At 54.6% G+C, this 69,390-nt stretch overlaps 1 protein-coding gene across 2 annotated transcripts; it reads left to right on the top strand.

Annotated features, from left to right (window-relative positions):
* The first annotated feature begins 11,208 nt into the window (after positions 1–11,208).
* Positions 11,209–57,128, top strand: LRFN5 (leucine rich repeat and fibronectin type III domain containing 5). Of its 2 annotated transcripts, XM_058850752.1 has the most exons (4): positions 11,209–11,274; positions 47,450–48,857; positions 49,861–50,573; positions 56,707–57,128. In XM_058850752.1, the coding sequence occupies exons 2-4, from the start codon at positions 47,470–47,472 to the stop codon at positions 56,814–56,816; spliced, it is 2,211 nt and encodes a 736-aa protein (XP_058706735.1). In that variant the 5' UTR covers positions 11,209–11,274; positions 47,450–47,469; the 3' UTR covers positions 56,817–57,128. The 2 variants fall into 2 exon arrangements, with proteins under 2 accessions (XP_058706735.1, XP_058706725.1); XM_058850742.1 differs by lacking the exon at positions 56,707–57,128 and having other exon boundaries at positions 49,861–51,081.
* The last annotated feature ends 12,262 nt before the right edge of the window (positions 57,129–69,390 follow it).

Below are 69,390 nucleotides of genomic sequence, written 5' to 3'. Positions count from 1 at the left end.
ATCTCACCATCAAAGAACAGTAACAATACTGGTGGGTTGTTTAAACAAACCACAAAATGCCCACAAACCTGCTCTGAGGAACTAATAAGGAACCTACGGGTTCCAAGACATCACTTGAGAAAAAGAAAAACCTGATTATAATGGTGTTTGGAGTGCCATTTTCTTCAGAAATATTGCCTTATTTGCTTCCACAAGATTCTCTTAGACATGTTTCCATCCTCATCATCTCAGGCACAGGACTGAATTGAAATTTCCCCACTCATGAGAAGGTGCCAGTCACTGACTTTGAGACTGAAATGCTGCCCCTGTTCAGACCCGAAGTCAGCAACTGGCCCGTGCATAGACCGGTTTTTATAATGCAAACGAGATCCTCGTAAGCCCAAATGGAAGCCCTTCAGTCTTGTTACACAAGTCTTAAGTTCACTATTAACAGTTTAGCACTGCTAATTGTACAATTGTAATGTAGCATTTGGTAATTGCTCACTATACAAACACTGTAAAGGCCTTAGAGAACGCATCTAATTATGGGCTTTTGACAGAAAGCAGGCGGGAAATCAGTCCACAGCTGCTGAAGTGAACAGCTCAGCTTCCTCATCCTCATGGAGCGTTGGCAGATGGAGTTACAGGCCAAGTGGATCCACCAGCCAGTGGCCACCAAAAGGGGGAACTTCCTTCGCCCCCCCTTCTTCTGCATCCTGCTTCTCCTTCTGGGTGTTCTGTCCAGCTTCTGGAGCAAAGGGCTGAAAGGAGTGCGAGCAGGCATCTGTTGGCATTGTTTTCTGGCCTTAGTGAGGGTGTAACTTCAAAACTAATCCAAGAATGGACCTTGGCTTTTACTAATCCCATGGAAGCAGTGTTGAGCATTTTGGAGTGGCTGTTGTGATGATTTCTTGCTGAGATGAAGTTGATTTCCCTCCAGTAGCTGGTGTGGAGCTGTGTTTGGGTCTGTGCTGGAAGCAGTGGGGGTCCCATGGGGATGTGTCAGGCCCTGCTGGGCACACCTGCACGGTGCCAGGGGCTGCTCTGCTCCTCACCCACCCCAGCCCAGGGGCTGGGGGGCTCCAGGAGCTGGGGGACAGAACTGGGACATATGACCCTGACTGCCCCAAGCGATGTTCCAGCCCAGGGGACACTGTGCTCAGCACATGGAGAGCTGGGAGAGAGGGATGGGGCACGTTTGAAGTGATGGGGTTTGTCTTCCCAAGTCACTGTCACGTGTGCTGGAGGCTGGCTATCTTGGGGGTGGCTGAGCACCTGCCTGGGGTAGGAAGCAGGGAATGAGTTCCTTGGTTTCTTTGTGTGTTTGAGCTGTGTTTGTGCACACAGCTTCTCCTTCTCCTGCTAAACTGACTTTACCTCAAGCCACCAATTTTCATGCTTTTGCTCTCCCGGTTCTCTGCCCAGGCCATGGGGAGTGAGTGATCCAGTGGCGGGGTGAGCCGAGCTGCCGGCTGGGGTGACACCAGGGCACTCGAGGCACCAGGGCTGCTGGAAGCTGCTGGTGGCTCCTCAGTGACCTGCTCTGCCCCAGGCCCCAGCTGTGGCTGGCAGCAGCGGGCACAGCCCTGGGGCACTGCAGAGCCCCTGGCCCAGGTGCCACCACCCCGTGCTGGTGGCCAGCAGGACCCGGCCTCACTGCCCTGAGCAGCAGCTCCCCAGAGCTCTGCCCGGCCAGCAGGGTCCTTCTGCACATATTTCATTAAACCCATGTTAAACGTGGAAAAAACTGCAAAAAGGAGGCTTGGTATTTAATATGTGAGCTCTTTAATACATTTTGGCTTTCTCATGTTTGGACATAAAAGGATTGAAAAAGCTCTCTTCTGTTTTTCTGCTGGGAATGAATTGAGGTTTTCTGAATTGACATGATAAATTTGCTTTAAAAAACTAGTCTAAAATCAGATGGAATGAACAGAATCTCTAGAAATGTTTTTCCAGTCAGATGGGAAAGGCAAAAGTTTAGGTTTTTACATCTGCTTTTTTGAGAAAAAAAAAAAAGTTAATTCACTGTTGTTGTTTCAGAGCCAGAGCTCTCCTTGCAGTGCTGCTCTCAGATGTGACCAGCAATACAATCCTACCCTGAACTGTGCCAGGGGTTCGATAACCTGTCTCAGATGTGACAGGAGGTCATACCTGAAGCAGATTTGTGGTTCTACTTGGCTTACCCAAGAGGCCAGTCGAGTTTTGCCTATTGAAGTTGTTTTTCCTTAGCCCAGCCTGGATTCATTTCCAGAAGAACTTCAAACAGCAAACCCCACGAACCTGTGGCTCTCGGTCTGTGCCCTGTGGGAGGCCAGACTGCCATGATGCACCTACCACTGCTCATTACAGAATGGAAACCCACAGGAGCCAGGATCCTGTCCTTGAGAAGTGACAGTGGCAGGAGCTGCAGAGAGCTCCTGTTAGCAACAGGAGTGAGAGGGTAATTAGCAGTGACAGATCCTGACCCAGGCATCCCAGATCTCCCTGACTCCTGTAAAAAAAGTTAGTCAAATACTGTGGCTTCCTGGGGAACAATTACCACTAATTACCGTGGAGTCACGGCATCCTGAGATTTTAAACACAGTGTGGAAGTCTTGTGTGATTAGAGACCATCAGGCAACTGTCTAAGGGGTTTCCATGCAGCATATTCCTGACAAGATGGTTCATGCCAAACAGGTGGCTTTCAACGATGTTTAATCTGCACATAATATTATTGAAATAATGCAGGCTGGCAGACTGAGACACAGCAGACAGCCCAAGTCCCCCTCCTGCACTTCTCAAAAAACACAAAGGAGATACCTGGAGCCTTGTGAGTGGTCATAGGTGTGTGATTCAGTTATGGCCTAAACATTATGGAATCTCATATGGCTTGAGTGGTGAACAAGTGAATTCATGTGAATCCCTTGGGCAAAGGGGATCGAGCCCTTGTTTGTTGTGCGTGGTTGTTGTATCTCCTAATGAGCTCATTAAAAACCTACAGAGCACTTTGTCCCGTACATTTGAAAGATCCAAACGACCAGGACACCCCTCCTGTGGCTGTTCCTGCCAGCTGCTGGCAGTGAGGAAGGGTGTCTGTGGCCAGGCAGGACAGCAGGGCAGCCAGGGCAGAGGTGCCCTGCAGGGAGCAGAGGCTGCAGGGGAGCAGGGCTGGCTGTGCTGCAGAGCCTGGTGGGACCTCACCTGCTCCGAGAGCTGCAGCAGCAATGCTGAGCCTGAAAGAATGAAAGAAGGGTGGGCACAAGGAACAATGAAGTGATGACTTTTAGCATCTCTGTATCTCTAGAAAGGGTTAAATCCAAGCCTGGCTCAGGACATTGAACCTGGTTTGTTTTATGAACATACACAAAACCCTGGTAGTGAATGCCCAGAGCAGAGAGAAGAGCAGATCGTGGGCTGGAAACACTGTGTCATGGTTAAACTGAGGAATTCAGCACTCAGGAAATTGCCGAGTGTCTGCCTTATTAGATTATCTTGCTGCTCTTTCTTCCTCCTCTGTAGGGCTCTTTATTTAGAATTTGCTCAAATATTTTCCTTCAGAAGGTTTAATATCTCAAAGTGCAAATATCCAAACCCTGTATAATTTTGTAATTTCATACTCTGTGGTTCTTTCATATGCATATCAATCATTTGCCATCCTTTTGAAGGATGCAGCTTGAGTAATGGTAGTGAAAGAAAACCCATTCAGTGTTGATTTTAATTGAATAAGCTTGGAAGCAGTGGGGATCCATGCCAGATGCCACTTCGCTCTTTTTTGAAGAGTTGTTGCTACAATTCTTTTACTTCTGTGTCTCTATTTTTTTTTTTTTTTCAATTAGCAACTTCTCAAAAATATTATTTATCTTATTATTTTCCTGGTTCTGCTTGTTTGGGATGCTTATGCATAATAATCACTAAATTCACTTTCTCCTCCTGTTCCAATGGAATATTGTATTCCTTGTCTCTGTTGGAGCAACACTCCAGACTGCATTCCAGAGTAATTTTTGCAGTGAAAATTAACTCATTTTTGGTGCAACCTTTTCATTGTGGTTATGGCAGTGGTGAGCTCCTGTATTCTCTAAACTGCAACTGTAGAGACTGTAAACATTATAAATTGAAGACTGCAAAGACTGTAAATACAAGTTTATTCTTTCTTCTGTATACAAATGAGGTGTAGAGCAGCTCTTCATTCTCCCATCTGAGATGAACATTAGACTTCAGCTAATGTTGCTTGGATATAAGAAAGAAGATGGAATATCCAGAATAATAACAGTTTGAATTCCTGGACACTCTTTTCCTTGCAAAATTTGGCTTAAGGAAAAGACTTAAATCAGCAACTGGTAGAAGAACAAATTCCTGTTTATTACGGAAAGAAGCTCTGCACATAGCTTGACAGTGCTGAGGGAACTGGGGCAGGCTGGTGATGGAGACTTTGCTGTTTTCTACTGAGAAGTCATCTGAACAAAGAAGGAATAAATTGTGTAAGAAAGAAATGTGAATAAAAAAAGAATTTTAAAAGACCAAGACCCAAAACTCCAACATGAAGAGAGTGCAAGTGTTAAGGGAGAATTTTATTAAAATTCCAAGAGCAAGGAGGAGGAGACTGGTAATGAAGCACATCTTTGGGTTTAAACAGGCAGGGGAAGGGGTGCTGAGCCCTCATGGCACAGGATTAGGTGCCTGTGCTGCTTGTCAGATGATGCCCATCCCATCTGCACTACACCCAACAGTCCTGTGTGCTGAAATCATGGAATCACAGCATCATTTAGATTGGAAAACCCCTCTGAGAGCATCGAGTCCAACCATTCTCCCAGTACTTTCAAGCTGTTCTAAGATTGGAAGCTGCACTCATGGATGGGCAATCACTGTTCTTCAATCCAGCAGGCTTAATGTCACTTTCAGAAAGAAATGTGGAGCTGTTTTCCCCTAAAGCAGCTCATCAGACCACAGCACTGACAGCAGCCCTGGGCCTTTCCCTGGTGTACAGGTTGGCTTTGTCCTCCGTGTCCAGCTGTGCTGGTCCCCTCAAAAACCCAAGCATGTCTGTTCACAGAGATGGAAAGATGGGCTGCCCATGGGGTCAGCACCCTCTCCTCATGTGAGCTCTGCCCCAGCTCCATCCCACACATCAGCACTGCCTGGCCATCCCCTGCCCCTCTGGCCTCTGCCTGCCTTGGGAACACCAGTCCCAGTGCCTGGAGCTGACAATAACATCTGTCAGAAAGAAATGACCTTTTGCAGGTAACAGGTTTGGTTTTTTTGACAGGCTGTTTTACTAAATTTTAAGTGGGCTTAGCCTCTATTTTTTATTCACAGCCCTGCAATATATTGGTTTCTTCCCATAATATTTCTTTCCACCCCTATCTCTAAATTAAATCAGCCATCCTCCAGGCAAGCTTGTGTCCCATGGGGGTGAGAAAACCCAGTGTGTGGGGCACAAAGCTGGCTGAAGAGAGCCCTGAGCTCGTGTGCTGTCTCCAGGGTGGGCAGAGCCTGAGCAGGAGGTTTGGGCTGAGGAGGACAAGGCTCCTCATCAGCTCAGCAAGCTTTTCTCAGTTGTGCCTTCGGACTTTCCCAGACAAAACTGTGCTCATGCAATGCAGAATTGTGGCAGGTGTGTGATTGCTGCAGGACACTCAGTGCTCATCCACGTTCATCCACCAGCTTGTGTCTGACAATTAAAGCACTTTTTAAATACGCCAGGTACCAACAGCTAGAAGCCTTCATATAATCATGCAAGAAATTAAAAAAAAAAATAATCAGCACATTATTTCTCAGACAATAAATCTGTTAGAAGATTAAGCAAACAGACAGTAGAATTACTTTACTTATGACTTTAAATCTAAGCTGTTTTTTAATTAAAAATGCAAAAAAGAGTGCACTCCAGCTATTAAGTGTCTTGGTTTGGTTCCACCAGATGAACAGAGTCTGTTTGAGGATAAGCCTGCCCCAGGCCCCCAGCCCCGTGGTGGTTTCAGGTGTGAGGTCTGATTCACTGGCAGTGCCAGGGCCAGCGTCAGGCAGTGTGGGGCTGGCACATGAAGGCTGGGGCACCAACACATGCTGGGGCTTCACCACCCACTGATGCATCTCAGGGAGAAATGTCACAGCAGTTCACCTTGAAAAAAATCAGAAGCAGTGCTGAGGGACCTGTGTGCCCAGGCCAGGTTTAGTACTGCTTGTCCTGAACCTCCCTGGTCAGTGAGGGTGAGAGCTGGGGGCACCAGGACAGCGTTCTCACCTCTGTCCTGGCAACAAGGAGACACACGGCTCTGGAAGGAGCAGGACCGGTCCCTGCCGTGTTTTGTACAATGCAACAGCTCCCCCACCTTACAGACTTAAGAACTTAACATGGAAAAACATGCCCAGGAAATTATCCCTGGGTTAACTCCACATGCTTCCCCCGTTCTTCTGGAAGGGGAAGCTGATGTGCACCGGTACCTGAGGCATTCTTGTCCCCAGGGTGCTCCAGGGAAGAGAAATCTACTTCACGCAACATGAATGACATTTGACATTTCAGTGATGAGGGCAGTGAATTTTCTCCTTGTAACGATGGATAAGCACTGCTGCTTTCAGACGCTTTTTGATGAAGTCCCACAGTGTCTCTTAAGGAGTACAATGCACCGCCTCCTGCCATGTTTTCCGCGGGGCCGTGGGCAGCCGCGGTGCCCGGGCAGTGCCGCTGCTCTCCTTTAGGGTGCACACGCAGCACGCGGGAGCAGCGCTCGGAGCGGCCGGGAAGGGAGCGGGTGCTGGTACTGGTACTGGTGGTGGTGCTGGTACTGGTGCTGGTACTGGTGCTGGTGCTGGTGCTGGTGCTGGTACTGGTGCTGGTACTGGTACTGGTGCTGGTGCTGGTACTGGTGGTGGTACTGGTGCTGGTGCTGGTGCTGGTACTGGTACTGGTACTGGTACTGGTGCTGGTGCTGGTGCTGGTGCTGGTACTGGTGCTGGTACTGGTACTGGTGCTGGTGCTGGTGCTGGTGCTGATGCGGGTGCTGGTACTGGTACTGGTACTGGTACTGGTGCTGGTACTGGTGCTGGTACTGGTACTGGTGCTGGTACTGGTGGTGGTACTGGTGCTGGTGCTGGTGCTGGTGCTGGTACTGGTGCTGGTGCTGATGCGGGTGCTGATGCTGGTGCTGATGATGATGGTGGTGCTGATGCGGGTGCTGATGCGGGTGCTGATGCTGGTGCTGGTACTGGTGCTGGTGCTGATGGTGGTGCTGATGCGGGTGCTGATGCTGGTGCTGATGATGATGGTGGTGCTGATGCGGGTGCTGATGCGGGTGCTGATGCTGGTGCTGGTGCTGATGCTGGTGCTGATGCTGGTGCTGGTACTGGTGCTGATGCGGGTGCTGATGGTGGTACTGGTACTGGTGCTGGTGCTGATGCTGATGCTGGTGCTGATGCGGGTGCTGGTGCTGATGCTGGTGCTGATGCTGATGCTGGTGCTGATGCTGGTGCTGATGCGGGTACTGGTGCTGATGCTGGTGCTGATGCTGGTGCTGCTGCTGATTCTGATGCTGGTGCTGATGCAGGTGCTGATGCTGGTGCTGATGCTGGTGCTGATGCAGGTGCTGATGGTGGTGCTGATGCGGGTGCTGATGCGGGTGCTGATGGTGGTGCTGGTGCTGATGCTGGTGCTGGTGCTGATGCTGGTGCTGATGCTGGTGCTGGTGCTGGTGCTGATGCTGGTGCTGATGCTGATGCTGGTGCTGATGCTGGTGCTGATGCTGGTGCTGGTGCTGATGCTGATGGAAACTGCTCGGTGCAGGGTGACGTTATCCGAACAGCTCCGGCCCATGGCACAGCTGTCAGCACCCACTCCCCTGCCCCAGCAGTCCAGCTGCCAAGGGTGCTGCTGGCTCCAGCCACAGCTCGAAGCATTGCTCGGCTCTGTGTGGGGCTGGTAGCAGCTCGGAAGGGATGAGGGACGGGCACCCCTGTGGCACCGGGGGTGGTGAGGGCACTGGGCTGGCTCAGCGTGGCACTCTGTGGCCAGCAGCTACAGCCTGAGACGCCGTGCCCAGGCCCCAGGTGCCTCCTTCTGGAGGTGACTAAAGGTTAGAAAGTGCATAAAAGAGCTCTGTGTGTTATTTAAACAAAGCACTTTCCTCAAGATCTCATTATTTCAGAAAAAAGAAAACAAAAAAAAGAAATAATTTTAAAATTTTACCTGTGAGGGGAAAAAGATTTCAGGTTAAGGAGTTACCAGCTCTGTCAGTAGAAAAAACATTTTGACACTAGTTGAGAGCAAGACAAAACCCCCATCAAGGGCTTTTTCAGAAGGGTACTAGGGGAGGTGACTGACCCTCAGCAGGGTGAGGGTCCCCAAGGCAGGGTGAATCCTGGTCAGAGCTAGGTGAGAGCTCACCTGAGTAATCCTGAGGCATCCCCAGTGCCAGGGCCACATAGGAGAGTGCTGTCCATGAGGTACACTGCCAGGCACGGGGAATAACGATGCAGGGACACAGACCTGCCCCTTCCCAGAGCACTGAGGTTTGTCCCAAGACAGCCTGTCCCTGGGCACGGAAGGGAGAGTTCAGACACAGACACTGCCCCCACAGTCAGCGGGGGCAGCCAGGAACACCCCAGCAGAGACCCCAGGAGAGGCCCCAGCAGAGGGGTGAACAAGAGGGAGGGGAACAGTTTCAGGGTAATGCCTGCACGGCATAGCAGCCACACACTGCAGTCACTTAGGTCTGGGTCCAGGATCAGACAAGTGGGCTTTCCATCCCAGCCATCAGCGAGCGAACCTCCCCAGCATACCCACAGTTCCCACACTCCTAGCTGCCCCGGTTTTCCCACTGGGTACATTAACCAGGTGGTGTTGTCATCTCAGTTTCATGTCCAGGAAGGATTTCAGGCTGACAAAGAAGATGCAGCAGCCCTCACTCAAACACCTGCAGCCAGAGAGCGCAGGACATTGCCTTAGCTGCAAGGTTGTGGAGCTCCTGGGCTGTGCTGTACTGGTACCAGTTCAGAGTGGTCCTGAACCAGCCCTCACAGTGTGTTTGTGCTGGATGGTGCAAACCAGTGCACCCCCCAGTACGTACCAGGCTCTGAGCACCAGCTTCCACTGAGTTTCCACCGAGCTTCTCCATGTTCCTATGGCCAGAGGAGCTGTACCGCAATGTTTGCCTCCTCCTCCAATGCCAGCCACACTGCTGGCATCACTGTCATTCCAGCCCTCTGCTTCTGGGGCAGCAGAGAACTGACAGAGCAGCAAATACTTGAACCTGAAGCCCAGGACACTGGTGAATAGCAGCCAAGACCACAGATGTTTTACCAGGGAGCATCTTACATTCTCTCTTCTCTCTCCACAGGGGAGCACACTGTGAACACCAAATCAGGGCTGAGCATGACACTACTTCCAGCTCCAAAGGAGACCAGTGCTAGGACTGAGTGTGGGGCAGAGATCACCCCAGAAAAACCAGCTGACGTGAGTTTTCCTTCGAGAAGAGAAGATTTAGACTCATTTCCTCCTGCCAGCCTCTCTCCCCCTGTAACAGCTTGAACTAGTTCTGTGAAACAGCAGCTGGTACTTGGAGATAAACACTAACTCAGGCCCAGCCTGGCACCTCAGCCCTGGACAGCTTCAGAGGCTGTCAGAAGGGAGAGGATGATGTGGCCCTGGCAGCTGTGTTCCTTGTGAGACCAGGGTCACAGGCTGCTGTGGAGACCACTTCAAAGTTCTCAGGTCACATGGACAGCCCTGAGCCCAGGAATACTGATGTGTTCCCTCTTCTACCCTTATCGATACCAGACGCTGCATCCCAAGGCACAAAAAACTTTGGCATGGTATCAGCAGAGAGGCATGAGGACTGCCACTGCATCTTCCCGTTTCTGGGATGGGGCTCCTACCACGTGTGTTCCCAGCGAGAGGATGCCAGTGTATCCCAGAAACATTGCTCCTGCTGCCTCCAAGTGTACCGAGCAGTTGATGGGTATTCTCCTGCACCCTCGGCAGCAATGGCCACACGGGCTGGTCCGGCTGCAGAGCTGCGGGGCAGCCCCGGAGGAGCCGGCAACTGCCTCCATCCCAGGGGGCGGGTGTCGGGGGAGACGGGGCCATTGCCCACTGGTGGCAGGGAACGTGCCTGCACATCCCTCCAGCTGCGGGGTCACTGGCCGCTGACGAGGTTCGTTAATTAGCTCCTCTTCTTCGGGTCCTGCAACATCCCCGGTGTTTTCCCACAAAAGAGCACTAGAAAAGCGTGTCAATGTTCCACGGCACGAAATGCACTCTCCTCCCTGTTAGAGATCCAGGAGACAGGTAACGATGTCGCAATCCCCAAAAGCGCTCCAATTTACTGCCCCCACAGATGACCCAGCCTTTCCTTCTCCTGCCAGGATCATCCCTCCTAGAAGTCTGGTGTTGCAGTCCCCATCCTCGGGCCGGCAGGGCGCGGGCAGGATGCGGGCAGCTGCGTGTCCCGAGGGTGGACAGGAGCCCTCGCCATGCCGGGCGGCGCGGAGCGGAGCCGCCGCTGCGCTCCCAGCCCTCGTGGCCGCTCCGCGCCGCGGGTCGGTTCCGCCGCTGCTGCATCTGCCGGATCGACCGGCAGCTCAAAGTGCCGCGCACGGCCCGCAGCCGGGCCACCCCCGCCCGCCGTCCGCTCCGGACCTGGGGCCCCGGGCGGCGGCTGGGGGAGGGCTGTGGGGCGCCCCGCGGGCCGCGCCCGCTCTCGGTGCCTCGGCGTGGCGGGGCAGGCGAAGGCGTGTCCGTGTCTATGCCGGTGCCCGCTCCCAGCCGGCGGCGCGCAGCCCCGAGCCCGGCGCGGCGGGGGGCGGCCCGGCCGCACGTCTGCGCGGCGGCGGCGGTCGGGCGGCTGCGGCTCAGCCGTGCGTGCGGCGGGGCGGGGAGGGCCCGGCTGCTCCAGCCCGCCCCGGCGCGGCGCGGCGCGGGGGAGGCGGCGGCTGCTCCATGCGGCAGCGAGCGGCGCGGCTGCCCGCGGCCGGGGCCGGGGCCGGGGCCGGGCGGAGGCCGGCGGCGCGGAGGATGGGCGCAGCTGCCGCCGCCGCGGAGGGCCGAGCCGCGGGCGCCGCGCTCCCCGCTCTGCCCCGCCGCAGCGCCCGCCGCCGCGGCTGCTCCGCCTGAGCGCACCCGGCGCGGAGCGGCGCGGAGCCGCATGGCCCTGCCGCCGGCCGCCCCGTGCTAGCGGCACCCGCACCCGGGAGGCGCCGGCCCGGCGGCGGGGCTGCCCGCACCTCGGCCACGTCCGTCCGTCCGTCCGTCCAGTGTAGCGCCCGGCGCGCAGGATCCCGCAGTGGGGTGCGGAGCGGCAGCGCTTGGCGAGGATTAACCTGGCGCAGGTACACGACAAGGTCAGCGCCGGCGGGAGCAGAACGGGGCGGGCTGCCCGGTGCGGGGCGATGCGGGCGGGCTGATGCGGGCGGGTTGTCCCGCGCCTCCCGCCCCCGCCGCGCGTGTGTGCGTGTGCCGCCGCCCGCCCGAGCCGCCGCGTGGGGCCGTCCCCGGGCCGCCCTGCCCGCCCCGGCCGCGGGCAGCTCCGCCGCGGACCCGCGGTAGGATGCGGGTGGTGAGCGCCGGCTTGGGGCGGAGCGGCGGGCAGCCCGCCTGCCGCCAGCGCCCGCAGCCCGCCGGGGCCCGGCCGCGGCCGCACCCGCAGGGAACGCGCTCCGGCCGCCGCCCGTCCCCGGAGGCACCAGGTAACGCGAGGGGAGTCGCGCCCGGCACATCTGCATTGCACCGCGGTACCGGCCCAGGGGACGGGGCGTGGGGGGTGGGGGTGAGGGGCGGTCCGGCCGGTCCCGAACGTCCCGGTCAGGACGACCCCACGGCGCGGCGGGGGCGCCGGGACGACGCCCTTCCCGGGGGGGCGGCGGCCGCGGGGAGCGCGGAGCGGCGGGGCGGGTGTTCCGCGGACGGGCCGGGCCGGGCCGGGCCGCGCTGCCTCCTCTGCCCGCGGGACGGCGCCGGTGGCCGCCCGCGCTGGGCTGGGCTGGGCTGGGCTGGGCTGGGGATGCTGCGGGGCCGGAGATGCTGCCAGGCTGCGATGCTGCGGGGCCGCCCGTGCCGCCGCCGCCGCCCCCTCCGCCGCGGTGCCGCCGCCCGGTTACCCGGCACCGCTGGCGCTGCGGCGCTGCCCGGGCGGGCGGAGGCGCCGCCGTGCGCGGAGCCATCCCAGGGCGCTCTCGCGGGGGACTCGGGGGTGCTCAGGGGGTGCTCGCCTCTGCCAGTGGGTGCAGGGGCCCCGCGGCTCCCCCCGCCCCGTCCCACCGCCCCTGGCCGCCCCACACACACACACACACACACACACACACACACACACACCGCTCTCCCCCCGGCTCTCTCCCCAGGGCCGCCGTGGTTCCCTGTGTCCCGGGATGGGGCTGCGCCCCGCTCTCCAACGTCCCCCCCGTCGCCTCCGTGGCGAACACCGCTGTGTGCGGAAGAAGGAATGTAGGACAGAATGGACCTTCCCCGCAGGAAGGTTCCCGCTGGGGAGATGGCAGAGCAGCGGCGGAGAAGCCGGCGGAGCCTCGCAGCCATGTTGGTGTCGGAGCATCAGCCCTGGCGGCTCCGGGAGCCCAGCTGCGGCTGGGGGAACGGGCTCGTGTGGGCCAGCTCTACTGGGGAAGCTCCTTCCCAGCGCAGACTGGGGAACGCTGGCTCCGCGGTTTCTCTGCATCCTGGGACAGCAGCTCTTTCCTTCCTGTACTCTCGCCTCCTCCCTCCCAGTCTGTTGCATCTCCGGGGCACTCATTATGTTGTGTGTGCGGAGCAGAGGGATGCGTTGGTCCCAAGTGTGGTCATGAACCCGGCTTCACCAGTCCTGGAGACCAGGGGTGGGACAGCAGGTGCCCCCAGCCAAGCCCAGCCTTGTGTGGCCTTTGCCTGACTGCTGTGGAAGTGGACAGGCTGGGAGTCCCTGCCCTTGGCCATCGTGCTGTCGTGCTGGTGATCCTCCCCACCCACGCTTCCATTTCGCATGTTCCTGTGTGACACGTGGTGTCAGCTTGTTCCTTCTCAGCATCCTCGAGCGAGCGCTGTGTGTCCAGGGCTGCTCAGGCCAGCACAGCCAGACACTGGCGAGGCAAAATGAATCCATCCTGGAACTGAAGCCTGTTTGGTTCCAGCTGTGCATCTGCAGCTGGAGGGGTCTGGGCTGGTCTGGCAGCAGGGATCCTGGCCATGGCTGTGTCCAGGAGCATGGGGCAGTGCTGCCCAAATGGACTGCGTGTGCTGGAACCCGTCTGTCCTGGTGTGGCAGGACTGCATCCCAGCTGCCAGGACCTGGGTGCCTGGGGCTGTGTGTGCTGCCACAAGGACTCTGAGTGGGCACCCTGGTCCTGTGTACAGGCCACACCTCAGAGCTGGCCTGTGGGCTCTGTGGTATTGCTGGAGTCGGTCCTGGCAGGTAGAGGTGTGCCAGGCCTGGCAGTTCCACTGCTGGTCCGGGAGTCAGGTTTGATTTTGCACAAGCAGCCATACCAGACACTGAGTGTTCTCAGTGCCCAACACCTTCCCAATCTATGTTGCTAAATATATACTGTACTCAAGGGATTATGCATTTGTTTAAATGCATAATAAATGTGTTTAAATGCGTAAGACTGGATCATAATGCACACCAGAGCTTGCCAGTTTGGCCTCCAGTTACAAGCCTCTCTAAGATACATCTCCTGGCATATTACTTCATCTTTCTGCTTTCACAAAGAGCAGTTCCTGTTTTTATCGTGGCAGGGCAGTCAGTGAAAGCAAATCCTGGATATCTCAGGTACCCAGTGCAAGTTAAAGCTGAACTAGTTCACCTGTTCAACAAACACTTCCAGCTGCAGGAGGGGACTTGAGACTGACCCTTATCACCAAACACATGCAGATGTGGGAGTGGGCTTCAGATTGTCTTGTTCCACCAAGCATATGTGGCTGCAGAAGTGGGCTCCAGATTGTCCTATCCCAGTGAGAGCTGGTGGGCTGAGCGTTGTCCTCACAACCAAGAGAAGCTGTGCTTGCCTGCAGCACTGCTCAGGATGGTGTCTCAGGGGCTTGGTTTGAATTTTTTATGCAGGTCGGTTGTCTGGAGAGACTCCCATTGGCTATCAAAGGTGTGAATGAGGCCAGGGGGAGGAGGATGAGAGGTGGCTGCCCAGCTCAGAGGCTGGGCTGGCTGGGAATGTGGGGAACCCAAGAAGAGATGTGGCTGAGCAGCCTGGCAAGAAGAAAACAGATCTTCCCCAATTTTTAGAGGAAGATTAGAGGGGACACGAAGACAGATGCATCAGGAAGGATAGCCTTGGCACACAGGGTGCCTGTCTGGGGCAGGTGGAGCATCCTGAGGTGCTTGGAGGGCTTGTCCCTCCACTGGGGCACGTGGGGATAGTTCAGAGGCTGGAGAGCTAATGGCTTTCCATTGCTGATCGATACTGCCTGTGCTTTCAGATGTGGTATCAGGCTGGGTTTTATAGTGCAATCTTTGCATATTCCCTGCACAAGCAGCTGGGCCCGAGCACCGCTCTAATGGCCTCGCTATTAGCGGGCTCAGAACCTAAGCCAGACTGAAAAGGCTGTGTAAGTGCTGCTCAAGCGTTTTGGGCCAGGCATATTCCATGCATTAGGGAAGATTTGTACTCCTTGGACCAGACATCACTGAGTGTTGTCTATTTATACACATCTAAATATATCCACTGCAGTCTTCAGACTTTTCTAGCTAGTAGTAAAATTACTTTTCAATATCATGCTATTGAAACATGCTTGCTGACACTATCTAATGAAGTTTGTGCTAGGAGAGGCTTATGTGTGTGTGTTTGTTTTAAATAAAAACTATTCTTGAGGTAGTTACCTAAAACACTTCGGAAACAAAAGCTTGTTTTCTGTGTGGCTAGGTGGCAGGGAGAAATGTGGTCAAACAGAAGCAGCACTGGAGACATGCTCAAGCCTGGAAAACCAAATCCAAACCTTATCCAAAGTTTAAGGTTTTGTTGCTGAAGAGTGAACCATTCTTTCTAGAAATTTTTTATCAAATAATCATGCACTTTGCAGCAAAATAGAAACATTTGCTTCAAATTAGTCAGATATACCTTCTGGTACTCTGGAGTTTGAGATGTCATTCTGAAAACAAAATGACAAATCTTGAGGTAATGTAGGTTGTGGAATTCTTCTGCAGCGCCCAGATGCAGGCTGTGAAGGGTGCTCTGACAGAGCCCCTGCAGGGGTGGGTCCCTGTGTGCAGTTCTCTGGAGCTGCTGTCGGTCTCAGTGGGGCCTGGGGGGGATGGAGACATCGGCTGCATCCCCAGGTGACCCATGGGCTTGCTGGCTGGGTGGTGGTGACAGTGATGGCTGAGAGCCTGCAGCATGACATGGAGTAGTCATGGCCATCATTTTGTTCTCTGTGGCAGCTCTTGCTCTCGGTTCTTGGGGAACTAAGAGGCTGCAGAGGAGGGGAAAGGGGATGGTATTCACAGGGGAGAAGGTGAGCTGAGGAGAGGAGAAGACAGGGCTCTTGGAGAAGGCCATGGCCCAGAGCCCCTTGAGCCAAAGACAGGTGCTGATCCTGCAGACTACTCCAGGTCCCTTGGCTGGGGCTCTGGGCTCCACCAGCCAGAGGTCCATGGCGTGGTGACATGGTGTGGTGCCAAGGAGCCGTGTCCTGCCCATGACCATGGCACAGCTTTACCTGGCACTGTGCCTAACTGATGAACTCCTTAGGTGGTGTGAGGGTGACTGTGGTGTCTGAGGCTCTTTCTGCCCGTGTGCCCCATCCCGCCTGGCTCGCTGGCCACTGAGGCGTAGGCTGGGCATGCCATGCCTTCTGCCTGAGCTGGGCAGCAGCTTTTGTGTTTCCATGCAATAAATGGCTCTACAAGTCATGTTTGTTTCGAGCAGGCTGGATAATATAAAAGGTGGTTTGTCAAATGACTAACTGAGGTGTTAATGGGAGCCTTGGTGGGTGCCTCTAATTGTGTAGTGCAAGGTCAGTGGGACCTCGGGGTATTTGAGTTCCCCATGCTACAGAGCTCGTGTCCAATGCTGTGGTTTTGAGATTGCTCTTGTAGATGAAGCTTCTCCCCAAGAACTGTCTCATGGCAAAACATTTCCATGAAAACATATGATTAGGTAGCTTTGCTTCAAAGTGGAATATCTTTTTTCCCTTGAAGTTTTTATTTAGGCTTCTCTGTCAAGATCGCGTTGGAATTCTTTTGGATTGAAGACAGATAAAACTCTCCAGTTTTCACTGCCTCAGCATTATTTCATTGCCAGACAGCTGATATTCCCTGTGTATTTATTTCCAATTGTTTAAACTTCCTGGTCTCTCTAGTTGGCCGTGGGGATGGAGAAGCAGGAGCCCACCACAGTGAGCTGTGACAGCTCTGTGACTCCTGCAGCAGGACTCACCAGCTGTAGGGACAGCAGGTGCACAGGGAAAACACAAAGGAAGAGGAAAAGGTGTGGTGGAGAAAGTCCCACTGACAGGAATCCCCAGGATGTGTTCTTAGGCCCCTGGTGCTGCTGGTCCTGGGATGGGCTTGCTTTAGCAGCACCGAGGAGTCATGCAGATATTCTGCAGTGCATGGCTGAGGTGCTAGCTCTCTGTGCTTAAGCCAGAGTTAAGGGTTTGCCTGGGATGTGAAATGTCTGCCCTGGCACAGGAAGGCAGGTGCCAGTGGCACAGGAAGGCAGGTGCTGTTGGCACAGGAAGGCACAGGAAGGCAGGTGCTGTTGGCACAGGAAGGCACAGGAAGGCAGGTGCTGTTGGCACAGGAAGGCAGGTGCCAGTGGCACAGAGAGGCAGGTGCTGTTGGGCACAGGAAGGCAGGTGCCAGTGGCACAGAGAGGCAGGTGCCAGTGGCACAGAGAGGCAGGTGCCAGTGGCACAGGAAGGCAGGTGCCAGTGGCACTGAGAGGCAGGTGCCAGTGGCACAGAGAGGCAGGTGCCAGTGGCACAGGAAGGCAGGTGCCAGTGGCACAGGAAGGCAGGTGCTGTTGGGCACAGGAAGGCAGGTGCCAGTGGCACAGGAAGGCAGGTGCCAGTGGCACAGCAAGGCAGGTGCCAGTGGCACAGCAAGGCAGGTGCCAGTGGCACAGGAAGGCAGGTTCCAGTGGCACAGGAAGGCAGGTGCCAGTGGCACAGAGAGGCAGGTGCCAGTGGCACAGAGAGGCAGGTGCCAGTGGCACAGAGAGGCAGGTGCTGTTGGGCACAGGAAGGCAGGTGCCAGTGGCACAGAGAGGCAGGTGCCAGTGGCACAGAGAGGCAGGTGCCAGTGGCACAGGAAGGCAGGTGCCAGTGGCACAGGAAGGCAGGTGCCAGTGGCACAGAGAGGCAGGTGCTGTTGGGCACAGGAAGGCAGGTGCCAGTGGCACAGGAAGGCAGGTGCCAGTGGCACAGGAAGGCAGGTGCCAGTGGCACAGAGAGGCAGGTGCCAGTGGCACAGAGAGGCAGGTGCCAGTGGCACAGGAAGGCAGGTGCCAGTGGCACAGGAAGGCAGGTGCCAGTGGCACAGAGAGGCAGGTGCCAGTGGCACAGAGAGGCAGGTTCCAGTGGCACAGAGAGGCAGGTGCTGTTGGGCACAGGAAGGCACAGGAAGGCAGGTGCTGTTGGCACAGGAAGGCAGGTGCCAGTGGCACAGAGAGGCAGGTGCCAGTGGCACAGAGAGGCAGGTGCCAGTGGCACAGGAAGGCAGGTGCCAGTGGCACAGAGAGGCAGGTGTCAGTGGCACAGAGAGGCAGGTTCCAGTGGCACAGGTAGGCAGGTGCCAGTGGCACAGAGAGGCAGGTGCCAGTGGCACAGAGAGGCAGGTGCCAGTGGCACAGAGAGGCAGGTGTCAGTGGCACAGGAAGGCAGGTGCCAGTGGCACAGAGAGGCAGGTGTCAGTGGCACAGAGAGGCAGGTTCCAGTGGCACAGGTAGGCAGGTGCCAGTGGCACAGAGAGGCAGGTGCCAGTGGCACAGAGAGGCAGGTGCCAGTGGCACAGAGAGGCAGGTGCCATCAGCAGCACTGCTGGGGCTCTGGGAGCTGCGTCGTTCTTGTTTTCTCCAACGCACTTTTGAGAGCCTTGATGTAAAGCTCCCTGATAGGGCTCGTGGGAGCGGGTCTGAGTAAGGCGAGCGGGATTTGTCGCCTTGTCAGCTGTGAGTCAGTGGTGCTGCCGGGTACGTGGTGTTTCACAGGGAGCCTTCTGCTGCCGGCTGGGAGTGCGTGTGGAGCCGGTGTTGCTGCGCTCTGCGTGCTGTGGGCAGGTTTGGTGTTGCCGTGGGCAGGTTTGGTGTCGCTGTGCCGTGGGCAGGTTTGCTGTGCTCGTGGCTCCTGCTGACACGTCAGCCTTGTGTCTCATCTCTGCCGGCGCCCAGCTGCAGTGACACTGCTCTCGGGGACCAGGCTCCAGACTGCACTTCCCAAGAAGTGACTGCTGCTTTCCTGCATCGGAGCCTCAGCTGTGGCCACGGCTGCCTTTGGGGACAGTCTGCAGCGTCACAGGTGTGCAGGGAGGGCTCTGCACACCAACAGTACCCTGCTCAGGAGAGCACCATGGCCCTGAATGCCACAACTGAGCCTGGGCAGGCTGACACAGACAACTGAGCATCTTTCAGCTACGGTGTGAAGAACCAGGATAACAGCACAAGCCCCAGTGTAGGCTCCAGTGGTGTTTGCCGGTGTCCAGCAGCGGGGTGTTCCCAGCAGGCACTGTGCAGGAGTCCTTGGCACGGCCTGTGGTGGGATGGAAATGTGCTGCAGGTGCCTCCAGGTGACGACCTGTCCTCATAATGTGGGTTTGGTAACATTCAGGCCCTATATGCTGTGCTGAGGACCAGGGTTGGGATGAACATGGAGACAATCAGCCGCCCTGGTGACATGTGGCCTCAGAGGCTCAGCCAGCAGAGCCGGCATGGGGACTCCTTTGTGGGCTAGTTGTCACTTGCTGCCCTGGTGTGTTGGGCTGCTGCAAACAGTTGTGTCCTCGTCCCCATGTACATGGCAAAGATTGCATTTAGTGACTGGAGGGTGCAGCCTCCTCTCTAGTGCTCCATGTTCCTTGCACAGAGCCCCCTGCTCATGTGCAGCTGCATCCCACAGGTGTCCCACATTCACCTCCCCTCTCTGCATTCCCACTTTGGCGAGCAGTGAGGATCCCTCCATTGGTGTCCAGTGTTCTGATGTGGTTGAAATGAGAGGTTGCCTCCCCAAGGGCTGGCATTCCTGTTGTGTTCATTATTGCCCACTCCTGCCCTGAGCTGGACACACTTAACCTATGTTATTTAAGAAGCATTCTGCAAACATGCAACTTCTGTAGGTTGAAGCAGTCCCCTGTCCTTCCCTGATCTAGAAGGAAAACATGATAAACACCATGGAAAAAGACATGATAGGTCAGGATGGATGATTGCAGCTGCTGTTAGTGCCAGATGAGGATTGTGCTAACTTCCAAGGGACAGTAGTTTTTAGATTAGGACAGTGGTTTTTAAATGAGCATTGTGTGTGTATCCAGATGGGTCCCAGCTGAACTGCTCAGGTGAGTGCTGTGTGTTTGTGGTGCCGCTCGGCCGCGTGCCCGCAGCAGCTCCGCTCGGCACCGCAGCCCCTCCGTGCTCACACTGCCTCTGCCAGGGCCTCCTGTGGTGCTGCCAACAGGCACAAAGCGCTCAGCTGAATAAGCTTCATTTCTTCTAAGAAGCATTAAAGTAGCTAATCAACGTACAGAGCCTGTGACTGCACTTAAATTCCATCTGGAAAGTTATAATAACAGTAAATAAAGAGCAGTAATGAGGAGTGAAATTGTGTGGCCAGTAGGATGCGAGACTTGGAATACTGGGGTGAGGCTGGACTTGCTCCTTGCCATCTGGAATTTGCGTGTAGGTGTTAATAAGATATCCAAAGGGTTTCCTGATAGTCAGTAATGCTTCCCTGGTTTGTACTGGAGAGGTGAGATGAAGGCTAAAGGAGGAGAGTGAAGGACAATAGTGTTACAGCTACCACACATGGATCAGAGGAATCGCTTGTACTCCAGGGGCACAGCATGGTGTTCCTAAAATCTAACCCAAGCATCTGGGGAGCAGCACACATGTCTCTGGTGATCGGGGTGTCCCTGTGTGGCAGGGACAGCACAGAGTGTGTGGGTCCCAGCCGCTCTCCCGTGCCCCATGCTCTGTTCCCTCCATGCTCTTAGTGTGGCCAGCAGTGCCATGTGCTCTGTGCCCTCCAGCGTGGCCAGCGTGTGTCTGTGCCCCATTCTGTCCTTGCCCTCAGCGTGGCCAGCAGTGCAAGCTGGGGCTGCAGTGCTGGTGGTTCAGGTGCTGAAGTGGATTTTGTACAGCAGAGGCTTGATCCTGAGCTGATGTGTGTGTGTGAGGCATCATGGAGCAGGATACCTGCCTCTTGCAGAGCGTGGTTTCCCTCTGCCAAGGCTTTTGAAGGGTTTTGAAGAGTTTCACTGATATGGTTTTGGTTTACATCTACAGTAGCAAGTCGTGTGAGGCAGCAGAAGGGGATTTCTAGGGTGAGATGATGGATGAGGAGGACCTGCGTCCCCTCCATGTGTGTCTGGGGAGTCAGGTGAGGCTCTGTTGGCAAGGCCCAATGAATCTTGTGTGGATCAGGGGCTGGAGGCGCTGGTGGGGGCTGCAGTGCTCACCTGCCCATGATGTTGTGCCTGGAAGAGGCACACCGGGGTGGGCAGCAGCCTGGGAGGGAGGGAGGGGCTGCAGGGCTGGGGAGGGCTGGAAGGATGGGGTCTGACTGCCAGCTCCTGCTGGTGGTGGCAGCTCCACAGCCCTCAGGAGCAGGTCTGGGAGTACTGCTGCTGGGTGTGCTGGTGGTGTGGAGCAGAGTAGAGTGTGGCTCAGCTCCCTTTCTAGCTCAGCCCAGAGCCGACTGCTGGCATATGACACTTGTTATCTCTCCAGCTCAGAAATGCAGTGCTCTGGGCATCCTGATGGATTTGTGACACTTCCCATGGGACTCTGTGCTCATAAACCAATTAAAGGATTACATCCTTGTAATGTGGAGAGTATTCTTTGTTTATTAAGTAATGCAGGTATAATTCAATTAGTGACAGGCTGACCTGCTGATGTCAAATGTGGATGGCAGTCAGGTTGGTCTCAAGCTCTGCCCCCCTCCCAGACTGGAGCAGCAGGAGCTGAGGGGAGCAGCTGCCCCTCCTATAGCTCCCTGTGCCTGACATGGAACTGTGAGATTTTTTTATGGCTTTTACTAACATTTTTCCTTTACAGAGTCACAGAATCCCAGAATTGTTTGGGTTGGAAAGGATCTTACAGCTCATTGCAGCTCCTGCCATGGGCAGGGACACCTCCCGCTATCCCAGGCTGCTCCAAGCCCCACTGTCCAGCCTGGGCTTGGACACGGCCAGGGATGGGGCAGACACAGCTGCTCCAGGCACCCTGTGCCGGTGCCTCAGCACTCTCCTAGGGAAGAAGTCGTTCTGTAGAAATGAGGTTTGTTGTTATGAGATGGTTTCAGGCTGGGCTGAGTGTTTGCTGTTTGGCACGGCTCAGAAAGCCCTGCATCACCGAGCGGTGCCCAAAGCACAGCCTGTGCCCCCCGTGTGGGTGACTGTGGGTAGCTGCAGTCCCCTCCCTGTCCCCAGCTCAGGCTCTGCCATGTGCTGCTCCATCTTCCTGTAGCACCATGGTCTGGGTGCTGCTGCAGGAGTGCCATGGTGTGGAGGGGGGTCCTCAGTGCTGGGACTCCTGTCCACCGGGAAATTCCTCTGCTCTGGGCCTTGTGACAGCCCAGGGGAGGCAGAAGGCTGCAGGCCTTTTTCCCTCTGGGAAGGGGAGTTCAGGGGCTTGTGGGTGACTCATGGTGCCTTGGCATCAGAGCAAAGCACTGGATGGGCACCTGTCTGCCAGGAAAGATGGGGGAAGCAGAAGGATGGGGAGAAACAAAATACCCTGTACATCAGTAAGGCTGTGCAGGAGTGACTCTGGGGTAGAACAGGACTGATTCAGCAGATCAGGAGAAGAAAGTTCAAATCTCGGTAAGGGGTGGTTTGCTCCTAGGTGAGAGACAATGCAACTTGGACAGCACACCACCAGTGTGTGGATGGGAACAAGTGGCTGGAAAAGATGTTTCCAGACTGTCAGACCTTTCCAGAAAGACCAGTATGTTTCAGTGTCCTGGATAATAAATTCTGGTCAGAAGCCCGCTCTGGTTTTCCATGCAATCTCATGACAGAATTACACTTAGTTTGCAGCACAGATCAAGCAAAACTTTATGTATTGAATGCAAATATAATGTGGAAAAGGAGGATCTGCACATGTGTGGGTTAATAGAGGCACAAAAGCAGCTCATGTAGCCCGGCGCTGCTGGAGGAACATGAGCATCTGACAGCAGAATTATCTCTGAGGACCACAGACTGACTTGTAAACTGTGGAATAAATTGCTCTTATTTTGTAGCATTTACTTGCTCAGCTGCACTTCACAGGGTTTTGCTTGTCTGGTAATTCCTGTTTGTCAGGTGGAAACCCTGGACTGCTGGGGACTGGCAGCTAGCGAGCTCTGAGCTGGGCAGCGGGTACAGCCCTGGCAATGAACTCTTTCCCTGACAAAAAAGTAACAGGCAGAGGGGCCAGGAGGGTGATCTTGGCAGCGGGGCAGAGAGGCTGAGGATGCTGCAGAGGGGGAGCTGTCCTGTGCCCTCTCCCACTGCAGGGTACTGGGAGCCCCAGCGCTCAGCAGACCATTCCTGCCCTCCTGGGCAGCGGCACGGGCACCATGGGCTGCCTGAAGCGTGGTGCCTGCCGCAGCAGCCTTGTGCTCCTGGGGCTGCCGCCTGCTGCTGCCTGCCTGTGCTACTCTGAAACCTCTCAGGTGCTGTCAGTGAAGCTTGAGCAGCTGCTTTGAATCCTTCCAGAACCACAAGATTTGAATTGCTTTTCTCGACCGACAAAAGTGAAAGCTCAGGATCTCCATGCTCAGTCACAGCCTGGCAGCTCTCCTGTCACGCTCATACTGATGGTGATCCGCTCTCCTGACAGGTTTCCTGTTCCTGGCTGCTCACCTGTGCTCTGCTGCTGCTCCCAGGTAATGGCATTTGGGCCCTTAGTGGGGTTTGTGCACTGACACAGTTGAGTTGTGCAGCTGTGGGATGCAGGTGTGGTCCTTTGGAACATCGGTTCGTGTTGATGCACAAATGCCATTTCCCCATTCATTTAACTGCAGGCAGAGCACTTCTGGGCACACAGAAACAGCAGCCACTGCCGTGCTCCCTGTTCCTGAGATGGAGATAACAGAGTATGAGGAGCTCACGGTGGTTGGAGGGGTGGAGCTGGGAGGGCACCCATCCCTGGTTAGTGAACAACAGAGGGATGTCCACTCCCAGCACGTGAAGTCAGTCCTGGAAACGGCAACCTGCCCACATCTCTGGTGACTTAAAGCTGATGCAAATCCTTGCAAATATTGGCTTCCTCTCTGCTTGTTTGTGGTGACCTGTGCTCCTGGAGGGCAGGATCCCTGTGTTCCTGGAGCTGGGGCAGGGCACAGCTGAGTGGCAGCTTCAGGATGATCCGGACATGTGCTGATGGATGGTGCAGGCTCCCAGCAAACGGGGAGGAGGCATTCATGGCCTGCAGCATCAATGCAGTGCTGGTGGGCTGCCTGCAGCATCAATGCAGTGCTGGTGGGCTGCCTGCAGCATCAATGCAGTGCTGGTGGGCTGCCTGCAGAGCAGCGAGGCTGAGGCTGTGGGCAGGAGAAGGAGGGGTGTGCTGAGAGAGCCTGGGTGGGCGCAGGACTGTCAGACAATGTGCTTCTGTGTCCCTGTCCTGCACCCACCAGGCATGGAATGTATCCTGCAGGAAACTCCTGTTTGTCTGACTGCTGCCAGGACTGTTTGCCTTTTCCTTTCTATACCTTTTCTATAACTTGTCTGTATCCTCAGTACTCTTAGCATGCATACTCGCAATTGCCTAAGTCTGATCATTTAGCATAGTCCTAGGATTCTCGTAGGCCAGGAGACCACACACCCTAAAGGCCTTGTAGTAGGAGGCCAGAAAACACTACATTATCTTGGGAAACCAAGGTCCTCTCCAGAACATTCCCTGTAAACTAGAGGTTTGGCCCATCCAGGGGGAAATTTCACGGATGGGGGAATATCATGCCATTCATCCAGGCCTCCCATTGGGGCATCCTTGTTAGATATGCTAATTTGCAAGGTCTGTAAATGGTATAGGCTATCTGTCATGTGTGTGCATGGAGGTGCTTTCCACCCTGGTGAAGCAGTGCACTGTAAGGGTCCTTATTAAAATACTGAGGTAAAAACCTCTTATCCCTTAACTGTATCTGGCTCTCTTTTAAGACCAGGGAAAGGCATCAGGACCATGGTGTCTCTGGTGTCTCATTGCTGCTGCAGAAGTGTCAACGCCTCTGTCACACAGGGCCCATTTGTCACATTATTATATCTGTGTTCCTAAGTGTTATCACAGAGCTGAGGGCTGGAGCCGTCTGCTGTGGGTGTGGGATGGGTTGCTGTTTGTCAGCCTTGGTTATAGGGGCACTAGGCTTCCAAACAGGATCACTTTTCTTTGCAAAAGGTCTGTTTCAGTATAATTCCAGGTGTGTCCTGGTAGGTGAATGTGTGGAGTGCCCATGTGTGGTAAGGAAATTGCATGTAAACGTGGTCCTTACACTGGGAGGATGCAGTGAGGATAGCTGGATCTCATTCGGATGATGTGAAGGAAAGGGAGTGAGGAGATCCTGCTGCATGAAATCCTTTTCTAGGAGACCCTGCTCTGGGAGATCTGGGGATTTGTTTCTTTTCTTCTGTGCAAGTTTAACTGACAGTAGATAGCAGAGTAGCACATTCCCTAATTCACATGGGTGAAGCAGAGCGAGGCATTGCTGAATCCCTCTCCAGTGGTGTGAGCTGTGCTGTGGACAGTCTGTGACCTGCTGGACAGGAACCCACTGTCCCCATGCCATCCCTCAGTGCCAGCAGAGGAGCTGCTCTTGTGCCTGGTACAATCCAAGTCCCCTGGATCAGGGAGTCAAAGGTGTTGGCTTCCTTCCTCTCCCACAGTTCAGAGTGGGATTTCATGTCTTAGAGACCTCCCTCCTGACACAAGGGTCTGCATTTCCTGGAGCATTGCTCCTGGCAGCTCTCTTGTGCTGTCTCTGACACAACCTGTCCATGGCTATGTTCCTCCCAGCAGCTCCTGGGTGGTCTTGGTGGGCTTTTGGCAGCCATGGTCCTGAAGGTGATGCTTCCAGGTGCTTCCTCTGGTCACTCTGAGAGTCATTCTGAGAGTGGCAGCGTCACGCTGGGTCATTTTACTTTTTCCAGATTTACTCTTTACAAGCAGCCTGGTCCAGTGGAAGGTGTCTTGCCCATGTCAGGGGATGGAACTGGATGGTCTTCAAGGTCCCTCCCAAATCAAACCATTCTGGGATTCTATGGTCTTTCAAAAGATCCACAAGTCCTGTTCACTGGAGCTGTGTAAGGTCACTGTGCCCACAGAATCAGTGGTGCTGGAGCTGCTGACTGATGAAAGGACTTGAAAACGAGTCAGTCCTGTGAACAGGACTGGAAGTGCTGCCCAGGGCATTATTCTGCTCTGCTCTGGCTCCTTGCTGGGACACTGAAGTAATTTAATTTTCTTCAGCACCCCCACCTCATTCTTAATTAAAAAAGTGAACAAGAGGACCAGACAGCAAAAGAGATAAGCCAAGAGAGAACTTAGATAGCAAAGCTGAGAATTAAAAAAAAAAAAACTTATGGATTCCTTAAAGTAAGATTTTTTTTCCCGTGAAAGGCATTCTTAGTAAAAGAGATCCAATTGGCATCAGATCTTTGCAGCAGAAATTAAGTGCATGCAAAAGAATTTGTGTATCTCAAGAATCTCCAGTACAGTGGGAAGGGCATGATGCCTTTGCTTTTCTGTTGCTTTACTTAATATAAGAACTACTTATTAATATTTAATAAGAAATATAAGAAATACAAGAAAACTTGAATTAAAAAAATAGTGAAAAACTTCAAAAAACAATCAGCAGCAACACAACTATTGAAATGTTGGCAAATGGCTCTGGTGCTTGTCTGGCACTGGGATCTGCTGCCATGTCCCCTCACTGTAGCAGGAGCTGCCCCTGTCCCCTCTGCTGCGCTGCATCCTGTCACCCGTCCTCATCCCTGGGGCCACTGGATTTTAGCTGGGCTCAAGCCTCTGGCTGCTTCCTGAGCTGTAACCAAGGAGCAGGTGCTTCTGTGTCAGGAAATAAGCAGAAAATTGTCAAGGTAAGCTTCTCTGCTAAAAAATGCCTTTTTTTGGAATACAAAGTGCTCTTCTCAAAGTGTTTCCTATTTGATGAATTTTCCGTACATTTAGGTTAAGTTTTGGCGTGGCCTGCCCAGGGTGGGGGCTTTGTGGGTCCCTGGAGTGTGTGGGGATGAGCCAGGCATCCCCCCTGGTTCCCTTGTGCCACCAGCACTGAGGACACTGCTGGTGGTGCTGACCCCCATCAGCTTGGGGTGTTTGGGCTCTCCAGAAATAATTGTGAAGAAAAAGATGGATTCTTGATCCATTTGGAGTGAAACAAAAGTTAAAACCCCCCAGTGAGGTCCCCTGCCATCATCTCTCACTTTTGTTTGTCTCTCACTTTCTCTCATTTCCTTGTGGAAATGCAAGGAGTGTCTGAGCAGCAGGAGTGGCTGTGGGAGTGACTGGGAATGGTGTTTGCTCCCTGCTCCCTGTGCTTGTGGCACCTGGCACCTTGTTCTGCCTCTTGAAGCCTGGAGCTCTCCCCTGTCCCCTCTTCCTCCTGTTCAGTTCCTTCCTGCCAGGCCTGCTGGGGTCAGTGGGTGGGATGTGACAGACACATCACACAGGCACGTTCCTGTGCCATGGAGCTGAGAGATGAGGAGCAGTGATGTATTTTTAAAGAGGACATTGTTTGGAGGGCAAAGTTTCTCCCTCTGCTTTGATTTTTGGGCATAATTTGAAGATAACTCAATTAGCTACAGTAAAGTCATGCTGATTTACTTGAGGTAAGAGTTTGAGGTTCCTTGTTTTGTTTCTACAAGCATTTTAGAGCACAATGCTGCTCTGGCTCCTTTTGTGAGAGGGAAACTGTGTAATTTTCCTGATATTAATTAAGATAAGAGAGGATTATAACAAAATGTATTAAATGGGAAATAAATAAGTTTAAAACATGTCCAAACTCCAGATCACATTGCTGGCCTGGCTGCTGGCACAGAGCTGGCACCCCAAGCAGGGATCTCTGTGGGGAGCGGGTGTGGGGCTGAGTGGGGGCATCAGGCTGTGCTGCCACAAGGGATCCCCATGGACTTCATCGGCCTTTGAGAATCACGGTGAGCAGGGAGGGCTCACACAGGGAGGGGATGCAAGAGTGCCAATGCTGTGGCCTCCATGAGCTGAAATATGTCTGTGCTGGAGCTCCTGGTGTCCCAGTGTGCTGGCCCAGGGAGCTGAGCACGGCCCCTCTCTGCCCCGGCTCCCTGTGCGAGTGCCCGGCTCTGCTGCTCCAGGTGCACATGGCCACGGGTGAAAAAGCCCTGTGCGTGTCCAAGATTGGCACCACATGGGCTCCATCTCCTCGTGGCTGGGAGCTCTGGGTGCAAGGAGGTGCTGTGTGCCCAGAGCTGTGTGCCCAGAGCTGTGTGCCCAGAGCTGTGCCCAGAGCTGTGTGCCAGAGCTGTGTGCAGGAGCTGTGTGCCAGAGCTGTGTGCCAGAGCTGTGTGCCAGAGCTGTGTGCCCAGAGCTGTGTGCCAGAGCTGTGTGCCAGAGCTGTGTGCTCAGAGCTGTGTGCCCAGAGCTGTGCCCAGAGCTGTGTGCAGGAGCTGTGTGCCAGAGCTGTGCCCAGAGCTGTGTGCCCAGAGCTGTGTGCCAGAGCTGTGTGCAGGAGCTGTGTGCCAGATCTGTGTCCAGAGCTGTGTGCCAGAGCTGTGCCCAGAGCTGTGTGCCCAGAGCTGTGTGCCCAGAGCTGTGTGCCAGAGCTGTGTGCCAGAGCTGTGCCCAGAGCTGTGCCCAGAGCTGTGTGCCCAGAGCTGTGTGCCCAGAGCTGTGTCCAGAGCTGTGTGCCAGAGCTGTGTGCCCAGAGCTGTGTCCAGAGCTGTGTGCCAGAGCTGTGCCCAGAGCTGTGCCCAGAGCTGTGTGCCCAGAGCTGTGCCCAGAGCTGTGTGCCCAGAGCTGTGTGCAGGAGCTGTGTGCCAGAGCTGTGCCCAGAGCTGTGTGCCCAGAGCTGTGTGCAGGAGCTGTGTGCCCAGAGCTGTGTGCCAGAGCTGTGTGCCCAGAGCTGTGTGCCCAGAGCTGTGTGCCCAGAGCTGTGTCCAGAGCTGTGTCCAGAGCTGTGTGCAGGAGCTGTGTGCCAGAGCTGTGTGCAGGAGCTGTGTGCCAGAGCTGTGTGCCAGAGCTGTGTGCCAGAGCTGTGTGCCCAGAGCTGTGTGCCCAGAGCTGTGCCCAGAGCTGTGTGCCCAGAGCTGTGTGCCCAGAGCTGTGTGCCCAGAGCTGTGTCCAGAGCTGTGTGCCAGAGCTGTGTGCCCAGAGCTGTGTCCAGAGCTGTGCCCAGAGCTGTGTGCCCAGAGCTGTGTCCAGAGCTCTGTGCCCAGAGCTGTGTGCCCAGAGCTGTGTGCCAGAGCTGTGTGCCAGAGCTGTGCCCAGAGCTGTGTGCCCAGAGCTGTGCCCAGAGCTGTGCCCAGAGCTGTGTGCCCAGAGCTGTGCCCAGAGCTGTGCCCAGAGCTGTGTGCCCAGAGCTGTGTGCCAGAGCTGTGCCCAGAGCTGTGTGCCAGAGCTGTGTGCCAGAGCTGTGTGCCCAGAGCTGTGTGCCCAGAGCTGTGTGCCAGAGCTGTGTCCAGAGCTGTGTGCAGAGCTGTGTGCCCAGAGCTGTGTGCCCAGAGCTGTGTGCCAGAGCTGTGTGCCCAGAGCTGTGTGCCAGAGCTGTGTGCCAGAGCTGTGTGCCCAGAGCTGTGTGCCCAGAGCTGTGTGCCAGAGCTGTGTGCCCAGAGCTGTGCCCAGAGCTGTGTGCCCAGAGCTGTGTGCCCAGAGCTGTGTGCCCAGAGCTGTGTGCCCAGAGCTGTGCCCAGAGCTGTGTGCCCAGAGCTGTGCCCAGAGCTGTGTGCCCAGAGCTGTGTGCCCAGAGCTGTGTGCCAGAGCTGTGTGCCCAGAGCTGTGTGCCCAGAGCTGTGTGCCCAGAGCTGTGTGCCAGAGCTGTGCCCAGAGCTGTGTGCCAGAGCTGTGTGCCAGAGCTGTGTGCCAGAGCTGTGCCCAGAGCTGTGTGCCAGAGCTGTGTGCCAGAGCTGTGTGCCCAGAGCTGTGCCCAGAGCTGTGTGCAGGAGCTGTGTGCCCAGAGCTGTGCCCAGAGCTGTGTGCCCAGAGCTGTGTGCCCAGAGCTGTGTGCCCAGAGCTGTGTGCCAGAGCTGTGTCCAGAGCTGTGTGCCCAGAGCTGTGTCCAGAGCTGTGTGCCAGAGCTGTGTGCAGGAGCTGTGTGCCAGAGCTGTGTGCCCAGAGCTGTGCCCAGAGCTGTGTGCAGGAGCTGTGTGCCCAGAGCTGTGTGCCAGAGCTGTGCCCAGAGCTGTGTGCCCAGAGCTGTGTCCAGAGCTGTGTGCAGGAGCTGTGTCCAGAGCTGTGTGCCAGAGCTGTGTGCAGGAGCTGTGTGCCAGAGCTGTGTGCAGGAGCTGTGTGCAGGAGCTGTGTGCCCAGAGCTGTGTGCCCAGAGCTGTGTGCCCAGAGCTGTGTGCCAGAGCTGTGTGCCCAGAGCTGTGTGCCCAGAGCTGTGTGCCAGAGCTGTGCCCAGAGCTGTGTGCCAGAGCTGTGTGCCCAGAGCTGTGTGCCCAGAGCTGTGTGCAGGAGCTGTGTGCCAGAGCTGTGTGCAGGAGCTGTGTGCCCAGAGCTGTGTGCCCAGAGCTGTGTGCAGGAGCTGTGTGCCAGAGCTGTGCCCAGAGCTGTGCCCAGAGCTGTGTGCCCAGAGCTGTGTGCCCAGAGCTGTGTGCAGGAGCTGTGTGCCCAGAGCTGTGTGCAGGAGCTGTGTGCCAGAGCTGTGCACAGGAGCTGTGTATCAGTGATGTGTGAACTCTGCAAGCTCCATTCCTGAACTGGAAGGTGTGTTGGAGCTGGCAGTGCTCAAGGAGATGGTGTGTTGGAGCTGGCAGTGCCCAAGCATGAGCTCCATATTGCCAGTGAACATGAATTCCCTTTTGCTAAAGAGTGAAGGATTCTGTTATTCTGAGCTGGCACCCTGCAGGTTTCTGTACAGTCCCAGCCAGTGCTGCTTACTCCTGTTGGGACTCAGGAGCTGCCTCTTGAATTGGTTCAGGGCACAGCCAAGCCACCTGCGAGCCACGGTGAGGTGGTTTGGCTGTGTTGATGTGGGAAACGGTCATCAGGACGTGCCGTGATCCCTGCCTTCTCCAGGCCATGGTTGGAATGCAAGATGAGGACTTCTACAGCACAGCTGCAGTCATGTACTGTGATGGGGCAGAGCCTGGAGTGGTCTTCAGCCGCTGATGTACAGCTCCTGCACAGCTGGCACACAGCTGGATTGTGGTGTGGGCAGAGCAGCTGCAGGTGTGCAGTCCTTGCGAGGCATTCCTGCAGCCTCGGGGCAGGATCAGTCTCAGCTCTACAGCTGCATTTGGGGTGTGGGTGGTGTCTTTTGGCAGCTGTTTCTTGAGATCTGTGAAAATCTTGCCATAGCAGCACGGTTGATCAAATTTTGAAGCAGCAATTAAAATCTAAATTTCTTTGCCAAAGCCTTAAGTATGTCTCTTATTTGAAACTCTCTGCTGAGTGAAGAACGTTAGGACCGAGAGACCCATTAAATTTTCTGGCACAGACGAAGGAGATAAGTCCTGCAAACTGATGGGAGATCTGATGGTATCTGCTTCATGCACTGAGATGTAAAGGAGGAAAATGATCTTTCAGAATAATTTCTCTGGGCTAGAAGTTTTGGAAGTGGCTGTCTTTTCTTTTTCCAGAAATCTGTGTAAAGTAGTTTGGATCTTGTCCAGCTGAAGAGAAACCCATTTTATTTGCTTATATTACTAATTTGTCCTACAGAATGTTTGATCTGTCTTTTGGACGTAGAGGAAAGGACACAGTGCCACTCTGTCAGCCCTTGCCTGAGCAGTTCACATCATCTCAGGTCATCATGTTCACAAGCTTTCCAATATTGTCATTCTGATGTAGGTGAGGCCACAAACAGTCATGGTTCAGCTTCTCCTGGTGTCAGTGATGCTGTCCTCTGCTGATCCATGGCCTGCAAGTTTGGGAGCTGGGTTCATTAATGGGAGTAGCTCCACTCTGCTCTGAGCTGTGCTTTCTAGCCAAGGCTTCCATCCTAACAACCAGCAAACACCAGTGTTGGTGCCACCTTAGTGGCCCTCACAGCAGGGCTAGTTAATGTGAGGTGATTAGGGGATGGAGAAGTTTCTAATTAACAGATAAAATAATGATGCACTTACTTGGTGGCAGCCTGTTTAAAGCTGTGGGTCCGGAGCCCCTGCAGGTGAGCCAGCAGCACTGGTGCTGTAAGGGCCGGAGTTTCTGCTGCAGCTGCCCATCTCACCACCCTCTCATGACCCACATTTCTGCCAGACCACTGAATTACAGGACCATCAGGGCTGGAAGAGCTTTCCAAGAGCCTCAAGTCCAAGCCCATTCCCTACCTTGTTCCCCAGCCCAGAGCAGAGTGCCACATCCACTCATTCCGTGGACACCTCCAGACTTGGGGACTCCAAACCTCTCTGGGCCACCCATTTCAGTGACTGACAGCCCTCCCCATGAAGAAATTCTTCCGATGTCCAGGGAGTTTAATTCTTTGCTCCACTGCCCAAAAATATGTCTGCACACTGCGGGTCTTTTTTGTGCCTAAATATCTGTCTTCTGAGATTGGTGGAAGTTTTCTGATTAAAATGTTCAATATCCTTGGGTCAGGTACCAGGTGCAGGAGGAGGACTACATTTGAGATACAAACATAAGCCTGTTACAGGGCTGGACCTCACAAGGCAAAGCAGGAAATACATTGGGGTGATACGGAGGTTTTCTGTGATTATTTTTGCCACTTGCAAAGGAGAAGCAAAATGCAACCTCATGGCAGCTGTTTTCTATTGCTACAGGAGCTAAGAAAAAGGTTAAAAAGTGACGGTTTAAGTAAGGCAGTTTAATAGTGGCATAGCTGGATAACTGGTACCCAGGAGTATTAAAATAATTGGCCAAGGAGCTCCCTGAGACAGTAATGCTTTATTTTTAACAAATCCTGAAATGCTGAAGATGAACCAGAGGCATGGGAAAAGGCTAATGAAAATTGATAGAAAAATTAAATATGATTTGGTCTAGGGGGAATTGTGCCATCCGCTCGTCCAGGCTGGATCCCTCTCCCACTGGCTCTGCTCTCCTCCCACTCACATCCCTCACTGTTTCCACCACAGCCTCTTCCTGCAGACCTGGACATAGAAAGCACTGAGTTCTGTCCTTCCTGCTGCTGCTGGATGTGCTGCTGGGACAGCATGACCATGCTTGGCCTCTCTCCCACCCTGTCCTGGCACATTTGATGGCTGGGCAGTGGTTTGGCTGATGCCATCAGAGGCTGCGTGACAGATGTTGATCCTGGACACTGGTTCCATGGCAGTCCCACAACTGGGACTCCAGTGCTGGTCCCGTGTGCTCAGAGCAGCTCACGGGGACGTGTGTGCGATGGAGACAGTGTGGGGCATGGCAGGGAGCAGGATGAGAAGGGGAAGGAATGAAATCCCTGGCAATGCCGTGTGTCTGCTGCCCTGGCTGTGCTGACCCCAGGGTCACTGTCCCACAGTGTCTGCCACCTGCACCAACCTCTGGTGTCCCCAGCCTGGGAGGTGCCACCCGTGGGATGTGACCATGTGATGATGCAGTGACAGGTGCTGACCCAGCAAATGACCAGTCTCAGTCCCTGAGCGTGGGTGCACCGGAGGCCAGGCCCATCAGTTCCTCATCAGTTCCTGATCAGTTCCTGATCTTGACTCGACCAACCGTCATTCCAGAGCCAGGCTGTGCATTTCACAGGCTTCTGAGGTTCTCCTGTCTCCCCCCTGCCCGACACAGCTTTCCTTACATGTTTCCTTGTACACAGGGCCTCAGACATCTCCAGAGCAGGTGTTTAAGCCCTTTGGTGTGTACTCTGTTTCAGCAGTCAGGCGCAGTTACGGACAGAGCCGAGGTGAGCACAGGCTCACGTGTGATTTCCTGATTGTGTGACAGGGATGGGCCAGATGACTTTCTGCTGTGTGTTACCGTGCACTCCTCACATGTGCTTTTCCCTCTTTCTGAGAGGGTCAAGTCCCTGCGTGTGGAACCCAGCGGAGATGCAGTGAGTTATGTTGTGCCTCCCCCGAGGGTCCCGCCTGCTGGGGCTGTGGGTCATGGCAGCCCGTGAGCCAGAGCTGGTGCACGGTGCTGTGCTGAGGATCCTGAAAAACCCACCTGAGCACCCCTGCAACTGAGCTTCTTTGTGCCCAAACATCCCTGCATCCAGGCACCCCTGTGCTGGAGCATCCCTGTGTCTGAGCCTGTCCTGTCCTTGGCCAGAATCCCTGGGGCAGTGCCTGGGGTTCACTGCCACCTTCTTTTACTGCTGTCCTCCCCCGACTCTGCCACTGATCCCAGTTTGCTGTGTGTCCTGCTGCCAGAGCTCTGTAACGTTTCCTGCAGCTTATCGTTACTTTCTTCTGTTCTTATTCCCTATATCAGGAAACCATAAATATGTATTTTAGAGCCGTCAGTTTTGTTGAGCGTGTGGAGTGCTGCCTCCTGAAAAATCCCAGCAGCAGATTTTGAGCCAAAGGGAAGATTGCAAAAATAGTTTCTCCCTTATGGCACATTGAAAGTTTCCCTTTTAGGCAAAATTGCCCAACCCTGACAGATGTATCTGAAGTTTTAAAAAATATGAGTCCCAGTATTTCACTTAAACTGTCATTCTTGGTAAAGGAAAATATTCCTTTTGGTATGCCCATTGATTTCCTTTGGATCTAAATGCAGACTGAGGTCTGTCGGGTTCCTGCTGCAGCTGTGTGGTCAGTGAGCTCTGCCTGTGTGTTGAGCAGCTGTTCCAGGCTGGCTCTGTGGTCAGACTCTGTCCTGGGTTCCTGTGGCAGCTGGAGAGGCTGCCTAGAGCCCTGTCCCCTGTCCCCTGGACAGCAGCTGCCTGTGCTGGGGCCTGAGCCCCTCAGCACGGACACGCAGAACGTGTAGGGAGAGGGACAGGGGTTCTGCTCCGTGCTCACCCTTTCTTGGGGACTGCATGACCCCCACTTCACGACCTGGAGCTGAGAGGAGGCAGCTGCTGCTCCCTGTCTCACCCTGTGTCTGCAGAGCCCCACGGAGCAGGGACAGGACATGTGCTGCTCCCTGTCTCACCCTGTGTCTGCAGAGTCCCATGGAGCAGGGACAGGACATGTGCTGCTCCCTGTCTCACCCTGTGTCTGCAGAGCCCCACGGAGCAGGGACAGGACATGTGCTGCTCCCTGTCTCACCCTGTGTCTGCAGAGCCCCAGGGTGCTGGGACAGGACATGAGGACATGTGCTGCTCCCTGTCTCACCCTGTGTCTGCAGAGCCCCACGGAGCAGGGACAGGACATGAGGACATGTGCTGCTCCTCCTGTCTCACCCTGTGTCTGCAGAGTCCCACGGAGCAGGGACAGGACATGTGCTGCTCCTCCTGTCTCACCCTGTGTCTGCAGAGTCCCAGGGTGCAGGGACAGGACATGTGCTGCTCCTCCTGTCTCACCTTGTGTCTGCAGAGTCCCATGGAGCAGGGACAGGACATGTGCTGCTCCCTGTCTCACCCTGTGTCTGCAGAGCCCCAGGGTGCTGGGACAGGACATGAGGACATGTGCTGCTCCCTGTCTCACCCTGTGTCTGCAGAGCCCCATGGAGCAGGGACAGGACATGAGGACATGTGCTGCTCCTCCTGTCTCACCCTGTGTCTGCAGAGTCCCATGGAGCAGGCACAGGACATGAGGACATGTGCTGCTCCTCCTGTCTCACCCTGTGTCTGCAGAGTCCCAGGGTGCAGGGACAGGACATGTGCTGCTCCTCCTGTCTCACCCTGTGTCTGCAGAGCCCCACGGAGCAGGGACAGGACATGAGGACATGTGCTGCTCCTCCTGTCTCACCCTGTGTCTGCAGAGTCCCATGGAGCAGGGACAGGACATGTGCTGCTCCCTGTCTCACCCTGTGTCTGCAGAGCCCCATGGAGCAGGGACAGGACATGTGCTGCTCCCTGTCTCACCCTGTGTCTGCAGAGTCCCATGGAGCAGGGACAGGACATGTGCTGCTCCTCCTGTCTCACCCTGTGTCTGCAGAGCCCCAGGGTGCTGGGACAGGACATGTGCTGCTCCTCCTGTCTCACCCTGTGTCTGCAGAGCCCCAGGGTGCTGGGACAGGACATGTGCTGCTCCTCCTGTCTCACCCTGTGTCTGCAGAGCCCCATGGAGCAGGGACAGGACATGAGGACATGTGCTGCTCCCTGTCTCACCCTGTGTCTGCAGAGCCCCAGGGTGCTGGGACAGGACATGAGGACATGTGCTGCTCCCTGCCTCACCCTGTGTCTGCAGAGTCCCATGGAGCAGGGACAGGACATGAGGACATGTGCTGCTCCCTGTCTCACCCTGTGTCTGCAGAGTCCCATGGAGCAGGGACAGGACATGAGGACATGTGCTGCTCCTCCTGTCTCACCCTGTGTCTGCAGAGCCCCATGGAGCAGGGACAGGACATGAGGACATGTGCTGCTCCTCCTGTCTCACCCTGTGTCTGCAGAGCCCCATGGAGCAGGGACAGGACATGTGCTGCTCCTCCTGTCTCACCCTGTGTCTGCAGAGTCCCAGGGTGCAGGGACAGGACATGTGCTGCTCCCTGTCTCACCCTGTGTCTGCAGAGTCCCACGGAGCAGGGACAGGACATGAGGACATGTGCTGCTCCTCCTGCCTCAGCTGCATTGCCAGCACATGGGAACCGGGCTGGGGCCAGGGGCTGGCCTGGCACTGCCCTGACCCTGCGTTTCCTCTCGTCTCGGTGCTTTGGTGCTGGTCACAAGCTGTGTGCGGTGATGGAAGTGCTTGGAATTTCCTCCCGGTTGGGTGAGAGCTTCTGCCAGGGGCTCAGCTGCTGGGGCAGTGTCACCTCAGGCCTGGCCTTGGGCAGCTCCCTCCTGGGGACACGGGTGCTCTGGCTGTGGCACCGCAGCGTGGGACACTGGGGGCTGGAGCAGCAGCTTTGGGGAGCCCTGTCCCAGGGCAGTGCGTTCTGCTGGGGCTCCCTCTCTGGGGTGGTCTCAGCTTTGGCCTTGGTCTTCTTAATGTTTGCCAGTATGCCAGGGGCTGTGCCAGGGGCTGTGCCAGGGGCCATGCAGTCAGTGCCTGTCCTGCCAGGCGGGATTGCCTGGCTTTCCAGACGAGATAACACGGTGGATTAATTAGATAGTGAAGTGCTAATAGCAATTGAAAAGAGATGTGCTTGCTGTGTGCCCCAAGTTTGGATTTATTACTACTACTTTCTGTATGGCCTATTAATTTTTGATGACTTTAGATAAATTGCATTCAGCCTGAAATAAATTAAAATAAGTGCATATAAATCACGTTCTATTCTTGGCTTCTGCAAAACAAATTTCCATTTCATCTCTTGTTGTCCTTCCTTTATTACATGTATCCTGCTGGCGTGTGTCACCCGTTATTGTGATGGAAATGTTTTATCTCCTTGAGATTCCCTGGGTTTGCCTTTGAAGTGTCAGGGCTGCTGTAGACATGCCACATCTTAGATCATCTCGGTAGCTAATTTGGCCACATCTGTTTGATTTACCACTTAACAAGCCAGACCTAAATACTAAATAGGTGTTCTTCCATGAGAGCGATCTACGGTTTGTACCCAGTACTCCTTGACATTAAATTAAACTTTAGAACTCAAAATCCAGCTTGTTTTATGACTCACATCCTCAAGTGATGTTCAGGCAAGTGTAGAGACAACCCTAATAAATGCCTGGTTTTAGATTGTTTAATTTACTATATGTTTATGTAAGAGTACAGTGACTAAGAAAAGAATTGGCCTCAGTTAATGCTGCGACAATTGCAAGATATTATTTTGCAGATAATAAATGTCCATCTGGAGTAAATCATGGTTAATTTACTTTTCATTTAATTTGGTGGACTCTGCAGAGGCAAGGCCATGGAAGAAGTAAGTTATTTTTACAGTGCTTGATAAAACCTGCAGACTGTTCAGGCTTGGAAATCTGTTTATGGTTAATCCCCTGTTTTGTTCTGGTGTGTCGTACTGACAATGTCACCCTTCACACTGCTGTTTCCTCTGGTTTTCCCCAATTAAACAGTGTGTGCTTGGTGGGAACATTGGGTTTGGCCACATCCCTGGCCAGTACCTGGGACTGCCTTCACCCTCATCCCTCTTCCAGTGCCCTCTGGGGAACAAGAGTGTTGGTGCATTAAAAATGGCATTTGTTGGCAAAGGAAACCTTAAGAATAACTTTATTCACGGACTCATAGAATCCCATAGTGGTTTGGTTGGGAAGGAGCCCTTAAAGTTAATCAGGGCCAGGGACACTTTCCACTAGACCAGGTTGATCCAAGTCCTGCCCAGCCTCGCCGTGAACATTTCTGGGGATTACCTCATTTTCCCATTATTACATATTTATTACAGCACTAAGTTAGAAATGGCCAAAGCTGGGTATTCTGTACTGCTGTAGGGTGGTGTCAGGGATGGAGAGTTCCAGGGAGTTTGGGGTGTGTGGGAGGTTATATATCCATCCACCTGTGTGTCCTGGGGCCTGTCCAGCTTACCATTTCTGGAGTGGCTCTCCTGTGCCCTCCTTGCTGCCCCCGGCACCTTTGGCAGCCCCACGCAGCTGTGTGGTGTGGTCAGCACCTGGAGGGAAGGTGCATCCCAATGCCCTTGAACAGGCTGGAGAGGTGGGAGTGGGTGAAGCTCAGCACCACACAGCCTCACGGTGGTGAGGCCTCGAGCACTGGTCACTGCTACGTGAGGGTGTAAGGTCACAACTAGGATGTGGCCAGGGAATGGTTTGGCTTTGCTGGGCCCTGGAGCACCTGCCAGCCTTCCTACCCCCCCAGTGGTGCCTGATGTGGGCAGCCCTGGCAGCTGGCACTCCCTGGGCACATTTGAAAAGAAGATGAAAATCCCAGATTTCCTCACTGTGTGACGTGCCAGCATGTGGAGAGCTGCTGTGGAGTGCTGGGGCAGGAGGAGCTGCAGGGAGAGCGTGCAGCTGAGAACGAGCCTGTGCCAGGACAGGAGTGGGCTGGCATGACGGGCACAGCTGGCACTGCTGGCACTGCTGGTGTCCTGCAGCAGGCAGCCAGCAGTCCGGGTGTGCCCCCTGAGCTTGTGTGCACCCTCTGCTCGTGTGAGGCCACCCCCGTGCCCTGGGTGCCTTTGCCTGGGCAGGCTGCATGCCAGGGACTGGGCTGGGGTGGTGGTGACCCTGAGGAGCCTCTTCCCCCACACAAGTGCTCGCCACATGTCCCTCTGAGCCAGACCTATGGCTGGAGGGTGTGGGGCGGGTCGTGCAGGGCCACCATGACTGCCTCACCTTCCCGTACCACCTGGGAATGGATGGCTGTGGAACAGAGGGATAGAGGAGTAGCAGAGAATCCCTTCACATTCCTTCACTTGTGTTGTGTTTTGATAATTGCAGAAACAGTTTTTAAGATGCCACAATACCCCAATTCAATAAAAATGTTTTGGTAAGTTACAAGCTGCTCCTGTTTGGAAGCTGCATGGCGGATGCTGATGTAGATGTCAGTGTTTGGCATATCTGTGTAATATTTGGTACAGGAGCTCCTCAGGAACTGGAGAGTGTTCTGCTTACACAGGGGTTAGGGGTGCCTTGGGAAGCTGGTACTCACTGCTCTTGGACTGAGACATGCATTGCTGAGAGTTCTGCCCCAAGGAGAGGGAGGATACAGCAGAAAGTGCCCAGACAGGCTCTTGGCTGTGCCTGCAAAGCCCCAGCTAGTCACACAGCTTAAACAGCTTGCCGGCTTTGACAGTGGGCGAGACGGGAGTACAGATTTGTCCCTCAGAAATGGGAGATGCTCTCTCCAGGTGTGTTTATATCACAGGATATTCTCAGGCACCGCTCTGTTTTGTGCTTGCCCCTCTCCCCGCTCCACGGCGGGGCGGCAGGAGGTGCCCCCAGCCCGGGGGCCGTGGCATCATCGGGCGCGTTTCCTCACGGCACAGCTATTAATACCTCCCCGAGCTGCAGTCGTGCTCCGCACTGCCGCGTTGACTCATCCCATGGATCACTCCGGGCTCTCTGTGGTGCCACAGCCTCCATGGGCTGCCTCCACCGCAGCCCCGCCTCGTGTGGGAGCCCCCCCTGCGCTCGGCCTGGCTCGGCCTTTAATCCGGGCCATGGTGCGGTGAGTTCAGGAGGCCGTGGCACAGCAGCCAGCCCTGTGCAGGGCTCTCACGTGTGTGTGCCTGTGGGGCTGGGGCTGTGCCAGCAGCAGGTGTGCAGGAGTGCTGAGGTGTGCCGGAGTGCTGAGGTGTGCAGGAGTGCTGAGGTGTGCAGGAGGAGTGCTGGAGGTGTGCAGGAGTGCTGGAGGTGTGCAGGAGTGCTGGAGGTGTGCAGGAGTGCTGGAGCTGTGCAGGAGTGCTGAGGTGTGCAGGAGGAGTGCTGGAGGTGTGCAGGAGTGCCGGAGGTGTGCAGGAGTGCTGAGGTGTGCAGGAGGAGTGGAGTGCTGGAGATGTGCAGGAGTGCTGAGGTGTGCAGGAGTACTGAGGTGTGCAGGACGAGTGCTGAGGTGTGCAGGAGGAGTGCTGGAGCTGTGCAGGAGGAGTGCTGAGGTGTGCAGGAGTGCTGAGGTGTGCAGGAGTGCTGAGGTGTGCAGGAGGAGTGCTGGAGGTGTGCAGGAGTGCTGAGGTGTGCAGGAGGAGTGCTGGAGGTGTGCAGGAGTGCTGAGGTGTGCAGGAGGAGTGCTGAGGTGTGCAGGAGGAGTGCTGAGGTGTGCAGGAGGAGTGCTGGAGCTGTGCAGGAGGAGTGCTGAGGTGTGCAGGAGTGCTGAGGTGTGCAGGAGGAGTGCTGGAGGTGCGCAGGAGTGCTGAGGTGTGCAGGACGAGTGCTGAGGTGTGCAGGAGGAGTGCTGGAGGTGTGCAGGAGTGCTGAGGTGTGCAGGAGGAGTGCTGAGGTGTGCAGGAGTGCTGAGGTGTGCAGGAGTGCTGAGGTGTGCAGGAGTGCTGAGGTGTGCAGGAGGAGTGCTGAGGTGTGCAGGAGTGCTGAGGTGTGCAGGAGTGCTGAGCTGTGCAGGAGGAGTGCTGAGGTGTGCAGGAGTGCTGAGGTGTGCAGGAGTGCTGGAGCTGTGCAGGAGGAGTGCTGAGGTGTGCAGGAGTGCTGAGGTGTGCAGGAGGAGTGCTGGAGGTGTGCAGGAGTGCTGGAGGTGTGCAGGAGGAGTGCTGGAGCTGTGCAGGAGGAGTGCTGAGGTGTGCAGGAGTGCTGAGGTGTGCAGGAGGAGTGCTGGAGGTGTGCAGGAGTGCTGGAGGTGTGCAGGAGTGCTGAGGTGTGCAGGACGAGTGCTGAGGTGTGCAGGAGGAGTGCTGGAGGTGTGCAGGAGTGCTGGAGGTGTGCAGGAGGAGTGCTGGAGCTGTGCAGGAGGAGTGCTGAGGTGTGCAGGAGTGCTGAGGTGTGCAGGAGGAGTGCTGGAGGTGTGCAGGAGTGCTGAGGTGTGCAGGAGTGCTGAGCTGTGCAGGAGGAGTGCTGAGGTGTGCAGGAGTGCTGGAGCTGTGCAGGAGGAGTGCTGGAGGTGTGCAGGAGTGCTGGAGGTGTGCAGGAGTGCTGAGGTGTGCAGGAGTGCTGGAGGTGTGCAGGAGGAGTGCTGAGGTGTGCAGGAGGAGTGCTGAGGTGTGCAGGAGTGCTGGAGGTGTGCAGGAGTGCTGAGGTGTGCAGGAGTGCTGGAGGTGTGCAGGAGTGCTGAGGTGTGCAGGAGGAGTGCTGAGGTGTGCAGGAGGAGTGCTGGAGGTGTGCAGGAGTGCTGAGGTGTGCAGGAGGAGTGCTGAGGTGTGCAGGAGGAGTGCTGAGGTGTGCAGGAGGAGTGCTGGAGATGTGCAGGAGGAGTGCTGAGGTGTGCACGAGTGCTGAGGTGTGCAGGAGGAGTGCTGAGGTGTGCAGGAGGAGTGCTGGAGATGTGCAGGAGGAGTGCTGAGGTGTGCAGGAGTGCTGGAGGTGTGCAGGAGGAGTGCTGAGGTGTGCAGGAGGAGTGCTGAGGTGTGCAGGAGGAGTGCTGGAGATGTGCAGGAGGAGTGCTGAGGTGTGCAGGAGTGCTGAGGTGTGCAGGAGGAGTGCTGGAGATGTGCAGGAGTGCTGAGGTGTGCAGGAGTGCTGGAGCTGTGCAGGAGGAGTGCTGAGGTGTGCAGGAGGAGTGCTGGAGATGTGCAGGAGTGCTGAGGTGTGCAGGAGGAATGCTGGAGCTGTGCAGGAGGAGTGCTGGAGGTGTGCAGGAGTGCTGGAGGTGTGCAGGAGGAGTGCTGAGGTGTGCAGGAGTGCTGAGGTGTGCAGGAGTGCTGAGGTGTGCAGGAGGAGTGCTGAGGTGTGCAGGAGGAGTGCTGGAGGTGTGCAGGAGGAGTGCTGGAGCTGTGCAGGAGGAGTGCTGGAGGTGTGCAGGAGTGCTGAGGTGTGCAGGAGGAGTGCTGGAGGGGTGCAGGAGTGCTGGAGGTGTGCAGGAGGCACATGGGGAGCGTGCTGGAAGCGTGCTCCCACCTTGTCTGCCGGTGTCTGTGCGTGGCAGGCCGCAGTGCTGGGAGCGCTGGTCCCGTGTGCTCAGAGCAGCTCACGGGGACGTGTGTGCGATGGAGACAGTGTGGGGCATGGCAGGGAGCAGGAGGAGAAGGGGAAGGAATGAAATCCCTGGCAATGCCGTGTCTCTGCTGCCCTGGCTGTGCTGACCCCAGGGTCGCTGTCCCAGGGGAGCTGCCACCAGGCAGCAGCCAGTGGTGAGGAGCAGGGCCAGGGTGGTGAGTGCTGGGCATTCCCCTGCGTGCAGCCATCCTGACCCTGCCCATGCCTCCTGGGAAGGCTCCAGCATTCTTGTGAAAATGCAGGACACAGGATGCTGTGTCAGCAGCAGTGAAGGGATGATGCGCAGAATGTGCCCATGTCCCTGCTTCTGCTGGAAACGCTCCAGCTGTGACATGTGGACTGCTGCAGGAACCCCATGGGTTTTTTACCTTTCCGAGCACTTGGCATTGTTGAGTGTTGTCTGCTCCAGACAATGTGAAGTAATTATAAAATAAAGTGCTTTCAAAAAAGGATATTCTATTTTTCTCTTCAGTTTCTGAACTTTATGGGCATCTTTTTAAGCTGTGGATTGCAAGGACAAGTGCTGAAGCTGTTTGTTGTGTAGAAGACAGGGGAAACCGAGCAAAAATCCAGAAATTGAGCTTTTGAGGAAGGAACATACATTATGTCAGGAAAGGCAACATCCCTGTATGAGCTGGCAGCATTGCCCCTGGCCTTCACTTTGGGCCTGGGTCTCCCCTTGCTTGTAAGATTCCCAGAGGTCTGAGGGGTTCATGGCTGTTTGAAGCCCTTTAACTAGGACCAGGATACAGGATGTCCCAGTCTCATGGCTCCCCATGGGGATGCACCTGTCCAGTCCTATAGCAAGTGTCAAACATGGTGGCCTTGTGGTCCTGGCTGGTGCTCCTGGATGGTGATCCTGGCCAGCTCAGCACTGGGTGGCTATCACAGCCCCCAAAGCAAACCTCTGGATGAGTTTCTTTGATTCAAATGGGTTTTTTTTCAGGTACTTTGTTTCCAATTCAGAAAAATCCTCCAACCTGTTTACAGACCACTGATCTTTGTGGTACTGAATCTACTTGTTCTCCACTTCACTGGTCCCAGCAGCTGGAATGCCACAGATCCCAGAATCTCCTTTTACATACCGCTTTCTGTCCTGGCTCTGGGATGCCCGTGATGGCTGATGCCATGATTTCCCTTCCTCCATCCCCAGCAGATGAACATCATCAGCTTCCAGACTATTTTTTCCCCATCATGAAACTGCATTTGCAGACATCCTGAGAATCCTGACTTTTGGATGGGTGGGGAGGGCAGTCAGTAGTTATGACCTCAGCAATGACAGATGATGTCTGAGCCAGGCCCTGGGTTGGCAGCTGGCTCCAGCAGCTCTGGTGTGCACACTGGGCATCCCTGGCATGCTGACCATGTGTAACACTGACCATCCAAACAGCAATTGGATGTAGTGGAACTTGTTTAATGGCTGTCTTATGGATTCTGCTGCTCCCATGTTTTGTGTGATCCACAATATGTAAATGGTCCTTTGGAGCACTGGGCTCACTGGCAGATGCTGCACTTCATATCCCAAAAAGGAAGAGTCAAAACCCCCAGCATGCAGTATGCTGGGCACAAGGATCCATCACAGTACATAACATTTCAGTCATGGGTTCCTTGGATCCATTCCAGGCAGGAATTTCAAATTCATTAGCACTTCACCTGACCTCTCTCTGTTGCTAGAACAGGTGGGTAGTTATTCCCACGGGCTGCTGCTGGCTGGGTACGGCGCTGTGCCTGCCGCTCACCCAGGTGGGGGGCTCAGAACAGGGCTTGGGGTTACTCTGGCCATTCCCCAGCACCTCTCAGACCCTGCAGAGGTTTGTGGTGGGAGTCTGCCCTTTGGAAGTGCTGGCCAGAGGACATGTGTGTGCCCCAGGATGCACCAGGGGCTGTTGGGGCTGTCACCCCCTGACAGGAGCCGGTGGCTCCTCTGGAAGCAGCGGAAATCCTCCAGTGGGTCTCAGAGAGCCAAGTGTGGTGCTGGAGCTGGAGTGTGCCCCAGCTGCCCCTACATCCTGCCTGTGTGTGGTCCCCTGTGAGCTCAGGGTTCCTCCTCTGTGCAGAGATGGCTGTTCTGCAGCTGCCAGGGCTGGGGCTGGCGGGTGCCTGCTGTCCATGCTGGAGGACAGCTGGTGCTGGGCTGGAGTGGAGGTCTGTGTTCCAGAGCTGGGCTGGAGGTGGTGTGAAGGCCAGAAGACACCTGGCAGGGGAGGGACTGTGGGAGTGTCACCCACTGTGTGGGCACTTCCCACCTGAGAGTGGCCAGGGGAAGGTGGGCAGGGGGTGACAGTGCTGGAGGGGTCCCTGTCCCCTTGAGCCCCAACCACTGGCAGACCTGCTCCATACCTGAGAAATGGGGGTAGGAAAATACTTCCTCTGCTCAGGGACAGGAGCAGCAGTCTAGGGCCTCCAGTCAGTCACCTCCAGCCGATGGGGGAGCAGTGGAGGGGCTCCCAGCCCCTGGCAGCGTGCTGGGGCTTGCAGGTTCCCGGCTCTTTGGAGACACAGTTCCCACTCTGTGTGACCATGAGCTGTGCAGCCCACAGCAACTCGAACTTAGGTTTTATAGACAGGTGAATAACTCAAAATGATCAAATGTAGCCACAGAATGGATGTAAAGAGTATATGTGAGAGGCTTTTTTTGTGAATCACAGATGTCACATGAAGAGCTTGACTACCCTTGTCCTATTGCAGGCACCGAGCAGTAAATGGGCAGTGCTTACCTTCCCAGGAAGCTGGCATTTGTTTTATGTGTGAATGAAGCTTCCTTTCTGTTTTTCTGTCTTTTAAGCAAGTAATAATAATCACATATTGCTTTCGTTAGTCAAAAAGGTGTTTACTGCAATGAGCTCTAAGCCATGCCAGAACTGATATCTCTGCAGATTACCTGTGTGGGGGATGAGGTGTGCTGGGGGAGGAGGGCACACATGTCCAGGCTGACTTTCAGCAGATGTGATTTTTGATGGCTCTCCTCCTAAGCCAGCAGGTTCTGCAGTTCGTGTTGTCATCTAGGATGTCTCAGTGGTGGAGCTCTGCCACAAGACTGCTGCACTGAGCACTCTGGGAAGAAACACTCTGTGTTTTTTCAGCAAGGAGATGAAGTGTTTATGCTACCCCTGCAGCAAGGGATGGTGCCCAGGCTGGGGAGGATGGGCTGTCCCCATCCCTGCACAGCCTGGGGTACCAGCTGCCTCATGTAGATCCAGGTGTGGCTTTGCTGTTTCCATCAGTTGAGGCGTCCAGATACCAAATCCTCACTGGTCTTTGTTGCGCTCAGGGCTGGTGGGTGCTCAGCACCAGAACCTCTCCATAAGGACCCCATGCTCTCAAGGCCTCAGTCCCTCCTCCTAGTTCAGTATCACTGGCAGATGTATGTGGGGTGCACTCTTCTCCCTGCTCAGGTCACTGAGAGAGACCCGGGAGAGGACTGGCCCTAAACCCAAGTCATGGGGACAGTGCTGGTGACTGGCCACTGGCTGGTCTTGCCCCGTTTGCTGCAGGCCTTTGAGCCGGGTGTTCACTGAAGGCATTGCGTCCAGCTCTGGCCGTATGCTGGGCATTTGACCGGAGGATATTGGCAGAGATAATATCCAAAACTCTCTTAACGTCCAAAACACCCACCTCTGCTGGTAGCTAACTTTATGGTAACCTTGTCATCCCAGCTGTTAAGTCGATTCATCTTGTAGTGGCATTTCCAAACTCGTGAGCTTGCTGATTTGGATTCAAGCTTGTGTTAGTCTTGGGTAGCTCTAGCAATGGACTCGGCTGAATCCAGGCACATGACTTCAATCATAGCAATGAATCTAAATTGGCAGCACTAAGTTTGCAAATTTAAATGAGTGTGGTGTCCCCAGCCAAGTCTGGCCAGGGACTCCTGCAGTGGCTGTGCTGCAGATGCCCTGATTCCAGTCCAGTGCTTACCAGGTGTACATTGAAGGAGCAAAGTCCCACCTGGAAAGGACAGGTGCTAGTCCCTGGCCATGAAGTGCGCCTGCTGGGTTGGGAGGTGGCTGGTGGATGACACCAGTAGTGTTTGGGGGCTGCAGCAGGCAGTTTCCTCCACTGCTTGACATTGCCATTCCCCTCCAGGTCCTTATCACCTGCAGGGCCACCCTGATTTGCAGTGCTGTCATGAAAGTGAGTCCATAGAACATACCTGAATACTGCCATGGCACTTTGCTTTCTGCCACAAGTCACGGCAGCAAGAATGGTGGTGGTTATTCTGGTTATGGGAGCAGCTCCCAGCACTGCCCACAGTAGCAGACTCTGCTTTGGACTGCAGTAGCAATCTTTTATTTTTCCAGTGGGAACTCAGAAGTTGGAGTAGTCCTGAATACTTGCAGTCTGCAGAAGTATCAGGAAAAAGTACATTGGTTGTGCTGAAAAGCAGGGTTTAAGGCTGGTATTTTCACTAATCTATTTGTTGCCTCTGCTTGAACAGCACCACGGATTTGGTTTGTGTTTTGGATAGACCAGACAACAGGAGCAATGATTGTCGTTCTAACATTAAATGTCTTTAAATATCAGTGACGATTCAAGACTGCTGGTTCTGTCTAGCTGTGAAACTGTATTTTAGCTGAGCTTCATTAATGGATCTCTGGGATGGTAATGGGTCTGAGTAATCAGATCTGACCATGTAAAATTGTTCTGGTCCCAAAGGGAGCTGAGTGCCTCAGCTGCAGCCTGGAGCCCCTCTGAGCACCACTGCTCACAGTGGCACCAGTTCCCTCCCAGACACGTGGGTGCTTCTGCACGCGACCGTGCTCCCACCTGCTCCACAGAGGAGCATCCCCCAGCCCTCCCACCTGCCCGTGCCACGAAACCTCGGCACAGCCACTGATGGATGATCTCACTGAGCTGGAGTGGGCACTGCTGCTGTCGGCCCTGTTCCCACTTGTCACGCGGAGCCGGGCCTGGCAGTGGAAGTGATAAAGCTGATTGAACTGCTGGGCTTTCCGGGGGAGCCAGAAAACTGAGATCAGCTAAAATTAGCCCAAGATCCATTTTTATTTGGATCTTTGTTGTGGGGGCTTTTCTTGGACTTTGTGGGGGGTTTTTTTTGGGTTTTTTTTGGTTGGTTTTTTTGTTTGTTTGTCTGGTTGGTTGGTTTTTGGGTTTTTTTGTTTTGTTTTGTTTTGTTTTGTTTTGTTTTGTTTTGTTTGCGTTTTTGGGGTTTGAATGACATAAAATTAACTCCTTTTGAGTTTATTCTGAAAATAGCATTAAGAGCTTAAATGTTCAGTGGAGATGGCTGTAAACCCATTGACCTGCCGTGATTTCAACACTGCTGAGAGTTTCAGCTCAGCAAGTGAATCACACATGTACCACTCCCCATTTTCTATACCTGGATATTTGTCACTGTGGCCAGCAGCCTGGGAGGTCAGGGGCTCTGCTGGGATGTGGAGGTGAGCTGGGCAGGAGGATGGGCCCGAAGGGCAGCAAGTGGCTTCCCAATCACTTTGTCATTTGTATGTGAGTGTCAGGGTGTGCATATGTGCACCTGCAAACATCCAGATTCTCAGCTGTACTCCTGGCAGGCAGTACAGGCACTTGTGTGTCAGGATGGGGGAATGAAGAAGAACCAGGTAACATGGTGAGGGTGACCCGCTGCTACCTGAGCTTCAGTTCCATGGTTTAACCACAGACTACTTGTCTTGGCTTTTTCATTATGTCTGTCTTATCTCACAGATACTAACCGCTGTTTGCTCTGTCTTGCAGGCTCTTGAATCTGTTCTACAATGGAAAAACTGCTTTTGTTTCTGCTGTTGATTGGCGTAGCGGTGCGAGCTCAGATCTGCCCCAAGCGCTGCGTCTGTCAGATCTTGTCTCCGAACCTCGCCACCCTCTGTGCCAAGAAAGGGCTCTTGTTTGTTCCTCCCAACATTGACAGGAGGACCGTGGAGCTGCGGCTGGCAGACAACTTTGTTACAAACATTAAAAGGAAAGACTTTGCCAACATGACCAGCCTGGTGGACCTGACGCTGTCCCGGAATACAATCAGTTTTATCACACCTCATGCATTTGCCGACCTGCGCAATTTGCGGGCTCTGCATTTGAACAGCAACCGATTGACTAAGATCACTAATGACATGTTCAGTGGGCTCTCCAATCTCCACCACTTGATACTGAACAATAATCAGCTGACCTTAATTTCTTCCACAGCTTTTGATGATGTTTTAGCTCTGGAGGAATTGGATTTGTCTTACAACAATCTGGAAACCATCCCCTGGGATGCTGTGGAGAAAATGGTCAGTTTGCACACTCTCAGTCTTGACCACAACATGATTGACCATATTCCTAAGGGGACCTTCTCCCACCTCCACAAGATGACCAGGCTGGACGTCACATCCAACAAACTGCAGAAGCTACCACCTGATCCGCTCTTCCAGCGTGCTCAGGTGCTGGCAACCTCAGGAATTATCAGCCCCTCAACATTTGCGCTGAGCTTTGGTGGGAACCCCTTGCATTGCAACTGTGAGCTTTTGTGGCTGAGGCGCCTTTCCAGGGAGGATGACCTGGAGACCTGTGCCTCTCCTACACTCCTGTCTGGCCGGTACTTCTGGTCGATCCCTGAGGAGGAGTTCCTCTGCGAGCCCCCGCTCATCACCCGGCACACCCACGAGCTGCGGGTGCTGGAGGGGCAGCGGGCAGCCCTGCGCTGCAAGGCCCGGGGTGACCCTGAGCCAGCAATCCATTGGATTTCACCTGAGGGCAAACTGATTTCCAACGCCACCAGGTCCACGGTGTACGACAACGGGACGCTCGACATCCTTATCACGACGGTGAAGGACACGGGCTCCTTCACCTGCATTGCTTCCAACCCAGCAGGGGAGGCCACGCAGACAGTGGACCTGCACATCATCAAACTCCCCCACTTGCTGAACAGCACAAACCACATCCACGAGCCTGACCCAGGCTCCTCGGATATCTCCACATCCACCAAGTCGGGCTCCAATGCGAGCAGTAGCAATGGGGATACTAAAGTCAGCCAGGATAAGAAGGTGGTTGTTGCGGAAGCGACATCTTCCACGGCTCTGCTGAAATTCAATTTTCAGAGGAATATACCTGGGATACGTATGTTTCAGATCCAGTACAATGGTACTTACGATGACTCGCTTGTTTACAGGTAAGGCAGCCCCAGCCTGCCCGTGTGGGACCGTGCTGGGTGCTTGGTGCAGGCGTGGGATGAGCAGCCCCTCTGCCGGAGTTCCTGTGCCATGCTGTGCCAGCCGAGCGGAGCCCAGCCCCAGCAGCTCATGGTGGGAGCCTCAGGAAGGACTTGTGCCATTTCTGCTCACAGATGGGAAAATTATAACTTAATTAACTAATTATTACTTAGAACAGTATTATTTTTAGATAATCCAACTGGACCTCTAATCCTCTGAACTGATCTGAGAAAGGTTGTGAAAGTAGATGGATTAAATGGATCCTAATGTGCTCAGCTTTATGGAAGCACAGGGAAGACAGTGTCTGTGACCATGTTTCCTCACAGCACTGTCAGGCGGTGCCTGTGCTGTGAAGTGCAGGGGGGCTCTGTGCTGCCTGGTGTAGCTGTTGCACCCTTCAGCACCGGCTTTGCTTTGTCATCTCTTCTGTGAATTCCTTCATCCATTACTAGGACAAGGGGTACTGGCTTTAAACTGAAAAAGGGTAGATGTAGATCAGATAACTGAAAAAAATTCTTCCCTATGAGAACAGTGAGACCCTGGCACAGGTTCCTTAGAGAAGTTGTGGGTACCCTATCCATGAAGTGTCCAAGGCCAGGCTGGACAGGGCTTGGAGCAACTTTGTCTAGTGAAAGGTGTTCCTGTCTATGGCAGGAGGGTGGACTCGATGGTTGTTAAATGTTGCTTCCAGCCCAAGGCATTCTGTGATCCTGTTTTTGATGTGGCTGTTCTAATGGGGGGCCCTGCCATGCTGAGCCAGGCCAGGGGGCTTGGCAGTGACTGCTGCTACATCAAAGGCCAGGCAGGAGCTGCTGGGGGGATGGAGATCAGCCCACTGGGGCTGCGGCAGAAGCAGGACAGACAAGCCACGGTGGTGCCCAGCATGGCCTGGGCTGCCCCACAGGGTGGGAAGGTGCCGGTGTGTCTGCCAGGTTCATTCACACTGGTTTCCTTCTCCCCCAGAATGATACCTCCCACGAGCAAAACCTTTCTGGTCAACAACCTGGCTGCGGGGACGATGTACGACCTGTGCGTGCTGGCCATCTACGACGATGGGATCACCTCGCTGACGGCCACCAGAGTCGTGGGCTGCACACAGTTCACCACCGAGCAGGATTACGTGCGCTGCCACTTCATGCAGTCCCAGTTCCTGGGTGGGACCATGATTATCATCATTGGTGGGATCATTGTGGCATCTGTTCTCGTGTTCATCATCATCCTCATGATCCGCTACAAGGTGTGCAACAACAACGGGCAGCAAAAGGCCACCAAGGTCAGCAACGTGTACTCGCAGACGAACGGGGCTCAGATGCAGGGCTGCAGTGGGGTGCTGTCCCAGTCCATGTCCAAGCAGGCTCTCGGGCACGAGGAGGGCATCCAGTGCTGCAAGGCTGCCAGCGATGGTGTGACGCAGTCACCGGACACCGGCTCCAGCCAGGACTCAGCCACCACTACCTCCGCTTTGCCTCCCGCCTGGACTTCCAGCACTTCCCTCTCGCAGAAGCAGAAGCGAAAGTCGGGGCCAAAGCCCGGCAGCGATCTGCAGGGCGAGGCTGGCGGCAGCGCCGAGCCCCAGAACTCGAACAGAAATAACTCCACGGCCCTGCAGTTAGCCAGCCGCCCCCCAGACGCGGCCCCTGCGGCCCACACGTACAAAAGAGCACAATCAAAGCCAAGTAAGTTCCTCACTCTGCCGGCGGACGCGTCCCGAGCCAAGCGCCGGCGCTCGCTGGGCGGTGAGCTGCTGGAGCCCCGCGGCTCCGGCGGACTGCGCTCCAAGCGGAGCATGTCCATGAACGGGATGCTAGTCCAGGCAGACTGCGCCGGGGCCGATAGCGGAAAAGCAACTTTCTCCAGTTCTGAGTGGATATTGGAAAGCACTGTGTGACCTGCTTTTTTTTTCTTTTTTCTTTTTTTTTTTTTTTTTTAATTTTTTATTTTAACTAAAAACAAAACACCACCAAACATTGTGTGAAACTCCCTTTCCCAGGGAATTGGATTTGGATGTCCACTGCTGTCTCGCTGATTAATGGCTTGTTCATGCGGGGTTCTGTATAAGCCACCCAGTGCACACGGGGGGGTTATTTAGTTTTCGTTTGGTTTTATTTAATATCAAAACCGAAGGCAACATTCAGAGATTAAAAAAAAAAAAAAAAAAAAAAAAAAAAGGAAAAAAAGATTAAGGGGCGAAAAAAAGCACGAAACAGCACCAGTGCCTTCCCTGCTCTAGGACTGGCTTCCTGGTTCTGCGGTAGCAGAAAACAAAAGAGAGAGTTTTCACAGAAAAAGCCTTTTATAAAGGAAATGCAATTTCCTCCAAGCTAACAAATAACCACTTCTGGATCAATTAGTAAAATGATATTTTTTAAACCGGTCAGACTGTATATTTCTTTTTCGTGACAATGGTGTTGCCTTTGTTTTTAGGCAGATGCTGTACAGGAGCAACAACGCTGTGTTGTTATGTTGTGTAAAATAAAATATTCACTCGGTACGCCAGCCAGCCTCGCGGTGACTGCCCTGCCGGAGCCGGGCCGGGGCCCCGGTGCTCCACAGCTCCCGCCGTGGGGCCGGGAGGAGGATGAGGAGGCGGCAGCGTGCGGGGTCCATCCCCTTGTGCCGGCTCCATCCCCTTGTGCCGGGTCCATCCCCTTGTGCCGGGTCCATCCCCTTGTGCCGGCTCCATCCCCTTGTGCCGGCTCCATCCCCTTGTGCCGGGTCCGGCTGGCCGGGGCTGGGCGCTGCTGAAGCGGTGGGATCGCACACGGCTTCTCCCTGGAAAGGTGCCTGAGCCACAGTCCCAGAGCAGCCACAGCCCGTGGTGTGAACCTGTCCTGCAGCCCCTGGGGAGGGAGCGGGGCTGGGGGCTCGGGGGGCAGGGCAGGGCAGGGCTGAGCAGGGCGGTGAGCGGGGCTGGCAGGCCAGGTGGGCAGCAGGGCTGCAGCCGGCAGGGACGCGGCCCTTCGGCACCGCGGCGGTGGCTGGTTGGGTGATGATGGCCATCTCCTGCTGTCCTGGACCTTTGGGATGTATTTCCTCTGAACTTTATGGTTTGATCCAGTGCTTTTCAGTCCCGGAGTGCGTTGAAGGGCCTGGGAGATGATGGTCTCTCCTTTAAGCTGCTCTTAATTGCGGTGCCGGTGGGATAGAGGGATTTTGGGCCACTCTGTAGGGACAGAACCCCACAGCAGCAGGGGACAGTGGGTGCAGATTTTGTTGTGGGGATGGCAGCTGCTCTGCTCACTGTAAAGTGAGTTAATATTAATTAAACTCATATGGTCATCATATTCAAATTAGAGACCGCTTAACTCTGAATATTTGAGCACTGTGCATTCTCAGATGCCGAATAATAGGTTCAAGATGGGCTTTGTGGCCATAAAAGTGAGAGAATAGTTAAGTTTTATACCCTGTGTGTTTGTTCCTGGGGGCACCATAACTAAGGCAGGTGCCTGAGGCCAGCCTGGCTCCAGCCAGGGCAGCAGGAGGCCCCAGGGCAGTTGTGGGGGAACATCTCAGAGTGGGAACAGCCCCTGGCACCCCGTCTCTACTGCTGGGACTCTGCAGCACAGGGCTGGTGCTCTTGGCCATTGTGGGTTGCTCTGGCTGATTTTATTGCCTGTCGTGGAGGAACAAAGTCAATGACAGTGGTGTAAAGGTCTTAAAAAGAAGAGGCTGCTTCTTTTTTAGAAATACTTCTTGCTTCCCACAGGAAGTGCAGAGACCAAATAGGAAAGCCTCAAAATGAGAAAACCTGCTTCCTGCTGGAAAAATTAAAAAAAAAGTACAATAAATCCCTCCTTGGATTGCTCTGGCAACCCATGAGCACTGCACAAACAGAAGGGAGGTATTAAATAACGTGCTGTCAAGGACAGGGGAGGTCTGTCCAGGGTCTGGCAGTCTGATTACAAGGGCTGTGCCCAGTGTGGGTCAAATGTGAAGGTCTGAGCCCCAGTGAGGGACTGTGCTGGCAGAGGCACCTTCCCCACCACGCTGGGGTAGAGGGAGATTGTCAGAGGTTTGCTGTGGAGTGGTTGGGTTTAATCATGCATTTTGAAAACGTCAAATGAAAATGCTTTTATATGTTGTCTAAAACTGGACCTAAATCTGTGTGATGTTTTGTGAAAGTGCTAAAATACTAATGGTGTCTTGTGGTTTAAGGAAATTTATTTTTATATTTTTAATTTTTCACTCAAAGGAATAATTTTCTAAGCACTGCAGCTGATGTTCTGTCCATGGTGCCTCTGTGTTAAGCAGTGTACAGGGACCATATGGCCCTGTGTTTGGTTTGATTCTCTGTTGATAGTGCAAGAAAGGGGATCTGGGGGTTCCTCTTGTGCTTGCTTCTCTCCCTGGCTGAGAGGATCATCCCTTGGGAATGCCCTGGGCATGGAATCATCTGTTCCCACTGGCATAACTATGCAGTGGGACATTTAGTTTTATTCAGGCTTAATTCAAAGTTTGGGAAGCCTCATGGGGGAGGAAATTCTCTGTCCTTTCTGTTCTGCAAAAACCATAGGTTGCCAACTGTGTGAGACAGAAAAAGTGCTCAGATGCTCCTGGGTCAGAATAGGTTCAAGGTTATTTCCCCCAGAGTGGATAGCTGCTCCCTGCAGGAGGTGATGGGATGGGGGGTGTGATGTGCTGTGGCCCCAGCATCACCCCCAGCTGTGGAGGGCTCTGCAGGGACATGAGCCCAAGGTGCCTCCCTGCCCCTCAGGCATCGCCTGCCTGCAGCTGGGCTCAGTGTGCTCCTGCTCGGCCACAGATTATCTGAGATGTGAGCCCTGAGAGAGTCTCTGTTCACAGGCACTGCTGGAGGAGAAACTGCTTCACAAAGTTCTCAGCTCTTGCAATGCCTGGAACACAGGGGTGTGCCCAGGCCTTCTCTGGAGGTGGGGCTCTGTGCGGGGCTGGTGTGGCTGTGCCTGGACAGAGGAGGGTCTGGCTGTCACAGGGGCACAGACCCCATGGAATGGCCTGTCCAGGGTGTTGTGTTTTGTCTCTCGTGTCTGCTGCCTTCCCTGCCTTGTCCTTACTGTGAATACACGGTGCTGCTTCGCTCTGCTGCCAGCGTGGCTTCATTTCTGCAGCACATCCCCAAGTGTTCACCAGCCCTCCCCTTGTGCCCATGTGCCACGTCTGCAGCCATGGCACGGCCACCTGTCCTGTGCATGGGAGAGGGGACACAGCTCCTGGGCACCCCCTGCCCTGGCTGGGGCACGCTGCCTGCCCGAGAGCTCCTGCAGGGGCACTGGCACGAGCTGTGCTCAGCCCTGCTGGCAGAGGAGCTGCTGGGGGCTTGGTGCCAGCAGTGTGGGGATGCTCCTGCCTCTCGGGGACCATGGCAGCCCTGCTGAGCATTGCCCTGGGAGCATCCCAGACCGGTGGAGTGACACGGAACCGTGGTGGGTGACAGTCCTGTGCAGCTGTGTGTGCTCGAGAAGGTGCAGTAGGGCCCTTCGTGTGCCATGGCAGCACTGCCTGAAGCCATGGTGGGCACCCAGCACAGAGAGGGGGCAGGCTGCTTCCTTGGGAATGCCTTCAAATCTTCAAACCAGGAGTAATGGCTACAGCTGCTACCAGGATCACTTCTCTTCCCATCAACCAAGGGGAAGCAGAGCTCCAGTGATGCTGGAGCTTTGGTGGTACTGGAACCTGAGCGCTGCCACTGGCAGAATGGTCACACCTGGCAGCGCTGTGATTGCTCAGGAACATTCACCTCCCTGTTCCATGCTGCTGCTGCCCACTCAGGGTCCACCATCGCTGCCCAAAAGCTGCACTAACAGCAGCCTCCCACTTGCCCGCTGCCTTCTCCTGGCAATAATTTTAATGTTGGTCAGAGTCCTGACTTAAAAACAGCAAACTGTGGCCGGTCCATAGGGTCCTGCTTGCAAATAACATGGTTCTCCCATCTCCCCTTTGCAAATGTGTCCCTGTGTGCCTGGCTGTGTGTTGGGGCTGGGGCAGAGCCTGTGCTGCCACACCACGCTGTGCTGGGGTCGTCACCCACCGTGGCCCCTCAGCCCAGCTGGGGCTCCCCGCAGGCCGAGCACCAAATCCTTGGCCACTGGTTCTGCACCCCCTGTGCCTCTGGAATTGTCCCTGGGGACATCAGGCACAGCAGAGGGGTCTGGCTGGTGCCAGCCCACCTGCTTAGCAGCAGCTTCTCCACCCTTCCCTGCCGGCTGCGGGCAGGCGCACGTGGAGTGCCAGGAAAACCAGCTGTGAATAGGAACCCCTGTGCCCTGTCTGGGAGTGCCCAGGCCTGGAGAGGGGCTGAGGTCTGACACAGTGGCACAGAGCCCAGGGAACAGGCCTGTGTCGGGTGTGGTGCCCGGGACAGCACCCACACCCTGCCAGCCCAGTAAAAGGTGAATCCTACTGCGTTGTTGACTGTGGACTTCTAATGCAATGATTCATTCACAAGAGCCAGTGTGAGGGCTCCTGCTGGAGAGAAAGGGAAGCTTGGCTTGGAAGGAAGGAAACTTGAAAGGGGAAGAGCAAATGTGGCACATGGCTGGCTGCAGACCCCACATGAGGAACTGTGTTTGTATTAAAATGAACAGAATAAGCTCCAGGTTTTGTGGTGCTGTGTCACTTCAGGTCATTACAAGAACTGCACTTTAGAAGCATCTGGGTCAGGAATCTGTAAAGTGAGCCCAGGCTGGTGTGCCTGGCTTGGTGTGAGCTGGTTTACCTCCTACACGGCCAGGATGCTGCTCTGGAGGCACCCACAGTGCTGTGTGCAAGCTGTGCCATCTCCTCTGCAGGAGAAATTCCCACTTGGAGAGGGAATGAGGAAAACCAGGCAGGGTTGGAGCCCAGCCCCCTCGGGGGACACACAGGGACCCACACCTGGCCTAAGCCTGGGGTCCCTGTGGCCAGTCTGGTCTGGGGGCTGTAACCCACGGCAACACAAAGATGAGTTTAAAGTGGTGCCTGATTGGTATTTGAGTATGGCAGTGGCACATCTGCACTCCCCGGGGTGGCTGGGCTGTGCTGGGTGGCAGGTGAGGCCCTGCTCTGGACCAGGCAGGGTGGTGGAACAGCTGCCCCATGGGCTGTCCCTGTGCCGTGGGGTTGATGTGGGGCAGGACAGTGACACATGGCACATCCTCATTGCAATGAGCTTTCCTCCTGCATGCAAAGCTCAGGAAGGTGAGTGCTGTGTCTGTACCCACCCCTTGCTGTGCTCTGTGTCCCCAGCTCTGCGTGAACCCCTGGCAGCGTGCGGCGTTGGAGTCCCTGCCGTGGGCAAAGGCTTGGCCTATGCAAGGGCAGAAACAAATCTAGAAAATGGAGAAATTTCTGGTTCTGGAACAATGAGCTTTTCTGGTTCTGCTGGGGGTTTTGGGGTTTGTCAGTTAGATTTTCCCTGAAGCAGCAGCAGCAGCAGCAGCAGCAGTGCTGTTCCTGCACTCTCTGATGGTGACAAGACTTGTGGCAGCGGTGTGGGTGGGGACACTGGATATGTTAGCCCAGTCTCCCGTTAGCCCAGTCTCCTGTCAGCTGCCCTGCTTTGCTGCCCCTGCAGTGCACATGGCACCAAGACAGCGGGTGCCAGGGCCAAGGGCAGGGTCTGCTGCCATCTCCTGCCTGGGCTGTGTCTGTGGCAGCTCCTGGGACCCTTGGTGCTGTGCCCAGCTGGCTGTGCAGCAGTTCTGGGACCATCCGTGGGTGCCGTGGCCAGGCTGGCCCGGTGGCAGCTCCTGGGGCTCTTGGTGTGGTCCCACATCAGCGTGGCTTGGCCAAGGGGAAGGGCTGATGCTGCTCCTCATCCCCTCACTGTCTCTGTTCTGTCTCTTTGCGCAGAAGCCGGGGCCTCTCTGCAGGACACCAGCCCTTCTGCACTCCCTGAAAACGTTGCCACCGATGTTCTTACTCGGCAGAAAACAATACGGTTCCAACTCTCCGAGGACTGACGTGTCACCGCACTCACCCCACCGAAACCTTTACTTGAAGCTGCAGCCGAGGCCACCTGGCCGTCAAGGTCGGCTGCCTTGATAAACTGTCTTCCCCCCTCACAGCTTTCCCGTCTCCCATCTGCCACTTAAAGTCTCAAATACCTGTTTTTTCTGGTGTCCAAGGTTTTTATAACTAAAAATTATGATGAAAAATCTGGTGGCAACAGCTGCAGTCCCAGGTCATGTTCCATGTGGCCAGTGGTGAGGTCACGAGCTGTAAACGTGGTAGCTTCAATCACCTGAACAAATAAATGTTTTACTAAAATGGCATGGGCATGTTGGTTGATCCAGGGGTTTGTGCCTGGCAGGTTGGTTGATCCAGAGAGGCCCTGTGCTGCCTGGGGTCTGTGCCCATGGAGGGATCCCATACTGCCTGGGGTCTGTGCCCATGGAAGGATCCCATACTGCCTGGGGTCTGTGCCCATGGAAGGATCCCATACTGCCTGGGGTCTGTGCCTGGGGTCTGTGCCCATGGAAAGGCCCTGTGCTGCCCGTGGTCTGTGCCCATGGAGGGATCCTGTACTGCCTGGGGTCTGTGCCTGGGGTCTGTGCCCATGGAAGGATCCCATGCTGCCTGGGGTCTGTGCCCATGGAAAGGCCCTGTGCTGCCCGTGGTCTGTGCCCATGGAGGGATCCCATACTGCCTGGGGTCTGTGCCCATGGAAAGGCCCTGTGCTGCCTGGGGTCTGTGCCCATGGAGGGATCCTGTACTGCCTGGGGTCTGTGCCTGGGGTCTGTGCCCATGGAGGGATCCCATACTGCCTGGGGTCTGTGCCTGGGGTCTGTGCCCATGGAGGGATTCCATGCTGCCTGGGGTCTGTGCCTGGGGTCTGTGCCTGGGGTCTGTGCCCATGGAAAGGCCCTGTGCTGCCCATGGTCTGTGCCCATGGAGGGATCCCATGCTGCCCGTGGTCCTTGTGCTCAGCCAAGCTGTGTGAGGTCAGGCTGGGCACTGCCCAGCTATGGTGGGTGATTCCCGTGTCTCAGAGTGGGAGCAGTGAGCTGTGCCTGGCTGCAGCCCCAGCTCGTGGCCACTGGTGCCACTGGCCCGGGGTGACCAGCTGGGTCAGGCAGCTGTGCCAGCAGGGAGCTGCTTGGCTTTGCCTCTTGGTGCTGGGCAGAAACACAACCTTTGGGCAGAGGGAGCCCCATCTGCCCGTGGGGGAAAGCCTTGGGGCACTGGGGGCCACAGAAGCTCCCAGAGCCCCCTCTCTCTGTGCCAGGAGGGCAGCCTGGGCTGTAGTGGGTGACAGCACTGCAGACTGCTCCAGCACCGTGTGCCAGGAGTGCCATGGGACAGGCAAAGCTGACCACAGTGTGCCAGGAGCTCTGGAGCACTGTCAGTCCTAACAGGACAGCCTAGGCTGGGGGGACAGCTGGGGACTGGCCTGGGACTCTCTCATGCTGCCCCAGTCCCTTGGCCCACACAGCCTTGCCCTGCTCCTCTGACAAGACCGAAGGAGTTTTATGGATTTTTTTTTTTCTTTTCTCCCTTGTCAGCATTCCATCTTGCTCATAGATACACTTAGAGCTTCCTCAGAACCACGGTGAATCCTTAACATAACTTCAGGAGAACAGATCACAGCTCTGGTGTGTCTTGTCACCAGGACAGGTGGGGCTGTCCTGGGGCTGTCACTCCTTGTGCAGGCTGGTCCCACTGCTGGCCCTGTTCTGCTGTGCTGATGATGGAGCTCAGCTGGGCCAGCTGGCTAAGTGACCTGCCTGTGGCTTGTCTGTGCCAGCAGAGACATCAACATCTCCCAGGATACAGTCCCAGCAGTCCATGGAGGAGAGGCTAAGGAGTCTCACCCATCAGATCCCCTTCTCTGATGCTGCAGAGACAGGATTCACCCCATGACATTGGCAAGGAGACCCCAAGCTTGGCACCCCAGGCTTGTGCCTGTGTGAAAAATTCAGTACTGGTCTGGCTGGCCCCACAGACCCTGGGGAATCATCCATGATTGATGCAGTGCACAGAATGCCATGCTGAGTGGGGACTGCAAGGGGAAAAGCCAAGGCTTGGATCAGGAGATGGATCATCACTCTTTTCCTCACGAAGCCTGAGCCGTGATGCTTCTGGCACTGCATACAGCCTGGATTTCATGTGGGTTGTAGTAACAGCAGGTATTGCTCTTCCCTTTCCTTGCTGTGCAGTGCAAATGGGGTTTAAATTCTGGAAGAGACTGAGCCCCAGATGAAGTACTCTTCAATAAAATGTTCAGTGGATGTTGAGTCCACAGACCCATCCCCTCTCTCTGCTGACTGGGGTGACTCCCCCGGTGAAGTTCAGGACAAGTGACCTTCCTTGGAGCAAGCAGGTGACACTGAGGTCTGTAAAGCAGCTGGGCAGAGCAAATACATGACCCAGGTGTGTGAGGTACAGGAATAGCAGAGGCTGCTGCTTCCTTCTACATCCTGCATTCAGTGCAGCTGCCAGAACCCTTCTTACACCAATGTTCTCCAAGTTCCAACTGCACAGACCACATCCATGCTTAGGATTCCATTCCACATTACTATCTTGTTATTCTCCTCATTCAGTGGCTCAAATTTCAGGCTTCCATGCACAGAGCAGAGCTACTTTACCCTTGCTGATTCCTTTCTGTATCCTTTTAATTAATTGTCAAGATAAGTTCCACATGTCCATTCGATGTTAACTGGAAATGCAGCTTTCATGGGGCAAAATTCACTGCAGCTATGAGTCAGATTGGGAAAAAAACTCTTGGAAATCTATGGAGTAGAGTGTGCTTGCTTCTATGGTGCTGTGAGTGATCCTCTTGTTGGGCAAGGAGTAGGGGCTGCTCTGCCCAAGATGGCTTTTCATCCATAAAGGGTTTAGAGGAACATCAACAAGCAAAAGTGACCTATTATGACATCCAGAACTTGGAAACTTACTGAAGAATCATGAAAATCATCTCAGTTTCTACTGCTGAAGGGAACTGTGGCCCAGAAACAGCACTTCCTTGTCTCCCAGTGGGTTTGCACCAGTGTCCCATGCCAGCAGTGGCCATGGTGGGCTCCTTGCCAGGCAGGTGCTGTGATGCTTCAGGGGCTTCCTCACGAGTCACTGGCTCACTGCTGTGCTCATCACGGGGATTATTATGGGAATTGCTTATCCTAGAAGGTTACCACAGGCCAGGAAATGTGTCCATGGGCACTGAGGCTGGTCCAGGGGAGGCCAGAACACCCTGTTCCAGCAGCCTCCTGTCACTCTGCTCACAGGCTCTGTGGGGTGACTAGATGACAGTGGTGTGGTGAGTTATGTCTTGTGCTGTTCCAGGGCACCCTCAGTCAGAAAAGCCTGGACATTCCAGCCCACCAACATTCTCACTGCAGCACGTGCTTGGCTCTTGCAGTCCTGCAAGGCCCAGACAGAGCTAATGGGAATTTTCAGATTAAACCTTGTTTTCACAGGAATACATAGATTTATCATGGTCTAGTTCTGGTTTCGTTGGTTCTGTTTTCTTCTTTATTAAGTAGGGGAAAATGAATTGAAGAAAACCTTTCTGTTCAGAGACAAATGACACCCCAGAGCAGACTGAGGAGCATCACTCTGGGAAGCAGGAGCTCCAGATGGGGCTGGATTTGCAGTGGAGGGTGTAAATCTCCTTTTCCTTATCTGATGCAAACAACACTCAAAATTAGCAGATGCTGCTTGGTCTTTTTCATTTATTTTATTGTTTGCTTATAATCCCATGGAAACGTTATGAAGCCGTGGAAGCAGTTCTGGGCAGCACATCCCAGCTGTTCAGGATGTCTGGGTCTTGGGGCAGCACAGAGGGGGCTCCTCTGCTGTGTTGCCAGCTGGGCAGGGGATGTGGTCATGTGGGAGCTGTGTTTGCTGCAAGCCAGGACTTCCAGAGGCATTTCCATAGAAATCTGACAAACAGAGGTGGCAGCCAAGGAAAAGCTCATTGCAGAGCACTAAAGGGGGACTCAGGAGCTGGGAAAGATGCTCAGTTGGACACATCCTGCTCAGTGGGCAGCAGCACACTCTGGGAGAAATGGCACCGACCTTCCTAATGGCACAGGGAAGCTGGTGACAGCCTGGAAGAGCCTTCCCTGGAGCAGTCACTGTGTGAGCACAGGCGTGGGGTCTGCGGTGGGAGCTCTGCCCTCGGAGTCCCTGGGGCTGCCAAGGACAGGCACAGAGGCAAGTGAGGAACCCCCAGGTGTCCCCTGGCACAGACATGTGAGGAGTTTTGAGGCCAGTGAGAAAAAATATTTGATGGGGGGTCACCCTTTAAGGGATCAGGGTTTCCTGTAATTTTTCTCCATAAATTCTCTTGTGTACACAGGATCAGAACAGGACTGGTTTGACATTGGCACATGCCATAGAATGACATTTTCAGTCTCCTTCCTAAAAGAGACTTTCCCTGGTTACCAGGCAGGAAAAGATGGGTGAGATAAGGAGGATGTCACTACTGCTGTCTGCCTGATGAAGGGGAAATCCCATTTCCCAGTTAAACTGGAAAGAATGTAGTCCTCCAGAATTATTTCAGGTTGTGGTATGCACCACCACATCTGTGCTCTGAAGGGCAGTAATTACACTGCTCATAAACACTCATCCATTCGAAGTGGCCTAATATTCATCTTCATTATTTAGGAGTGTTCATCCCCAAAAAATGTTCTGACCCTTAAAATCCTAAAACCCTACTGATATTTGAAATAGATGGAATCTATTCTGTACCTGGGCTGATGTCACTGTCTCTGAGGACAATGTGGGTGATTCACTGTTGGGCTGGAACTTTCCCTGAGCATTAGGGGTTTTTTGTGCTGCAGCATTTTGTGCCAGGGCTGCTGCAGAGGCAGGGGAGAAGGAGGACTCTGGTTCTGCTGCTTGTCCTGCTGCTGGCCAAGTGGCTCAGGCTGGATGTTGGGAGAAGCCTCACCCGCAGGCAGTGGAGAAGGGAGGACAGCGTGTGGCACCTCTGTCCATGGAGGTTTGTGAGAGCCAAGGGGGTGAAGCCCTGAGCGACCTGGGCTGAGCCCAGGGCTGGCTCTGCTCTGAGCAGGGACCAGGGCAGAACCCCCTGCGGGCCCCAGCTGTCAGTTCCATGTTTCTGGGATTCAGCACACAGCAGGGAATGGGGGTTCACCCAAACCCTGCAGAGGAGGGGATGGCACTGCCCCTGCCAGGGCAAGCTGAAGTGGCACTGGAGTTACGTGCCAGACAGCAAACAGGTCTCTCTTTTCTCTCCAAGTGTTTGATGCTGCCTGTGCCAGGCAAGGAGCAGTGCCAGTGCAGCAGGAGAGATGAGGGTGCTGGGAAGGAGCTGCCCCACCACAGAAGGGCCCAGCAGCTGCTGGTGTGGAGCTGCCCCAGCTGGGGCTGGGCAGGGGATGGGGAGGTGGGAAGGGAGGAGGGGCTGAAAACCTCGCAGGTTTTCTGGGTGAAGCTGGTCCAGGAGTGGCAGCAGGATGAACCCACACTGGTGAGAGGCATTTGCCTGCTTTGCTGGGATGAAAGGACAGGTTGTAAGAAGGAAAAGTTGCCATGCTAGAGCCTGGCTAGGACGGCCTCTCCTTTGGGGTAGATGTTGAGGGCCCTGCAGCAGTTTTGTTGGAGGGTGGCTCTGCCATGTGCAGGGGGCCTTGCACAGGGAGGTGGGCACGTGTGAACAGCTTCCAAGGGAACATCTTCCCTGCAAGTGTGTTGTTTCAGTGCAGTCCACTGAAACCAGAGAAAATTTAAAGGCAAATATATTTGCTTAGTGTTTTTGTAGAGTTGAAGCCCCTTAGAGGAGGTGAGAAGGTGGAAGGCAAACTCTTAGAGAACATTTATTTTGTAGTTACAGTAAAAGTAATTCTTGAAAGAAAAAGGAGTCAGTTGTAGCTTTCCCAGAAGGCTTCTTACTGTAACCCATCCAAACCTGGGCTCAGCTGACCTGAAGGTCGGGGCTCAGCAGAGGAGGGTGGGCAGCTGGGGAACAGTGTGGCTCCTGAGGTGATGCCAGTCCTGGCTGGATGCTCCACAGTGCTTGGCCAGCAGTGTGCTGGGGGATTTTGAACACAGTGACTGTATCTGACACTACAGTAAGAGATGTCTCTGGTGAAAAATGGTGCTGCAGAAGCATGGTGGGGAGCACTGCTATTTGAAAATATGCTGTGTGGTTACTTGTGCTGGATAAACTTGTCTGGAGCTCTGTGGAGTCTCAGCACTGCTTCTTAAAAAGGGTTGAGATCTGTTTGTGTATTTTGGCTGATGTAGTAGATAAATGTGGTGCACAAGTGTCCTTTCTGTCCCCATTACTCCCTCACATTAACTGAACAAATAGCTGGTTGAGCTTGGCTGAGAGGCTGCTAGTTGTGCTTTGGAGTGATGCAGCGGGGTACAAATTGCAAAGAGCATCTTGACAGGTTGCAATAAACTGAGCTTAAAAAAATCCCTGCAATATAAGAGAGCTGGGATTCTGTTTCTCATTTGGACACAGAGACAGGTTATTAATCGTGCACTGACACTCCCAGAGGCACACGGCTTGCCTGGTTCGTGGTGGTGGAAGTACCTGCCCTGTATCCAAATTCCCAGCAGCCTGGGACTTGTTCTCCTCTCCCTAAGGCAAAGGCTGTCCTGAATAGTGCAGGGAGGAGGGTGCTGGTGTTTGGAAATTCATCATCGACTGCAGCTGATAGCAAAGGTTCATAGAATCACAGAATGGTTTGGGTTAGAAGGGACCTTAAAGCTCATCTCATCGCACCCCCTGCCCTGGGAAGGGACACCTTCCCCTGTCCCAGGCTGCTCCAAGCCCCAGTGTCCAGCCTGGCCCTGGGCACTGCCAGGGATGGGGAGCCCACAGCTTCTCTGGGCACCTGTGCCAAAGCATCTCCACCTTCATTATAAAAAGCTTATCTCTAATTCCTCTTGCTGTAGTTAATGGTAGATCATACGTTTCTCTCCAGCCTTTACTGATCAGAGAATGGAATGTGGATGCTCAAATAAGATCTAGAACCTGATGCCAGTGGAGAGAGGAGGATCTGCTCCTGCCGGTTGTGGCTTGCTGCCATGGAAGCAGATGTGCCGGGCAGGGTGGGTGCAGGAGTGCAGGGCAGGGTGGGTGCAGGGGTGCAGGGCAGGGTGGGTGCAGGGGTGCAGGGCAGGATGCATGGGTGCCGGGCAGGGTGGGTGCAGGGGTGCCGGGCAGGATGGGTGCAGGAGTGCAGGGCAGGATGGGTGCAGGGGTGCAGGGCAGGATGGGTGCAGGGGTGCAGGGCAGGGTGGGTGCAGGGGTGCCGGGCAGGATGCAGGGGTGCAGGGGTGCAGGGCAGGGTGGGTGCAGGGGTGCCGGGCAGGGTGGGTGCAGGGGTGCAGGACAGGGTGGGTGCAGGGGTGCAGGGCAGGATGGGTGCAGGGCAGGATGGATGCAGGAGTGCCGGGCAGGATGGGTGCCGGGCAGGATGGGTGCAGGGGTGCCGGGCAGGGTGGGTGCAGGGGTGCAGGACAGGGTGCAGGGGTGCCGGACAGGATGGGTGCAGGGGTGCCGGGCAGGGTGGATGCAGGGGTGCAGGACAGGGTGGGTGCAGGGGTGCTGGCGTTCCCTGGCTCGCAGAGCTCAGCCCCCTCAGCCCCTTGGTCCCTGCCGTGCCCATCCCGCTCAGACGGGACCCTCGCCCGGGCAGGGGCAGCGGGGTCGGGCCGGCTCGGTGGCGGATGCTGCGCGGGAGGAGCGATGCTGCGGCTCGGGCCCCGCACGGGTGTTTCTGTGCCGCAGGGGCTCCCGGAGAGCCGGCAGCACGGCTGGCAGGGCACACCCGGCTCGGGGGGACGCCTTGGGCCGGGGTTTGTCCCCGCTCGGCAGCAGCGGAGCCCGCGGGATGCTCGGCCGCTGCTGCGCTCTGTGTCCCGCTGCTGTGGCCAGGGCTGCAGAGCCACATTGCTGCTCCTGGCCTCAAAACCTGACCCCACAGCAGTGCTGAGCACAAATCCCCTGGCTGGGAGCTGCACTGGCATTGTCTTGGCTCCGGTGGAGGGAAGGATGGGCTGGAGCTCTGTGCTGTGCCAGCCGCTCTGTCTGAAGGACAGACCCTCGGTAGGGAGCAAGCCATTTAATATTTGCTTTAAATATAAACCATAAATAAGATTTCGGGAGGGTATCAAATATGCTGATAGTCCTCAGATGTGTTTTGAAGGAAAAGGGTGTGTAGGTGGGGTGTGACTGAAGAGGAAAGGATCCATCTACCTGGTGTCTGTGATGGATGGGGAAACACGGAGGGTTTGCAGGGCAGGTGCTCTGAAGGAGAGCCTGGGACCTGCCGAGGTGGGGAGCTGGGGCTGCTCGCTCCTGGGGCCTGCTGTGTACTCGGGAAAGCTCTCTCAGGGCACACTGCTGGGAATTGCACAGAGCTTTTTCAGATGAGGGGCTCCAAGGACATTTCCTGTGATTCTGTCATAAAAGCGTGTGCTTCCCTCTAAATAGAAGTCTTCTCATTTCGGAAGGAAACCAAGTGAGCTGGGGGGGTCCTCACTCATATTCATAGTCCGTTCCACTTGCCTTTGCTCCTTCTAAGCAGCCCTTTTGCCCAGCACACAGAAGAAGAAGGAAGTTGGTGGATGAAGCCTCTTGTCCCAGTGTACCACCTGCAAATCTTCCTTGAGGGGGATTTAGGGGAAAAGAGTCCTAAATCACACTAGCAAGTCATTTTGTGGAATTGTGTGGAAGAGGGAAGTTCAGCTGCTCAAGGAATGGGAGTTTCTCTGTGTAAGACAGATGTGCAGACAGATGCTTATGGAGCAGTACAACAGGAGCCCCTTGCCCAGGCATTCTCAGAGGTCTCCAATGCAAACCATTGCATGATTCTGTGTACCAGGCTCACACTACCCTCTTTCCTTCACCTTTCATTCTTCCAGTTGCAATATGTCACCTTGGGCTAGTTTAGAAGATGCTGACAGTGGCTACAAGCATAAGGAAATCATCCCAGGAAACCCTTCAAGGGCTGGATGTGGGTCCTGGAGCCCCTTTTATAACACAATAAAACCTCAGTTACAATCATGTGAGAGCCTGTGACATTCTGCTGTTGGACTTGTCACGGCACTGCTGGCTCCCAGCTGCTGGACTTCTCCAGACTGATGGCTCCTGGGCTCTGGGCTTTGGCCCTCTCAATGGGGATGGTTTTGTTTTCCAGACTGGCTGAACTGCACTGGACTGTGCTGCTGTGGTGGCTCCACACAAACCTTGTCCAGGAAGCCACCTCTGCTCACTGTGCTGCGTGTCCCTCGTGGCTGCCAGGCTGGGATGGGACCAATCCACTGGGGAGGGCCTTCCCTGCCTCAGTCTCTCTTTCCACTTGGTTCTGATGTCAAAAACAACTGCAGAGCCAATCAACTGTCTCTAACAGGGTCGTGTGGGAATCTGTCAAAAGGCATTCGTGATTTTTCAGACACTTCCCCCTCTGCTCCACATAAAGTGCATTTGTAGCATGGAGCAAGGAGCAGTGACTTAGGATAAAATGCCCATTTTATCATTAAATCATTTTATCATTAAAGGCTGCCACTCACCGCAGCACTGGCTGTGGTGGGTGGATCCAGCCCCGTGGTGGGTGCTGAGTGGATGCTCCAGCACGATGGTTTGCTTTCACTCAACACACTTCACAGTGGAGCTGCCCAGGATTTCTCTTTTCAAGCTCCCTCCTTCTGTCCCCTTGGCCTTAAGAAGAGTCTCAGGCTTGGCTCATCTCCAGCCCGTGGGAAGTGCAGTCCAACTCTGCCAGGATACCCCCAGCACCAGAACTGTGCCTTCTTCTGCCCTTCCCCTCCTCACCTGGCTGGGATGGAGGGGGCCTTTGGAAAACCCAAACCCCCACAATTCCTTAAACAAAATCGAAAACCACAATGTAGTTTATGAAAGGAATGGAACAGAGCTGAGCAGAGGTTTCTATGTTGGTAAATTTTTTTATTATTATTTAGAAGAATTAGGGATGCAGTAAGAAATTGTTTTGGTTTTTTGTTTGTGGTTTGTTCTGGGGTGTTTTGTTTTGTTTTTTTTTTTTCTGTTGGATTTCATCTTTGCATGGTGAAATAATAAAACCCAGCCCTGCCCTTATCCAGGCGAACCCTTCCAGTTCCTAAACATGTACCGATGCTTTGAAGGAGGAAAGAAACGGGAGGGAAGGGAATCCACAACACATTTCACATGGTTTTACACTCAATCTTCATTATGCCAGTGGCTGTGTGTGCTATGGCTCCATTTGCCAGCTGTGCACAGCTGGATGCTCTGGAGCACAGCAGGGCCCCGGGGCTGGGCGGGCAGTGTCGGGCGGGGGTGGGAGGGGTTGGGGTCTCGGTCCCCGCCGAGGTGCAGCCCCAGCAGTGCAGGGGGAGGATGACAGAGCTGGATCGTGCCCTGGAGCATCCCCGGCTCCCCTTGCCCAGGGAGAGGGGAGGCGCTGGGGACAGCACCCACCCCTGTGCGGCTGAGCTGCGGCTGCCCAGCTGTGCCCAGCTGTGCCCAGCTGTGCCCAGCTGTGCCCAGCTGTGCCCAGCTGTGCGCCCCGGGCCACGAGCAGCCTCTCTCCGCCTCCTGCTCACCAACAGCTGCCCTGAAGCGGCTGCAGCCCTTCGCATGGAACCCTTCCCTTCTCCCCGGCCGTGAGTCTGTGTCCGGAGCAATAAAAACACCTAATACAGCGAGAGGGAGAGCTGGTGTTTCCTTCTGCTTTCCCAAATTATCTTTTGTACAGCCTACAAGAGCGTAAGGATTTGACATGAACGGAGAAATTGTCTTTAAGGGCTCCTTTTCATCCTTTTAATCTCATCTTTATGTTGTTGGTTTTCCCTCCCTCAAAAAAAAAAGAAAAAAGTTTGTTTACTTTTCACTATCTCGTATCTCTGCCTGTGCTTTAAATTTAATCTTCCTGTCATTTGTCTTTACCCCTATTCGGAATCAATGAAGGTGAAAAAGGAAGATTTGCATGTGAAAGAATGTGTGCTTTAGCAGCGCTAAAGTGCTTTAGAGTGCTGGTGTCTTTTGGTTGGTTTGGTTTTGGTTTGGTTTTTTTGGGGGGAGTTTTGATTTTACTTTGCTTTGTGTTTTTGTTGTTGTTGTGTGGGCTTTTTGTTTATTTTGGTTTTGGTTTATTAAAGAACTTGCTTTTTCTCCTGTCCCTTTTCAGGCTGGAACTTCTTAAATTCTCATACATTTCCCTCTGTTGCTCTTGCCAATACCAAAGTAATTTCAAATCTATTTTTCCCATCTAAATGTGTTAAGAAAACAAATCACCTCTGAAATGCTTTTTTGTGTGTGGTTTTCCTTTGGTAGTTCCGTTAAGTGGTGTGAAGTGTTCCCCAGCACCTTTCCTGGTGAGAGGAGACTCAGACTTGGAAAAAAGGTGATGGATGGGAGAGAGCAAACCCTCTGGGTGCTGCATTTGTCACCTGCCCCGTTAGTGTCCCTGGCGGGCTCTGTGGAGCCCCGGCTGGTGTCCGGACACCCCTGAGCAGCGAGAGCTGAGCCCGGCCCCAGCGGGGAGAGCTGCCCTGCCAGCGCCTGTGGCTCATCCATCCTTTCTGAGGAACTCACCGGTTTATTTCAGTGTTTGAATACAGGCATGGAGCGAGGCCATGGCTGCTGGACCTGAGATTCTGCACAGCTTCAACCTTTCCGGCGGTATTTGAGTCCAAGAAATAAATCTCAGCTTTCCACCTGGCCCCAGTGTCAGGGTGGGTGGGTGCAGAGGGAGCGCCTGGTGCATCCCTGGTGCAGTGCTGTGGGAAAAGCTGAGCTGGGGCAGTGTCTGGGCTATTGACTGGTCTGCAGCCTCAGGAGGGCTTGATCAAATGTTCTGAGCTGCAAACAGATTGTGATGAATTGCTTCAGTATTCTACTTTTAGTTCTGCTCAGACACTCCGGGCAGTCCTGCTGTTTGTTATGGATATTTTGCTGTAAAACACTGAAAATGCTGCATTCTTGGCTGTTTGCCCATAAACTTAGGCTAAAGAAGTTTCCTGACCTTGGAAGGGTGAAAAAAGAGGCAGGCAGATGCATCCATGTGATCTTTGAGAAAGTCATAAATCCAAGCTGGAATGAGAAGTAATTTAGTCATCCCTTTGGAGTTGTTTTCTGTAAGAAAATATGTACTGAGTATGAAATTTGCATCCAGTTGCTTTGATATCAATGGTAGAAGACAGTATGAATTTCTTAAAAGGCAGAATTTGAATTTAGCCCGTGTTTGTGGGTAGCCCAGAGCCAGGCTGGCAGCCGGAGCTGGGACTGGAGCAGGTTCCTCCGGGCGGCTCTGAAGGCTTTGCCTGGGATGTGACAAGTTGTTTTGCACAGAGCGTCCTTTGAAAAGCTGCTGCCAAGACAGTTGGGCCAAAACTGTGAATACGTTGCATTTTGAAGGTTCTAAACCAAAGGGAACTCTTAATTATTCCAACAATGAGCTGAGGTGTGAGGTGGAACCCCGCAGCTCCGAGCGCACCGGGAGAAGCGCTGGGAGCTCCGGCTGCTCATCCGACGAGGCTCGGCTGCTTGTTGAATTGTTCTCCACCATTAAGGGTGGCTAAATGCCGGAGGGCAGGCACTGCTGCCAGCCCAGAGAC

This window comes from Poecile atricapillus, chromosome 1 (genome assembly GCF_030490865.1).
Source record: "Poecile atricapillus isolate bPoeAtr1 chromosome 1, bPoeAtr1.hap1, whole genome shotgun sequence".
Taxonomy (NCBI): Eukaryota; Metazoa; Chordata; class Aves; order Passeriformes; family Paridae; genus Poecile; species Poecile atricapillus.
This window is presented reverse-complemented; position numbering and strand designations above follow the sequence as displayed.

Bases quoted from the DNA above. Each gene is read 5' to 3' on its own strand.
- LRFN5 (XM_058850742.1), top strand. From the start codon at position 47,470: ATGGAAAAACTGCTTTTGTTTCTGCTGTTGATTGGCGTAGCGGTGCGA. The intron at 48,858-49,860 runs GTAAGGCAGCCC...CTTCTCCCCCAG, and splicing joins GATGACTCGCTTGTTTACAG to AATGATACCTCCCACGAGCA.